The sequence below is a fragment of the Anas acuta genome, chromosome 1 (assembly GCF_963932015.1).
Source record: "Anas acuta chromosome 1, bAnaAcu1.1, whole genome shotgun sequence".
Lineage (NCBI taxonomy): Eukaryota > Metazoa > Chordata > Aves > Anseriformes > Anatidae > Anas > Anas acuta.
In genome coordinates this window covers 19,456,257-19,528,345 of record NC_088979.1, presented here as the reverse complement: position 1 = coordinate 19,528,345, position 72,089 = coordinate 19,456,257, and the positions used below count along the sequence as shown (strand labels likewise).

At 41.3% G+C, this 72,089-nt stretch overlaps 2 long non-coding RNA genes across 2 annotated transcripts; both read right to left on the bottom strand.

The window, feature by feature from the left end:
- Positions 1-27,254: 27,254 nt before the first annotated feature.
- On the bottom strand, positions 27,255-54,326 carry LOC137850955 (uncharacterized). The gene is made up of 3 exons (XR_011092921.1): positions 54,155-54,326; positions 30,266-32,620; positions 27,255-28,964 (listed from the first exon to the last, which is right to left on the bottom strand). It is a non-coding gene; the product is annotated as an uncharacterized lncRNA (long non-coding RNA).
- A 5,858-nt stretch (positions 54,327-60,184) lies between these two features.
- LOC137850952 (uncharacterized) lies at positions 60,185-62,724 on the bottom strand. Its single transcript, XR_011092919.1, has 2 exons — positions 62,093-62,724; positions 60,185-61,177 (listed from the first exon to the last, which is right to left on the bottom strand). It is a non-coding gene; the product is annotated as an uncharacterized lncRNA (long non-coding RNA).
- Positions 62,725-72,089: the final 9,365 nt, after the last annotated feature.

Sequence of the window (72,089 nt, the reverse complement as noted above, 5' to 3'; positions counted from 1 at the left end):
TCTTTCCTCCTATTGACCAGCTGAGTCCATGTCATACTGAGTTAATGCTCACCTTCCTTTTGTAAATTCCCCTTCTACTGTTACTCCAGGCAGGAGTTGTATAAAATTCTGAAAGAGTCACTGGATAGACTTCAGCATTTACTAACTTTATTTAAACTCCCAAGGAAACATTGCAAAGACCTGTACAGAACTGACACAGGTCTTGGGTATTTGATCCAGGGTTTAATGTTAACAGCTTCCACAAAACACATAGTTTTGTTGCAGTTTCTTTCACAATGCAAAGTCAGAAATATCTGAGTGTTCAAGTGCAAATTGAATAGATGACAACAGACATTGGCTGTTTTGGTTGAGTTTGAATTTGTTAAATTTATACTACAGAAATAAAGAGCCTAAGAATACCACTCCTAGCAGTCTGAGCAGTGTAAATCAAGCATAAACCATACAAAATTCATGGAGTTACTTTGATGCAAGTGAGAGTAGAGTCAGACTCGGAGTCTCTTACAGACAAAACAGCTGTGTTCTCCAAAGGAGATGGCTCTGTCCTTTCATATGGACATCCAGTGAGTCTCTGCTAGGTGCTTTTCAGAGCAACTGGTATTTCAGTCAGGATAGAGTGTTTTAGCGTATTTCTCTTAGCCGTGTTCGTGTGTCAGAGTGCAGATAGAGAACGTAAATAAGGCCATACCAAGCTGCATCACAGCGTCCTCCCCTGCATCCTTTTGCATCAGCCTTTTAAGAAGTGCAGTTATTGAGCCTTTTCTCTTCCTAACACAAGCAGACCTACTGCTGTGTCCAAATTCATTTTCACCTCTTCTCAGATATCATAACACAACAAGATTTCAACAGTCTCTGCCTCCCTCTCCCATTGACCTCTGAAAGCCCAAGACAAGGTTGCCCGCCTGGCCTCTGAGCAGAATGTAGAAGAAATCTGCTTTGGTCTCCCCAGCACAGCTGCTTTGCAGCATGGGGCCAGCAGGTTTCCTTTCCATCTGGTAACTCCAGAACCTACAGCATGTCAGTGCTTTGTTTCACTTAGTAGGAAGGCAGAAACTGTCATTTTTCTATGAAAAGTCAATATTTCAATGTGAAGAGAAAAAAAACAGAAAGGTAGATCAGTAGATCTTGCCTAGTGCACATTTATGAATGCAATCAGTTTGTGTAGGAGATGTTGGGAGGCTGGGAGCTGAAGTCCCAGGCTAAGCTGGGGGACCCCAGGACAGAGCCTCTCACTGCCTCTGCCGTGTCCAGCAAAATCAGCTCACGCACATAGAAGTAAGAACACAGAGGTGCATGGAAAGATGGAGGATGAGCTCCTACATACACACAGGCTGGAATTTGGAGCAGCTCAGTTGTTGGTTCATGCAAAAGTCAATGAATGTCACATGACATTTCTGTGTCTGGGAGTAAAAGAGTTGCCAGTGTGAAACAAAGAAAGATTTGGTAAAAAGCTAGGAGCTGCCCAGAGCATCCTGAAGTATCTGTTTTCAAAAAGCAATCACTTCTGAGACGCAGGGAAAAAATTAAAAATCTCCCTGGAGCTCCACTGCAGCTTTCAGTACTGTACCTCATGGTACCCAGTATGAATAAATGTCAACTAAATAAGCCCATGTAAAGCATTTCTGAATAGCTAGCTTTTTCCTTTCCTTTTAGGCTTCCCTTTCAAGTCTTTTTTCTTTGATTTCTGAATGAAATTTCTGCCTTGCCTTTGTGGTCAACCATGCCAGCCATCTAAAGGTCTCTTGAGAAAGAGACTCTTCAAGAGTTAGTAATCATGTGTGAAGAATTTCAGTCATAAATACTTCAGGGATGTTGTCAAGAATAAGATGCAACAGAAATAGGCAAGTTAAAAAAAAAGCAGGAGCACTCTAACAGAGCCAACTGCACTTCCTTCTGTCACACAGTCCTTCATGTACCCTTCAGCACAGGGCAATTCAGAGGATCACAGTAATTTCTTCTGCAAGAATAAGCTGTTGGGCGTATCCTCAAGAAACTCAAATCTCCCTATATTAATGGATGCAATGCTAAAATTTACATTTATCTGTATTTTAAGAAATGTGCAACCCATATTTCATGAAGTATCACCAGTATCAAGGGTAAGTATCAAAGAAATTTAAAAGACACCCTCTAGCTAGCAAACACCACTGGCTTAAGCCTACACCCATAGTTTCTGAAACTACTAAATGCTTTCTCTGTCTTCAGGGGAAAGGCAACTCCATCTGTACTGACAAGAAGACCACAACTTGCAGCAACAATATGCCCACGTGAGCAATAGGAAAACCATGTGTTCAGGCTGCCTTTGCTAGTAGCCTGGCATTCCGCACCTCATACACCAGTATGAATGCTGAATGTGTCCTTAAAACATCACTTCACCTCTACCGAACAGGCTGCAGGGCTCCGTGTCGCTGGCTATTATCCCACAGGGGCTGCAGCAGCAGGCCCAGCCTGGTAGAAACACGACGCGGTCAAGCAGGAGGACCTCCATGGGAGCTGTCAGCCTCACTGCCGTCCAGCAAAATTCCAGCCAGAAGCCAAGAGAGGAGAGATGTTACATCTTGTTTAACACTTGTCACCCATGAGAGAGCACTTTTTAACTGCAATGGATCCTCAGGAAAGAGAAGTCAGTCTCTAAGCTCCTCTAAGAAAGTCTTCAGTACTCCTTGCCATGGTGGAGGTATCCTTTTCTAAACAGATATTACTTCCTTTGTGAACTTCATTGGGTTTCTGTTTTGTGTTAGTTTACAGAAACTACTAAAGTATCCCTAAGAAATTTCTGAGTGGGGAGTTTATATGAAGTTCTCTTTGTAGCTGTGGTTTTGCTCTTCACTAACAATGGGAGATTTTCTCCCATTTTTTTCATTCTCCCTGAAGCCCTGGCTAAATAGAATACCTAAATAAAGCAGTCCAGTGCCTCCCTCCCCTGTAATCCCCTCCTTCCCCCCCCTCCCTCCGCCCCCCCCCCCCCACACACACACACAGAGACACACAGACACTGTTTTTTTTTTAATCTATTGTAGTGATAGAGCAGAAGTTCATTACCTGACAAAGCTTCAGTCGTTATATGATGACTGAAGTTAGGTGGGATAGAGACAGGACATTTACTGTTAAGGAACACCTGCACACAAAAGTGGGTTTTGTACCAGGGTTTGGCTGTGGAAAAGCACATAGTCACTACCATGGGAATCAATGTCTAGAGGGCAGAGAATTTTTCAACAACCAGGCAACAACCAGGGGGTATCAAGTAAACTGAGATGCCCTAAAGCCTCCAAAGAAATAGCCGTATTTAATGATCAGAATATCCTTGCAAGCCTGGGAGGCCAAATGAAAGTCAAAATCCAGGAGACACATTTACAACATCCAATACATTTCCAGTGAATCCGGTTCATACATCATGATCTGAAGGCAGAGCAAAGCACTCAGCAACTACTGCTCTGCTCAAAGTAACAAATGACTTTTCTCAAGGTTTGGACAAGTAAATAGATGTTCTTATTACATGTTTATATGAATCATTTGAAATGATTTATTGGTTTGTTTTGTCATTAAAACTACAGGCTGTGAGTATCATTCAACTTCTGTTGTATGTGTTAAATTTTATCAGTCACATGTAGTTTAATTTGGCTCTATTAATGGCTCCAGCTTCTTGAGTTTGAAGAGACCATGGGGAATAATGCAAGGACCTATTTTAAGTCTCCAGCTATTTTCTATTTTGGCAAGAAATAACTGACGGTAAATAAATATCATGCCATCATTTAGATACACATAGATGGTTCTGGATGACCTTATGCAGCCCAGCAAAACAGGAGGCAAAGAAATCAGCAGCCAACATAAAGAATGTGCAAAGATGAGCATAATACCATTAAACTGCTAGCAAATGGAAGCTTAACTGTACCAAAATAATTTGAACATTTCTTCCTGTGTCTCCTTTTCAAGCTTGAGTCTGAAATGAGTTATTACTGCTGGATCTGAGTTATTACTGCTGGAAATTAGTTATTAGTGCAGATCGAGGGTCTACTTCTTGAAAGAAAATATTTGTGATATTTTATTCACAATACAATATTTAGACCAATTCTATAGGTTTTGTGGTGTTTGTTGTTTGTTTTTGTTTTGGTTTGGTTTTTTATATGCTTCTGTTTCTAACATATGAAAGATATCAGGATGCATGTGAAAATCCGGGTCTTTGTGCACCACAGTACATAATGGCAGCATTGTCTTACCTTTCTAGTCTAGAGCTGCACAGTGGCCCCATCTCCACCCTGACAGGAAAAAGCATCCATCTGATAACTCTTTTGCCACTCATCTTCTGTGCTGCCTCATACAACCTTAAAAACAGCCACAATATTTAAGTCCTCCAGCAGTGGCCTTTTCAGCTTGAAGAAGAGAAGGCTCAGGGGTGATCTTATTGCAACTTTTCAATGCTTAAAGGTGGCTTATAAAAAAGATGGAGAGCAACATTTTGCTCAGTCAGACAATGACAGAACAAGTGGGAATGGTTTTAAAATAAAAGAGGGGAGATTTAGATTATATGTTAGGAGGAAATTCTTCACTGTGAGGGTGGTGAGGCACCGGAACAGGTTGCCCAGAGAAGCTGTGGATGCCCCATCCCTGCAGGTGTTCAAGACCAAGTTGGGCAAGGCCCAGGGCAACCTGGTCTGGTGGGAGGTGTCCCTGCCCATGGCATGGGGGTTGGAACTGGGTGGTTTTTAATGTCTGCTCCAACCCAAGCTGTTCTATGGTTCTATTGTTCAGTGCCCAGGAGTAATTACCTAGGGAAAACAATAAAAAAAAAAGGGTAAACTGCTAGCCCCCACAAATGTTTCTCCTGGATTTTGGGCCCACCACAACTTTAGAGACATTGATCTGCTATCTCATCCCATCAGGAGGTGGCGTTTGGTTCTTCTGTTATAAGAAATGCAAACAACCATGCCACATTCACCTTCTCCTGTCATTCAAGATTTTGTAGACAATCCCTACTTTCCTCCCAACCAACAGGTCTTGTAATAGCAGTCTTTAAAATGCAGAGAGCAGCTTCCACTCCTCAAGCAAACACAGCATATGCTACCCCTTCCTTCTTCCTCTCCAGCCCATTGGTCCCACGATACAACACTGGAACACAAATTTTTTGTGCCAACCCAGATGTGATAGGGGTTCCTTTTGGAGACCACCCTGTAAGCCAAGCCACATCAGCAGAGCAATCTGTGAAAAAACGCCCTATCCTGTACAGATAGACTCCAACGCCTATATGGTTAGACTGCAACCAAGCAACTGAGATGTTAAGTCCTGCTCTACATAAACCATAGTAGACAGCAGTGTGCGTGTACCATTCTGGCTGAAGATTTCAAAGGGCTCTCCATTTTTTTCTGAGTAAACCAGCCTATGGCCATCACATGATGGGTTAATGTGCTGCTTTCATCTTTGAAAACTTATTTGTGAAGTGGGACATTATTTCTCTTCAGTCTGTTCAGCTACTCCTCTACACTTAGTTAACCTTGTACCCCTGCTTCACCAGTAGCCCTCAAAACATGGGAGATCACAAAGCTCTGGATGAAGATCTTGTTCTACACATCATGGACAGACAGCTAAACCAAAGTTGATGCATCATCTCTTAAAAGTTTTCTTCATCTCCTGGGAAAGTAAATATAATTGCAAACCAAAATCTTACCTTTTTGCAGGCCACTTTAATGACCCATTAGTAGAGCAGTAACTACTTTTATGACACAGTCCTGTAAGAGTGGATGTAACAAAGGAGCTCATTAGACGGGGTGAATTTATTCTGTGGTGCAGATTCTCCTTCTCCCATTTTCCAGCTTGCCCTTATCACCACTGAGATTACGTAAGTCTTTCCCCCACTAGGAACTGGGCTAGCTTTAGCTGATAGTGCTCCAGTTAATGTTATCTTTATCTCTAGAATTGCTAAAATTCCTTAGAAATCCTACGTGGGATGATATGAATTTTTTTGGCCAAAACTTTTAGACTATTTGTTTGTTTTCTCTCAGACAAAAATATTCAGGCCATTATGCTATCTAGTACATCAGAGCTGAGCTCACTGCCTCTGCTCCAGAAGGCATCAGGACAGGCAAGGGCTACCCACAGGGCAAACCATCTCCTCCCTGCCTGCGCTGGTGACCTGCCCAGCACAGCCATCACTGCTGCCATCGATGGTGCCACTCCATTCCCTTCCTGTGACACAACAAACTCTGGAGATACCTGACCAAAGTAAGATCAGCTCAACAGTTATGTGAGAATGTCCAATGATAAATGCAGAGACATCTTACTCATTTATTCTTGTGGTCAGTTATCTCCCACATCTTCTTTGAGCTATTTCTCTACCTAGAGGTATTTTACTGCATCCATTGCAATGCCATACCACAGAGAAATCAGAGTGCTTAGCAGCAGTCTTGACTCTCAAAGCACTTGAATCAAGAGTTAAACCTGCTGTAGGTACAAATTGATATATTTCCATTAATTCCTTTGGACCTATGCCACTACTCTGGATTTCATCAGGATATCTAGTGGGAAAATTTTTCAGATGGGTTGTTTTTTTAATATTAAGACATGGCAAAATAGTCCAGCCGTAGGTCTCCTGTGTGGAACAATCTCCATTGTGAAACACAGATCATCAGCTTACTTTTGCAAAAATAATAAAAGAGACTTCAAGTTCACTTACAGGTTACTTTATTTTGCTACTGAGGTTTTGGGTCATTGGGTTGTTTTTTGTTTGTGGGTGTTTTTTTTAGAAAGCTCATCCTTCATACATATCCACACCTTTCAAAAATCACTCTGTTGTTCTTAAGGAACTTGCTTTCAAAATAAAGAACTCATCCACATGTCCTGGTGCTGGAGCTGCTGGAGTGGAAATCAGAGCTGCAGCCAGTACACTGTAAAGCTCTTTTCACTTAACAGACCACTTAGTTTACACAAATTGCATACTTGCTGGTTTCACCTGTCCAAATTGCAAAAACAAGCATGTACAAAAGAGTCAAAGTAAAATCTGAGCACGCATTCAGAAGATGAACGACACTGAAATCGAGCTTTTTGTGGCCGGAGAGCATTTACACTTGCATTCAGTGCAGAGTTATCACCGTGACAGCTTCCTTTTGTTACTGCTATGCTTTGGCTTCTATTACAAACCACCGCAGAGCTGAGGACAAAGCAAAACTTCCACACTTCCCAAATTATTTCTGGAACATATGAAGGTCAGAAGGTGAAATTCTGCTCCACACCACACCCACCAGCCTGACATCAAGGGAACAGCTCTGCTGAGGGAGAGCAGCAGCAGGGCTTACTGAGAGATTTTAAGGGAAACTTTTCAATAGCCAGGTTACACCAATTCACCTAAGATGCTACAGGGAAGAAAACAAATAAATAAATAGATAGAAATTTAAATTAAAAAAATCTGCTTCTACGCTGGGTAATATCTCCCAGGTCAGTAGTTATGGGTGTGACTGCTAGAGAACTTTTTAATAATAATGTGTGTGTGTTTTTTTACCTACTGTCTCTATTTCCTATGTCTCTTTGTTCCCATGAATCTACATCTTCCCAGTCTCAAAGGACCACATGTTCTTCCTCTTTAGACTCCACCACCTTGTTTCTGATATTACTCTCCTGCTGTAACCATGGCTATCAAAGCAATGCCACAGCAGGCATGCAATCAGCACCCAGAGGAAGGTTGCTGCTCTGGATCCCCTGCTAATAATACACATGCACTTTCCTCAATCCCACTGAATTTATTTTTTTTTGCATCTTTCTCCTCTCCACTCTTCACCAGATTCTGTCCATTCATATCTGTTGCAAAACAAAAAAAAACTTTCTACAGTGCGGCAGGAAGAAAACTGAATCCATCACTAAATGCAAGCACTGGCTTTATTCCTTCTGCCACTGGACCCCATATGCGCTTTGCATTTCACACTCCCATGTAATGGAGGGTTCAGGTGTTTCTGATGTTGCTGCCAGGCACTAAAAGCAGAGTGATACAAATGTGAGCTAAAAAGGATCCTTCAATCCCTAACTGCAATCGTGGATAAAGCTGGGAATTCTCCAGCACACGCCGAGCAGCTGCTGCTGTGAACAGGCTCCAGGGATGTACTTTGGTGCATTCCTGGCCTGACTTCGTGCCTCGTGCTAACTCAGTTTTCAACCACAGTCGTTCTTGCCCTGACTCATTATTACAGCACTGTAAAAATAAGATGTTTGGACAGAACTGAAACTTCCTCCTAGCTGCTGCTCTCATTTGCATAGCAGGCTACTATTCTCTATAATGGAATGGCAGTTGTTTCCATCAGAGTGCCTCTGCAATTTTCCTGTCAGGTTACGTCTCCAGTTAATGCCCTTTGTAAACCTCTAGCACAATTAACAGGGTGCTTGCTTCATCTCTGAACAGCCAAAGTGATACTCAGCTCAGCAGGATAAGTATGAGATATTCCAGACTTGATCTTGTTAGCTGACTTGTTAACTGAAGTAAGATTGAATATCACTATTAATGGTGTTCTGAAACATTTTTCTTGCATTTTATGCTTATAGAAAAAAAAAAAATCATATTGGAATAATTGAGGAAATATATGTTTTCACATGATTAACAACTTTTTATGTATTTATGCAGCTAAAGAGAATGAATTTGAGCTCTGTTTTAATTTGGGTAATGACAGTGTTTTCAGGATTTAATTGAGTTTTATCTGCTCTTGACACAGTTATTTTTATGGAGTGTCACAATTTTTTTGTTTTGTTACTGTTTCTGAATAAAATTAATGGGAAAATAAACAAGTACATGTAAGACATTGCAGTTGTCACAACTATAAATCTCTCTGGCTTGTGGAAATGCTCAGCAAATGTGGGCTGCTCATTCTGGAACTCATTCAGCAAAACACTTCCAAAATATGCTAATTCTTGACTAAAGTCACAGCTTCTAGCCACTCCAGTGAGGGTCTTCAGACTATAATGTTAAGGAAAATTTGTTCCTTAATCTTTATCTTTCTTTCTCTCTTTTCTGCTCTTGTGAGACCCCACTTGGAGCACTGTGTTCAGCTCTGGGGCACCCAGCACATGAAGGATAGGGATCTGTTAGAGACAGTCCAGAGGAGGGCCATGAGGATGATGAAGGGTCAGGAGCACCTCTCCTATGAAGACAGGCTGAGGGAGTTGGGGTTGTTCAGCCTGGAGAAGAGAAGGCTCTGGGGAGATCTTACAGCAGCTTTTCAGTACCTAAAGGGGGCCTACAGGAAAGCTGGGGAGGGACTCTTTGTCAGGGAGTGGAGTTATAGGAGAAGGGGGAATGGCTTTAAACTAAAAGAGAGGAGCTTTAGCCTAGAAATAAGGAAGAAACCCATCACTATGAGGGTGGTGAGGCACTGAAACCTTTTGCCCAGGGAAGCTGTGAATACCCCATCCCTGGAGGTGTTCAGGGCCAGGCTGGATGGGGCTTTGGGCAACCTGGCCAGGTGGGAGGTGTCCCTGCCCATGGCAGGGGTTTAGAATTAGATGATTTTTAAGGTCCCTTCCAAATCAAACCATTCTATGGTTCTATGATTCTATAATTTATCTGATGTTTACATTACAGTTTTGAACCTCAGTGGCATGTTTGAGGCAACTGATATTTTCCAATATCACCTGTAGCCAAAGACCAGCAAAAAAGCTTCTGCAAAGAGACACTAATATACAGAACTGGATGAGACCTTGTGTGGGAACCATCACTGCCTTCTGTAGTGCATAGTCTTTTAGGAACAGTCCTCAATGTTTTCCAAGCTGCATATAAGACTGAGAAACTCTATCCTAGGGGGAAAAAAATAAATAATAATAATAATAATAATAATAAATATTAATTATTGTAAGCTATGTCTGAACTCTGAACTGGGGGATGCAGAAACACTTCCAAGATGAGTTTGAGTTTGACCATGCGGGTGGAATTTGATTATACATCAAGGAAGTTCTAAGGTAAGCACAAGACATGCTGCCTAGGTGTTCATTTGCCAAGCAAAGCACAACTGTCCCACCATCCTACTGTGACCAGACCTGGACAACTGAGAGACCCAGGCCTTGGGACAGACTATTCATTACTGATCAAGATTTTAGGAAATGTCTTCACTAGCATCATAGCATTAATCATAGAAAGATGCTGTGATTCAATAACATTTAGATTTTATAATTCTTACTGCTCCAGAACAAACAACATTTTAAATATTATCTGTACTGTCTTGGACAGTCTATATCTATAAATAAAGAAAGGCAGTGTAGATACTAACTAAAGCAATGCTTATAATATTAGGAGCAAGCTGGTTTTCTTAGCACCCAGAACCAAACCATAATGGAATTAACTGTATTTAATAAGAGAAACACTGATGAAAGTTCATATGGTATGGTCTGAACTTTTTTGTCTGGACTGCTTTTGTTTTCAAAGAATTGTATTTGCCTCCCAGAGCAGGTGAGGAAGCAGAATGTGGAGAAGAGTGATCAAATTTCATTAGAAAAAATACTGAGGAATAAAAGCAACCATTACATTAATCCTCATCTTCAGACAAGCTCAGCAGTTGGTAAAAGGAGTGACAAACAGGGTAATCTTCTCTTTCCATGTTCTTAAGCTTCTTAGAAAATCCACTGTCCTTGCCTCCAGAAGAGATGGGCTCTTAACCCTTCAGGTGATGGACAGGAGTTGCATCTTTTTCAAACACAGAGAAAGCCAGGTTTCCCCCACCTGGAAGTTGCCTTGGCACCCTGTTAGCACCCTGACAAGCATCTGTGTTACTCACTTGACTTGTAGGTAAGACCTGTGAGTCTCTAACCCAGAATCAATTCTCACTTATCTTGAAGGGAAGATCCCCATCAACCATCTAGAAGTTAGGCACCTCATCCAGACAGGTGGCCTAGCCATTAATGACAAAGTTCATCACACCCCAGCCTGGATATCTGAGCTAGTTTAACTCTGGAGAGGCCTCCCTCTTTGCTCTGACTATAGAGCAGCCTAGACCACTAGCCTAAAACTTTGGTTTTCTTTGATAACTCTTGTTAGATTAAATGAACCTGTCTCCCTGATTGGTATGGTCTTCACAGAGCTTCCAGCTGCTCTAGCTCCACATTTTCTTCAGTGTCCTGACCACTCTATGCTGAGAGCAGGTGGTACCCACAGTTTTTAAGAGGATGCCATGGCACTGAAGGTGTAACAGCAGTACCACCTACCTGTTGAACCATATTTGAATTAGTCCTGAGTCAACTTACAAATCCACTTCCTCCTTTTAGGACAGTTTTACACAAATTTTACATTGGAGCAACTCTTACAACTACATTTATATTATCTGAGGTGTTGAGGTTACTCTGACCCCATTCAGTGAAAGAAGGATAAAGCCAAAAAAAGTTTTAAAGAAAAGCTAAGTAAAGCCTGTTTGCAGGCAAGTCATATCTGTAAAATATCCACTGAAAACAGCACTCACTGACTTGAAAGCCATCTGATTCTTAAACTGCATCCCAATTCAAACAAACTGACCTTTAAATTGGACTCTGTAATTCCTTTAGCAAAATCAGTCCTACCATTGAGATACCTCTGTTGAGCATGGAGGTAGATTATTTTATTTATTTATTTTATTTTTTTGTGCATGAGTATTTCAGTAAGTTTGCAGATGAACTCTGTAAGTTTTGGTGCAATATGAAGCTGTCCACTGAATGTACTTTTCGGCTCCTGCCAAACTCCAGCTCACAACAGGATTAACACATATGTAGTGTTAAAGCTGTAGGATGTGTCTAAAGGGATAATTCAGCATGGTCCTTAGGCTACAGTGGTGCTGTAACATACCTTCTAGTAACATCTAAGCCACATCAAGTTTGCCCACAATTAAGCACAACTGAACTAAGACTGGAGAGGGAGTGGGCTGGTGACCTACTTGTCTAGACACTCCCTAGAGACAATAGAGGAAGACAAGCACTGCCCCAGGGTAAGGCTTGTTGGAAGGGGATGGGATGGGATGGGACAAAATGGGGTTGGGTGGGAGGAATCTCCTTCTGGAAGTGCCTGTTTCCTGTTCCTATGCAGGGAGTGAAGACGACTGTGGCATGAAGACAACAGATAAACTTCTGACTTTCAGGTGGATGAAGTTTGTTGAAATGAATCCATCCCTGGACAGAAGCTCACACTCCCTTTCCTTGTTGTGTTTTTTTTTCAACCAGATTGTTTGTCCTTGCCCTGAAATGAACTCCCATTAACCTCAGAGTAAGTCCTGGCTAAGAAGAAGTTTGTGAAGCTGCTTTTTATCTTCAGCACCTTTCAGCTCTCATTTACCAGCTCCCAGCTCAGCCCAGGTCCCTGGCCATGCCATGTGCATAGGCATGCTACCAGGCATGCCAGGACTGTTCTCAAGATAGGAGGCTCAGCTACCAAGTGGCATAGACACAGCCTTTGGCATCTCACTAAAGTAAGGGCAGTAGAAACATTATATTCCTGGAACTGCCTTTTTTTTTTTTTTTTTATTCTTCCTGGGAGACTCCTCTGTTTTTATTCAGCCGTGAGAAAGGGACAAGTGATATGACTTGAAGAAATGTATGTAATTTCGGGAAGACTGTCTGAGTCTTAACTCGAGTACTACTGGAGCCATGACATTTACTAAGCCTCACATCAGGGTAATATCCCAAGCCCTGTTTTCTCTGCATTATGTTCATCCTAGCTATTAATAGCCTATAAGACACCCATATGACCAAATAAATCTGGCCACAGTGGAGGACCCGGCAGAAGTGGCTTGGTTACGCTGTGTGTGGGCTGAGTTTACGAGGAGGTTTTGAGGAAGCTGTTCAGGGGTTTCACTGCCCTCCAGGGAAGCATCTTGCACAGCAGCTTCTAGGGTAGGAGTGAGAAAGAAGGAGAGAAGAGGAAAGAAGAGAGGACAGGACAGGACAGGACAGATATAAGACCACTCGTGTGGGTGCAATATCTCTCGCCACTGCCTATCCAGGGCCAGAATGGGGCTGGAGCTTGGCCTCCCAGTCCAGGTGCCCCAAATTCCTGGTCCTTGCCCCTGAGTGAGAATTTCTTTCCTTCTTTGTAATTTGACTTCATCCCATTTTAAAGCAATGAAATAGCAAGACAAGATGGTATATAAAATCTGGAGTTGCTTATTCAGGTTTTCCTTCTTTTCAGAGTGTCTCTTAAAGATTAAGGGCAAATTAATCTGCTAAGACTAATGGCTTGGATCATTATGCTTTTACAATATTTTTTTTCCTCATCAGCAGTGCAGATGCCAAAGTGCTAATATATTCCTTGCTAAGATTGGAAGAAAAAATCTGCAATTAAGCAAGGCTGTTTTTTTCTTTTTTCTTTTTTTTTTTTTTGTTATTTATTTTACTTATCGATAATGAAATTAAAAGAAAAATGGTTTGTGATTTGCCTTCACTTCGGAGGCCTTGGCTAAGTACTGTTTTAGATATGGCAATACACCCAAGTAACTTGCTAAAGGGACTATCCCACAGCTGAATTTACTGCAGAACAAACAAACGTGACATAAGCAAACAGGTGAACTCCTGAAAAGGGGCTGGGCAGGGCAAAGACTCAAGTTATTTTTCATTGGTTTCTCTGTTTCAAAGGCTTAATTTCTCAGAAAAAAAAAAATAGCAGTACATGGCTAGGCAGTAGTAACAAGGTATGTTAACTAAATAAGCAATTTTAAACCATTCAATCAAGCTAACCAAGGGGAGTGGATGAAAAAGGTATTTTTAAAAGCTGTTCCTTGCAGCTGAAGTGTCTTTATTCATTCCTCTGGTCTCCAGATTCCAGGACATGTCTTTGCATGTCACCAAAATCCAGATGAAATCTCAAAGACTGAAATTCTCTACTGGGGGCTTAGGTGGAACTTAAGTGGTCATAAACCTTGAATGGGCTGCTACACCAGAGGAATTTCATTCAGTGAGTTCCTTTGCTATTCCACTAAGTATATTTTATTTACATTTTGTAACTATATCTTCTGCCTGCACTACCAAAACCTCTTAGCAACTTTTCAGCAATGAATCTTCTGTAGAATGATCTCCTTAAAGCTTCCTGAAATGAACCCTTCACACTGTATATATTAGAGAAGTAATATTGTACTGAAACTCTTTTGACTGCTCTTCCTTCTTTCCTTCTTTCCTTCTTTCCTTCTTTCCTTCTTTCCTTCTTTCCTTCTTTCCTTCTTTTTTTTTAAGGGGCAGAGGAATTCATTCTTCCCATGCCTCTTGATGGTATGTATCTCAGAATCATCCATCATTTGCAGATCAGCAAGGTCATCATCAGAACGAAGAAATAAGAGTTTTAAATTGCAGCCCTACTACCTGAGAAATGCCCTAGCTTTAAGACTTAGCAGGGTGTTTGCATTCCTGCCATGTAACCTTGCACTTCCATTTAAGGTTAAGGCTCTGTCTGAAATATGGCATTCTATGGGATTAGCTCTATGGATGATGTATGAATGAAGTGGGGCTTTCTTTGAACCTTTTATGTTAGAGAATCACTCTGATGCTGGAATTTAACTATCTGAAGTGTATTTTATTGGCAGTTTAAATGAGAAGTGCTCCTGTCCTCTAAGAAGCAAGTTAAATTGTCAGTAAGTAAAGGCAGAAGTGTATGCCTTGTTGCTGTTCCGTGCAGATAGGGTTGGCTGCTCTAGCTGCTTTTCCCCACCATGATCAGACTGTGCACACTAACTATATAAATGTAAAGAAGAAGTCCGACTAATTTTCCAATGTGATCGAAAGGATATTTATCTGGTATGATACAAGTTCTGTGAATTATATCTTGTGTATGACTTAAAAATTGCTAGTTTCAGAGGTATTTTATATGGGAAATATATTAGACTATAATTTACCTCCACTCTTTGAATAGAACAAAATTAAAGCAGGGGCTTACAGAAATCCCAAAGAAATGGGGTTCTCTATCTGTATTCATTTTTCTGTGTATTCTGCTTACAGTTTCAAAAGGCTGCTGCAACCAGCAGGCTCAGCAGTGATCATAATTAAGGATATTCATGTAAAGGGTGATGCCATGGACAAATATGTTTGGATGCCTTTGGCCCAGTTCTATTTCAACATTTGGTGTCCTGAGAGACACTAATCATGCTGGTCTTCTTCAATCCTCCTTTTAATGCCCTTGTTACTGTTCACCTTTTCTAGATGCAAATCAAAGCATCTCTTGAATTTGACAGAAGAGAACAGAAACATGTAGTTGCTTTAACTGCAGAGTGTTCTCTTTACCTCTTGCAAGGAGCAAGCAATATAAAACTAAATCAGAAAATCTGCTCTGATTCAGTCTATCTTTTCTTTCTCTTGGTAATATTTAGATGTACTTAAACACGCTGACTAATCTATCACGGTTAATCAAAAGATTTCTCTATGTGGCTCATACAGTAAAATCTCTTCCTCCAAAACAGGATGTATACTGACATATATGCTATGTATCTTCTTAAGCATTATGTACTTATTCCTGACAAAATTCAATATGAAAGTAGATGCCAGCAAAACTGGATACTTGCTAAATGTTGCTTCATAACATTAGCTGACAGACACTTTTTACCAGCACTACCTGTTAAATAATGTAATAACTGGTGGTAGATTTTTACATCATAAAAACAATCCTTAATACAGGACATTTCTGTAATATTTCCTCCTCACCCTTTTCCTTTGCTTTATTGCTGCTGTCCCACAGTCCCAAACACCTCCGATCCTCTTGTATTTCAGGATCCTGTTGTAACCTGCTTCTTTTGCACTTTTTGAAGGGGGTTGAATTTCATCCACTTCATCCCACATGCTTTGACACTAGGGCACTACAATAGAAGATGGAAAGGAGGCAATGCATATTTACAGCTAATGAAACAAAGAAAGCAGTAAAAGACATTAGAATTGTAAAATGTGGTAAGAAAAACACATTATTCCCCAAGGGAAAGGAACTATTATTTTTATCTTTGTGTGGAAAAAGGTGATACTGCAGTCACCTAACACATTGGTGAGATTAAAGGCTGCTGATATTACTCTGGCAGCATTCTGAAGGTGAAAAAGGCACACAATAGTCATATGAGGAATACGGAAAGGTGGCAATAAAACATATGCACAGTTGCCACTCTAGCTTTGAAGCCTATTGGCAAAACACAGTTTTTACACTTGGAAACTCTTAAATCTTAAGAGAATACGGCTTAATCTTAAACCATATTCTGATCAGCTATATGTTCATAAATTCAGTCACTGAGACAGCTGCTACTCGTTTGCACTCCTGTAAGCCAAACTGGAACCCAAATATGTGTTTTCAAATCTTTACCTGAATAAGAACGAGTAAACTCACCCCAAAAGTACAATGAAGTCAACATTCATGGTTAGACTTTTCAGGGATAACCAGCCACTAGAAATAGCCTTATGATTTTGTTCTGATTTTTACAGTCAGCCACACATACATAAATAAATTACAAATATGTATCAGGTAAAAGTGTTCATATTGCAAAAGGAGAATAAATGAAATGTATTTTACATGTTTGTAAAATACTGTTTTTATTGTACTATGTTTTTAATATCTAAAAATAAAGCCTTGTTTATTCAGTTCTGGTGATAACATTGACTCACCTACCATGCAGCAAACCAAAGATTTCCCTATTGTGTTTGTTTTGCAGACACAACTTGCATAACAAGAAGTCCTTTTAGCGACAATAACATTTTATAATCACAGAAGGGCTGTGATTATAAAATGTTATAAAAGGTCATTTGGGGGGATTGGGAACATAAAATAGCACTTTATGTTTACTGTGTTCATACTTATAAATGTAAGCAAATGTAAGACGATCCTTGTGGGTCCCTTCCAACTCAGGATATTCTATGATTCTAAATACCCCAGAGTGGAAGCCTTGAAAGGCCTTGCTTACAAGCTGCCTTGTATAGAGTTGCCCATGTTCTCACATTTGATAGAAATAACTTCTTTTTTCCCCTGTGTTGTTTCTTCTTCTATTTGGCTTCACCCTTTCTGAGGTCACAAATGTATTGTGCTGATCCCTGCATGATAAGAGAGGTCAGTCATGGCTATTCAGAGTAGATCTGAGCATGAATCATGCTGTGAAGAAGACGGTCTGTCCTTCAGCTTTAACTCAATATTCCTACCGACTTCAGTGAGGTTTCCTGTTACCAGAAGAAATCAGAAAATTGCAAATGGTCTGGACCTGTTTCCTCAACTGAGACTACAACTCCTTAAAACAGTGAGATATGGTCCTGTAGTGCCTGGAGATATGCTTTAGCTATATAGCCCACTACTTCTAAACATTTTTGAGTAACAGTATTTTTTTAATATCTCCTGATTTTGTGGGAGAAGCAAATGAATTCAGCTAACATAATAAATAAATAAATAAATAAAAAGACAATCAGACTTCTTTAACCCCTCATGGCCCCAGCTTCTCAAACCAAGGAAGAAAACGTCCAACCAGCAATAAATAAATTGGAGTTGCATGACTGTAACTGTATAACATTTGTCCCATGATGTGGAATAACACACAGGAAAGTTCAAGCACACGAATCATAGAATAATATAATCACAGAATGATTTGGGTTGGAAGGGACCTCACAGGTCATCTAGTTCCAACCCCCCTGCCATAGACAGGGATGCCACCCACTAGATCAGGTTGTTCAGGGCCTCAGCTAACCTGGTCTTGAACACCTCCAGGCATGGGGCATCCACAACCTCTTTGGGAGAAGCAGAGGCAAGGTTTGGAAATACAGTTAACCTGAGACCAGGAGATCTGTGTTCAGTTCCTAGCTTGGCCACAGGATTTTCTGAGATGATAAATCACCATGATAAATAACCCAATTTCCCTGTGCTCCAGTTCCCAAATATAACATAAGGATAATGCATGATGAGGATCACGAGGAGAAGGAAAGATGTGGGTTTCAGTCTCCCACTAGCATCCTCTCAGTGTGCTTCTAACACTGGACAAATCATACTGCACTTGAACCAAGCCCTGCTTTTATTTTTTCTTACCATTCCAGCTGCAGTCTAAAGAGGAATTGGACAAAATACGTGAAGTAGTGCTTTCTTCCTTAGGAAAACTGCAGCCATGAGTGCTCAAAAGAGAAGAATGTGTGCACACCTTCAGCACAGGGTATGGGGCTTGCCTGGCAGCCTGCACAGCACCTGTGAATACCTGGAAGTGAAGCTCTATTGTTTAAAGCTTGATTGTTAAACACCACAGTCATTCTCACTTTTCAGTTGGAAAATCAACCTTCAGACTAATCTTCCTTAGAGACTGGTTATAAGGAAAGCTTCAGCTTATAATGTTGTCCTTTTGGTTATGGGAGTGAAGAGAGAAAATGGAAGAGGTTGATTTAAAAAGCATTCAGAACCCACAGCTCCAATTGACTTAAGTAGGATTTCTGACAGTTTGACACTTCTGAAAATGGGACTAATCATTTAATGGCAGAAAAAAGGATATTTTTTTTTCTTCCTTGGAACCCAAAACTTGTGGATAAATTATACAGCAGCCTGGGGGGGCAAGTAATTTTCAGCCAAAAAGTGCTGTTATCAGCACGTGGATACACAGGTATTCAATATCATGTTCTACTGCCGTATACAAATAGAAATTATACAAGTATGATTAGTACTGTAAGAAGTTATTGGAGCTGTAATAAATGATTACAACTGTTAGCAGAATCATTCTATCTTTACCTCCTCACTAGTCTCCCCAGGATTTTTTGTTTTGCTATGTTTTCAAGTCAAACTGTTGTTTTTTGCCTTTTAGAGGCTCCAATGTTCAACTCCATTTTTATATATCTCAAAAACAGCAGCTTCTGATTTAAATGGCTCTGAGAAAGCATTTATAATTGAATTCCACTACAATTTTTGAATAAAACCACAGATAGGCTGTTTGTTTTTTCAAGCTAAAATTAGTTATAGCCATCAATACAAATGGCCTGCATACCTGCAGGTTTGTGTGGTGGGCTGCCCACAGCACCCGAGTGGTGCCAGATACAAACTTAAACTAGCAATTTGGAAGGATTTCAACATCAGCTTTCCTGATTTCCCTGTCTAGGGGCTTTCTGCATAATTAAAGATTGCCGGGCTCTTGCTGGAGGCTACCAACGCATTAGCTAGTATCAACATTGGGCTCCGGAGAAGTGTGGCCACCTGGACTTAGTGCCTGTATTCCATGAGAAGGTGACAGGATTCCTGCTAGGGAAGAAGCAGTATTTGCTGCACGCCTTGCCATTAGCAAGGCATTGCAACTGCTTCAGGGGATGATCTGGAGCAAACTGAGAAAACACTAAAGGAATCTATTGTAAGATGTGTACAAGGCTTACTGAAATGGGATCTTCAGAAAGCAGTTTTTAGTACTGTTCTAGCAAAATGGAAGGACATAGAAAAAAATATATTTTTTTTCAGGTCAAACTCTGCTCCATATTTTTCATAAGAGATTTGTGCAGCTCTGTATAATATATGTTTATTGCTTGCAGATGATATGAGAGAGGCTGAAGGCCTATCAAAGGAAAGAATAAGCATTAAAAAGTATCTGGAAAAATAGGAAAAAATATAGTCTAAAAATATTAGGATAAATTTGAAGAAGATACAAAATTATAGAGTTAGGGAGCAATAACAAACCCCTCAAATATGAGAGTCTGATGGACAATGGCAGATTAGTGATAAGTTATTCAGAAGAGGAAGAGCCTACAGTAATTCACAGGTGAACCCTATCGACCAGTATCTTCCTGACATAAAAAGCTAAATATGCTGAAACACATTGTCAAATTGTGTGCAAAACCTTAATTATTTTTTCTGCAGTCCTCAGGAAAAAAAAAAAAATAAATAAAATAAAATAAAAAAACTTTAGCAGGAACATTCTGTACAGTTCTCAGACTTCAGTTTCAAGAAAAACAAGGAGCAATGGAAAGACCTCAAAGGAAAGCAGCAAGAATCCCCAGAGGCCTGTGGTCTCTGAGGGACAGTTGAAGGAAATAGGGCCATATAGTGAGGAGAAGTCTGGAGGGAGATCTAATAATCATCTTCAAAAACAAAAAAGGAAATTACAAAGAAGAGCCATATAGGTGGGTCTCCTTGTCAAGTGTGCAAAAATAGGAAAGAAAAGCTAAGAAAAGTCAAAAAAAAAAAAGACTGGGAAGATCTTTCTAGTGAAAAAGTTGCTTAAGTGGAGGAACAGACTGTCCTGGATGAGTGTGAGGTCTCCACTACTGGAATGACTGGGAACAAATTAGACATTTTCTAGGAATAAGGTGGATCCTACCCTTGGCCAAGGGACAGAGCTCTCCACTGTGTTCTGCATGGTTTCCATGGATGTCCAAGGCGTTCCCAGGCAGCTGACAATGCATAGGGAAGGGTCACAAACTCAGCTTCCAATGACTTTTAATTTTATATTACCCTCTAAAATGTGACAGAAACCACTAAAATTTCATCCTACTGCAAGTCTATTTACTGTTCAGTGTTCCACTAGCTTCTAGTGTGGACTTATTCTTTCACTATGATTTTGCAATGCAGTTGTCCAAAAGTCCCTGAAAAATATATTTGTGCTTGACTCTATATATCCTTGTTAAAATAAGCCTGTATGATGGATGGATGGATGGATGGATGGATGGATGGATGGATGGATGGATGGATGGATGCAGATAGATGGAGCAAGCCTTAGAAAAATACCTTCCTTCACCATTGGACAACTTTATCCAATTACTTTACTTAAAATCATTTTTAACATGATCATTGAAAGCACAGGTCCTAGGATGTATGTCTGTATTGTTGTCCTAACAGAGTCTTCATAATTTCTTATCAAGAATTCAAGGGGAAAAAGGTTCTTCCAGGAACTCAAATGTCTTCAGACTGAGATAAAATGGTAATAGCATCACAGGAAAGAGAGCAAAAGCTGGAAAATGAACCTTATGGAAGGAGAAGACTTAGACCTACTGTACCACTTCTGCTGTGAAAGAAACCAAACATAGCCTGGCATGCAAATACTCCTGCTTCTTTTCTTGAACCAGGGCCAGAGTTTCAGCTCTGCAACCATGAGGAGAAAGGAGAGCATAGAGAGACAATGTTGTCAGCAGGAAGATGAGACCACATGAAATCTGAAATTAGACCATTAATAATTATTACAGACATTTTCCTAAAAAAAACAAAATAAAATAAAATAAAATAAAATAAAATAAAATAAAATAAAATAAAATAAAATAAAATAAAATAAAATAAAATAAAATAAAATAAAAATAAAAATAAAAATAAAATAAAAATAAAAATCTTAAGAACACTTCTTATTTAGAAATTGTCTAAGAGCAAACAGTAGTGCTTGCAGCCCTGGGGCTGACATGATGATGAGATGAGAACATGGCATGATGAGATGAACATGGCAGGGGAGGTGGGACGCATTCCTCAATGGGGACATGGGTGAGGAGACCCCACAGCTGTGCTCAGATTGGAGGGCCACACTTGTCCCTGAGGGGTGATGGCAGTGGCATTGACAGGCTCTGTCATTGTCCCTAGGCAGTCTGAAGCTGATCTGATCAAGGCTGGCCAAGCTAGAGCATAAGATACAATTAATTCATAAACCCCATTTGCTCTTAGCAGTTAATACACTGTTCACTAGGGGAGTGTGGTGAGTAGCTACTTACATAAGCGTTTATAAAGATCTAAATATCTATATTATTCCAATTAGGTTTGGAATAAAAAAGTGGAATAAAAAGTGTTTCCAGGGAGGAAAGGACAGATAACTCTTAAACTTAGAAATTACGAGCAAGTTTTCATGAAAATACCCTGGGCAGTGCTCGGAAGATACGCACCATATCAGTTAGCAAATGGTCCTGCTGGCCAAGGCCTTGATTCTCTGATCAGTCAATGAAAATGGCAATTTCTTATCTCAAACTGACATAAAGAAGGGGCTTTGCGAGCACAGACATTAAAAAAAAAAAAAAAAAAAAAAAAAACTTCTGTGCTGCCTTATATGTTATTTTCTTTGAATTTCTTGTGATAATATAGGTACATTCCCACAGAGGTATAAGCTTTTACCCTCTGGCCACAAACTCTTATCCAAGTCTTTGTTTCTACATCTCTGCCATTCACTTTCCTTGTGACAACATGGAGAACAGGTTGCACGTGCTCCAGGTGGGACCCCTTTATTTGGAACACCTTGGTCTTCCCCCAGGGGGTGCTTGAGGGCCACCTCAGTGAAGTGGGCACCAAGGATGTGAGCCCTCAGTCTCCAGCTATGGCATGTCAGGTCCAGGGCAACAGCTCATCAGCTCATGCTTTTAGCTCTGGAGGGCCCAAGAAGACCTGTAGGTCAGAAGAGATGAATCTCTGCCATGCATACTATTCTGCTCTGGCTAAAGAAAATACACCCCAGGCAGACATACTGTGTGCTCAAAAGCTTCTAGAAGCTGTAGAAGTCTACAAAATTATGTATAAATTACTTTTAAAAGTACTTCTATCAGCATAAGTAAATGTTCTTGATAGTTACATTAATGAGACTGATACCTTATTATTTTGTTGTCTCAGAAAGATCTGCTCAGATAATGCAAAAATGGGTAAGTCAAAATTATTATGAAGATTGCAACATGCTAACTTACTGATTTCTATACTTCTATAATATTAACTATCCACAACCACTCAAGTTCTTCCTAGTTGTTTTCATGAAACTTTAATCAACACTATGCTGTATAAGATGCTATGTGTGATTTCCTCAGCTGGAGAATTATTTTGAGAGCATGCTACTTGTTTATGCTATGGTTCAAAATGTTCCTGTGATCCTGACTGCTTGCAGAAGAGACTCAGCTGCTGGCTTTATCAATATTCAACTGCCCAATGTTGGGCACATTAATGCTGGGTAACAAATTATGAGTCTATTAACACAAGTCACTAACAACTGGTTAGAAATCAGAATCAGTTTCAGTGATCAATGAAGTTTCATCAATCAATGATTCATACATTTGAAACTGCTAACATTTATGAGTACTGTGAGTTCTGTTCTCAGCCAGCTTCCACAGACAAGGTATCCCACCAATTCATAGCTCAGCATCTTCTGTTTTCCATTTTTTGGTAAGAACTGGAAAAAAAAGGATCTTTGTGTGAGATAAGGCACTGAGTGACTAACATCCAGAAGGTTCTCTATCTAGTAGTGAATGTTAAGTGGTGGCTAATTTTCAAAGGCTATAAATAAAATATTCAGGATTTCATGTACTCCCCTACAAAAACTCAATGTGCACAAAAAGCAAATGATTCTGCTTTTAGATAAGTTGGTTACACAGCCCTCAAGTTGCCCTCCCCTCTCTTTCCAGATTCAAAGCATGCAATTCCTGAAAGCCAGCTAAGACACTATGAGATATTATTACCTTTTGGTAATATCCCAAGTGCCATATGGGAAAAGTATTACAATTGAATAAAGGAACCTGGCAAACCTGGAAGAAAATTGTGACTTCTGACTCAGGGAAGCCTCATATTGTATTCATTTAGTGTAGTGGGACAGCACAGAAATGTAATGAACTTCTGTTGGAAACACAGAAATCCCCACTTAATGTTTTATTTAGGAGGTGGCCATGTGTCCAGCCAAGCAGCAAATACTTCAGAGGCACATACAGTTAATCTTATTATGAGTAGTTATGAAGCAAAACACCAAAGAGAACAATTCTGCCTAACCCTAATCATATTTGTATCACTTCACAGACAAGCCACCTACAATCTAGGGACCACAGTAACAAGGAAATACTTTCCTTGTTCAATACTAGTTTTTAAGCATTTTATGTTATGCAAAAGTGTTAGCATTCTAGCATGCTTTTTAAGCATTCATAGAGGTGACTGCTACTTACTAGAGTCTTTTTCTTTCTTACTAGAGATTTTTGTCTCTTACTAGAGATTTTTCCACAAGGGAATCTTTGAGCAAATTCATTCCAATGTTCAGAGTTTGTAACAGATGGCTTAACAAGCCAGAGTAATGTCACTGAGTTTGGTGTTGGCCTTTGGAACATCCCCAATAAACCCATCTTCAACGTGCCGAAAACCTCTTAAAGAAAGCAGATTTACTTGATGATTTTGCAAAAAATTTGCATAAAGACTAATATTACTACTGAAATTATTGTTTTATAAATTCATTCCAACTTGTAGTATCCTTGAGGTATTAAAATGTAAATATTTACCTAGCCAGAAGTGCTTTTCCTTAGTCTCTCTTCAGACTAAACTCCCTATGCAGCTATTTTTTGTTACATAAAAGTAAGCAGCATATTGGAACATTCAGCAAACTGCTCTCAGCTACCCAATGCAATGCAGCATAAAAACTTTAGACAGAAACTGGCAGGAGATATTTCATTACATCTGTGTGATGTTCTTTAACTAGTTTTCGTACATTCCCACTTCACGTAAATATAGCCATGTACAGCTAATACTGTGGTACAGGTAAATGTTTAAGACTCTGCAAAGATTAAAAGGATACTGTTAACCTCACTCTTGCCTTTAGCTGGAATATTTCCTGATTAAAATATATATATGTGTGTGTGTGTGTATTTTTTCAATAATTTTAGACCAAGAATCATTGAAATGGCTTTTTTTTTTTTTTTCTGGCAGTTCCTTGTAATTTGAGCACTGGAAGCCACAAACATGTTACAGGAACCAAGTAGCCTTGACGTTGTGATACTAAAAGTCTTAAAATAAAGGAGAAGGAATAAAATAACCCCTTGAACCTAATTTCAATTCAAAAGAGAAAAAAAAAAAAATCCCAGGCTTGTTAACATAAATAGTATGTGCAAATATGCATAAGACAACAGCCCCTTGGTAACATTTTTCCCACAGGAGGGAATTCCAGCAAAATTGTAGGCTATGTACATATACTTTATTTTCTAAACAAAAATTGCATTATGCCAAAAGACATATACATTTCAGCTACTATTAGAGCGTAATTAAATTATGTTAGTTATCTTTGTTTGTAATACAAGGAACAAGATTTCTGTTGAAAGCACAAGGCGCTCCTAAGTTAATATCCTTTCATCTCCCTAAGTGTCACACTGTAGGTGGTCTGCAGTGCTTTCTTTATACAGAACTTTTCACAGGATTTGCTTGATTCAATGCTACTTTTTAGCTTTTGGGTCAAGTGAAAAAAAATAGCAGGAAAGCCACAAGAGGACAAATTCGCCTTTCACTTACACCATGTAAATCCCGTTGAATGGGGAAAGCAGGACAAAGACTGAATACTGTGCCTTTGACATAAGGAGAAATACAAATATTTCAAGAACAGGGCAACAAACGTCTTTGAAATTTGCAACGAAGTACCAATTTCAGTAAAACTGCAGGCCCTATTATTTCCTATTCATCGAAAACATATGTTGATGCTGTTGCAGATCAGAAACAATCAGAAGTCATTTTATATCTTATTTCAAAGACTAAAACAGTAGCTTACTTTTAATACATAACCAATTGTTACAAAACATCTGGTGAGCTGTACCTTTCATAGTTTATAGACAAATTCTTTCTTTAAAAGCAAATTGGAAAATTTTATGCCTTCTTTTCCCTATAAATGTAGTATTTCCTCAGTCCCTGTAGAACTCCTTTGCCCTGCTTACTCACTATTTCCATGCTGCTGGTGGACATGGATATTGCATATATATCTTTAAAAAGAAAAAATAGATTTTCTAGGGCAAACTCTTGCTCTCCCCCTCTTCATGTCCCACCTCCTCTTTTCCTTGAACCTATCCATGTCACATTTTGCTCCCTCAGCATTGCTGCACGGCAGCCTCGCATGGTATGGCTGTTAGCACAAAGTCTTCCATGCATTAAGGAAAAAACAATGTCATGCCAAACATTCCCAGTGTAAAATACGAAACCACTTTCCTTTAAGAAAGGGGCTGCTAAATTTTATGTACTCTGAGGTTATAAATGCTAAGACATGTTACCCAAGTCTCTCTTACTGTATTAAATCTTAAAAAGCTTTCTGCAATATTGCGTTTGCCTCATAAATCTCATCGGTGTTTGAGTAATGCACTGGGATCAGATGTGCTAAAGTAGCAGCCTCCGAGCACACAGACCAACCTTTCAACTGCTAACCATGACACTGCAGTAGATTATCAAGTGATAATCCAAGAGGCACAGCCACATCTTTAAGCCTTCCAAGGCCAGGAGGGCCAAGGGGTGCAGGAGTGTATGAAACATCAAGTCTCTCCTGATTAGAGGGGTTGACATTGCAGAGTGCTGCAGCAGTGAGAGACATCCCATGAGAAAGGAACATGTAGGGAGAGACGGAGAGAGCATCAGACTGACAAATAACCCAGAAAAGAGGGTCAGAAAGCAGATCTGCAAAGTGAAAAGGATGAGCTCAGTAATCCTCCGGCAGGAAAAAGGAAAAAAAATCCCCAAAAGTTGTTAAAAATGATTCCTAAACAGGAAAATGGAAACGGCACCAGATCCATGTTTAGTTGTAACATGAGCAACAACCAGAGGATGTGGTTTTAGTAAAGACAGACGTTACGCAGAAGGATGAGGCAATGGTTATCTAAATACAGCAAAAGGACTTATGTTTCCCAAAGGCCCAATATACACCAGGTTGCCCCATAACACAAAACTTTGGCAATCAACTCTGATAGGAAAGAGTTCTACTATTTCCAATTTGCTCTGGGTAGAGTCTGAAGCAGGTACACATCAAGTAATATTAGTTACAGGTGAGGAGAAATAGTAATCTCGTCTAGAATCCAAGCACATATCACAGTTCATAACAATATAAGTTCATAACAATATAGGCAAATTTGTGGTTTGCAGAAAGATGCATTGATAGAGTTGAATGTGAAAGAAAGAAAAAGAAAAAAAAAAAAAAAAGGAACAAAAATAACAAGAAATTATGTTATAAGTACCTAAATATTAGACAAAGAAAGAGATTGTTCAGCAGAGAAGGAAAACAATCAACAGGGGATACCAAGAAAGACCAAGTATTTAGTAGCTTTTTGTTTTCTGTTGTAATTAAAATGGCAGCTGACAACTATGGTAAAAGAAAAGGGTTAAAAAAAAAAATGTTAAAAAAATGGCAACATGGGGAATAAAAAATACATAGGTAACATGTAAATCAGTGGGCCCTGTGAAAGTCATCAAGTGATGTCTGGAGAACTAGTTCCCGCAGTTTCTGAGACATTATCAGTTATCTTTGGAAAACTGTAAAGGAGCAGCGACATTCCAGATGAGTGGAAAAGGGCAAACACAGTGCTTATTCTTGCTTATTCTTCAAACAGATGCAAAAACGCAGCTAGGAAATAGTAGACCACTTCATCTTGTAAGTCTCCTACAGTAATGGAATAAATACTTTAAAAAAAAAAAAAAAAGGAGACAGAAAAAAAAAAAGAGAGAGAGAGAGAGACAGAAATTGGTAGGTAGCACCAGACACATACACGTAAACTTCAAACCCCACAAAACCAATCTCCTTTCCTGCAATGACAAGCAAACATGTTTTGCAGATGAGGGAAGGAACATAGGGAGATCACACAAATGCTGTCAGATAGCTTAACATTACTTAACATATAGCTTAATGTTAGTAAATCTTTTGACACTGTCTAATTTGACGTTCTTGTACGCTAGTTCAGAAATGGTAAATTGTAAATGCTGCAGGGTGAGTGCAAAACTAAATGAAGGACCAAACACAGAGAGGAATTTTAAGTGGTTCATTGTAAAAATAAATAAATAAATAAGGTATTGAATACAGTCTAGTACTACTCAGTATCTTCCTGAATCACTTGATGATGGAGTAAATATCCATACATACACATAGAGAACTGCAGATACATTGACATATGGATATAAATTGTGTATCTGAATTAACTGCAGTTAACAACAGTTGCAAAGAGCTGGAAGTTCAGTCAAAGACAGGATTAAAGTCCAGAATTATTTTTCAGAAACTGGTTACTGATTGCAAAAGATCAGAATGTGATTAAATAAGGACAATTACAAAGTGTTACAGGTAAGTAGGAATAACCAATTACATAAAATACAAATAGAGAATGAAAGGAAAGCATGGTTACAGGAAAGCAAAAGCAAACCATGAGTCACCATGCTGTATTTCTGCCAAAACCCAAGCCTCACTGGAGATACTGGCTGAAGGGATTGCTCGAAGGCATATGAGGTAGTTCTCCCACCCTGCTTGGCACTGGAAAAGGATCAGGCAGGTTATATGAGTTTGTGTCCAGTTCTGGACACCACAAGCCCAGAGGGTTTGGGCTCAAGGAAAACATGAGATTTTGGATAGTCTGTGGTTGGAGATCTGTCCGCAATAGTTGAAGAATAGATGCTACTTATCTGAAGGCGGACATGAGACATCATGAATTTCTGCATAGGAAATTCTGAAAAAAAAATGTAACATGGTGGATCACTAATAACTACTATAGACTTTAAGAAGTTGCATTAATCCTATCACTGTAGTTACTCAATTTGTTGGACAAATATCTCCAAATATAAACAAATTGGTGATGCCTTTGAGCAAAGGAATGAAATAACCAATTTCTTGAAATCCATCCCAAATCTACTGCCTGTGATTTTGTACCAAGTTGTGGCAGTAACTACTTACCTGGAACTGATATCTTCTGCCTTTCCTACAACTAAATGTCTGACCTCACCTGACTAGTAATTAGCCCATTTCTTGTTTTATTCTTGTTTTATTAAAATGTTGGCAATTTTTTTCTCTGCTGTGTCAATACATCATGTGCACAACCTTACAGTCTCCCTTGCTCATGGAAGGTTAACATCCTTACTGCCTTTTTCAAGCCTTTTTACCAGAAGTCTGAAAAACAAACCATATAATCCAAACCATCCTCCTCAGTGCCCATGAGTATCTGCATCATTCTCAGCCACCACAAAGGCAGGCAGCCAGGTGTCTGATGTGCCATGAGAGTGCCTGATGGCCTCGTGGTCAGGGCTCAATTCTATCTCTTTTTCCTTTTCACCTTCATGCCTGTGTGGTCCACCAGCTCCATAGGCCATCAGACATTCAACGACTTCTCTGGGGTGAAGCTGCCTTTTCTGCTCTTCATTCACATGGTTTTTAGCAGGATGACTCCTGAGAAAAAGCCCCAGGCACTGCAATTAATTCATTATTATTGACCATAGCAGTATTAGTATTTTCTGTTTACAGGTACTTACATACATTTTGGTATCAGTTTGTAGAAAATGCATATTGAGAGAGAGAGGTGATATTTAACCTTTTCTAAATAATCTGTCTGCAAGATTATTTCAGATTTTCAGATATGAAATTTTGTGTTCCTTCTATATGAGGTACAACATAATGATTTGGGAAAGGCAGAGATAAGGGAGGGGATGAGGCTTAGGTCCTTTGTTGTCCTTCTTAAGTCTTCAGTGAACTCTTCTAGGGAAATATTGCTCTGCTTGTTATTCTTATAACAGGCAGATATTCATTCTTATCTTGCATCCACCTGCTTATCTACCACATTACAGAGGGGTCCTGCCCACATTTAATCTACTGGTTAAATGCCAGTTTAATTCTTCTATGCTGTAGGCCACAAGAAATGTGTTCAAAGGACAGCCCCTCATATACACACCACAGTATAAACATTTTAATGAAAGAGAATTTTTTGTAGGAGGAAAAAAAGTTCCTTTGCTTTGAAAATAATGAATAAGCTCTTATTGAAATGAACCCTTTATGTATATCTTTATGTTTCTGATCTGGCAGCTTTGAAGAGCTGATATCATCAGTTTTAGAACCTGGAGTCTGGCCACTATTCTCTAAAACATGCTTTACAATGGAAAAGACCATTTGAAAGCAAGTAAAACAATACAGAGAAAAAAATGCAGGTACTTTTCAAAGCTTGCAAACTTTTTATTACTCCGCAACATTTTTTCCTAACTTACGAATCATTCTGTGTCTCTCACTTATCCATACCACTGCCCCGCTGCTCTGCTGCTACATTTGGGATGCTACAGCTAGTGATGGCAAAGTTTAACTGCAGTTTTACTTTTCCATTGGAAAATTGTTGTGTAATTCCCACCGTGTGATGCTCTGCCATTATTCTTGCCAGAGTGTGCAATGGATTGGCCCAAGAGAGTAAATATCTTTTCAACTCCTCTCATTTGTAGGCACAAAAGCATACTTGTGTAAGCCTGACTGCACTGAAATCAGAAGCAAACTCACATGTGGGCTTCAGCAGAGGTGGGAAAAGTGCTCTAACAGCACTCATCATTTACACAGCACTTCCCACAGAAGCCTCCAGAGTAGGCAGAGAATCTGAAGCAGGGATCAGGCCATAAGGATCAGTAAGGCTCTAAGTCTGACAACTGAATTCAACAGGAGCAAAGACAGAGTTTTTCAACCCCTTCCTTCCCCAGCCCATGCAGTTTACTCACCCAGAGCTGCAGCAAGAAGCAGTCGGAGCCTTTCCGCACACAGACTGTAAGCCATGACTTATGACATATACCTGAAGGGCAGTGTGGTCCCGGCTGGTCCCTGTGCACCAGCAGTCCTCCTCCATGGGAGCTTGCCATCTTGCCACCACAGGGCCCCCAGGCACTCGTGGTTCCAAAACCATCCCAAATGAAACTGGGGCTTGAACTGTAAAAGCATGTCTAAACAATCCAAAAATGCATCACAAGCTGAGCTGCCACAGCAGTTTAAACCATACAAATATTAACAAGCATCATACAAATATTAACAGACTTTTTGCTTATAATGAAAAATTCAGAATCGATTTCCTTCTCCTTTTTTAATCATTTCACTGCCTTCCAAAAGAATGGAATCTGTATCAAAATGCGCTCAGGAACAGGAACTTGTTTTGAGGTCTCACGTCCTGGAAGGCACAGATCCTTTTCTGTGCATGCTGCTCAGAAACATGTCAGAAGGCAGATAGAAGATTTCAAGAGAAGTCTTCAAATGCTCTATGGAGCCAACAGGAGGTAGCAGTTGGGTGGCATATCTGAAGACAAAATGACAAGAGGATGAAGAAAGACTTCTGCAGTAATCCAAGGAGACGCCACCAACTCCAGCAAACCATGTTCTCCAGTGAACCTCAGTGTTCCCTTGTGTATGTACTGTCCTCTGCTTGTGAACCACATAGTCACAGCAGAAGTCAAGAGTACTGAAGTCCTCTATTTTCCACAATTAGCCTTATCCTACTGGAGCTTGTGCAAGTGAAGTGTCAGGCAGCGTGGAGCACAGCTCTTATGAGCTCACACACTGATTATCCTGCTCTCAGCATACCCCTTCCTCCCACTTGTGCCAAGAGGGAGGGAGCAGGAGGCAGAGAAGGTGGCTCCATAAATTCAGTAGGTCAGAGTATCTATCCTCATGAATTCTCTGGATTTGCAGTTACAAACAGCATCTAGCCTCGGGACCACAGGAATTAGTCTTTGGGGTCTGCAGTCTCCAGTTTTCAAAAGTTTCTTATGTTCACGTAAATGCTCATCATAATGGAAATTAGACTGTTTCACTCACAGGCAAATTAAATAACAACCCTCTAATGCTGAGAGCAGATGAAGATAGCACTCACAGAAGATTTCAATATATAGCACTGTTCTCTTGCACATTAAGATGTTTTGGGTAACCAAGCTCAGCTCAGCTCTGAGGCATCAGGACTCTGTTTTTGCCTAATTGTTCAATTTCAACCCAGGAACAACCCAAAGATCCCCATATGCCTTCTGCCCTGTATCTCACAGCTGTCCTGAAAGATGCAAAACCACCATGTTTTTTTTCTACCAGAAAGGTAATAGGGTGGATGTGGCTGGGCTCTTTTCCTGTAACCATGCAGATCTCTTCATCACAGACAGTCCCATAGGTTGCAGTCATGGGAGAAGTAAAGGCACTGCCAGAAAGCTATTTTTACAATCGGGGAGACCTCTGAAACTGGTCACGTATGTTTTTTTTGCCTAGAAAGAGAATCAGGCTCAGATATGGACATCTGTATTTGTCCACTTGAACTTCCCCTTCCCCTCCTCCCTCATTGTCCTGACTCCCCTATTTCCTTCCTCCCTTCTTCTCCCCCTTCCTCAACAGCTCCACAGCCTTCAGAAGCATCAAGACTACAAATAAACATTGCAGAATGAAACACTCAAATGAACATGCAGCCCCCATGGCTTGCAACCACTTGGTGACATTTTCTTCTACCTCCCACATATATAATTCACGGCAGGATGACTTTATCCTTTGTTCTGCTCCCACAACATGGTCCATGTTGCTCTTTGCAGAAGGATTATGGCCACTGCAGGTAGCTTGTTTGCTATGTGCATCTCTCCATAGGGTGGCTGACAAGCTCCAAGCCAGGAATAAGATGGCCTGTAATACATCAAGGTCTGCTGGGCAGCCTCTAGTGTTTTTCTTCAGCCAAAGTTCAGTCTTAATAGTTCATTTATCTGAAGATCCCTTCTCCATGAACATGTGAGACTAGACAGCTCTCTTATTTTCAGTAATTTTCTCTTATTTTCAGTATGACAGCAATGGGTGTGCAGTGAAAAATGATGATCAGGTCTGTGGTTCCTGCTGGAGAAGTCATCTTGCTGGCCATGCTCAGATTCGCTGCATCCTTGATCCCTGCAAACAGGGAAGCCCAGGAGGCAGCACTGGAAAGCAGGTGCACGCTGGTTGCAGTCCTTACCTGAGACATGGACCAAGCACACATGGACAGCCATTCAAGCAGACAGAACATCACTGAGAAACTGGAAGGGTCTGCACAAAAATGCATGATAAGATGAGCTGCCACAAAATATCCTCTGTGATTTTCCAGAAGGGGAAAAAAAAAAAAAAAAACACTATTATGTTTCTGATCATTTTTTTATTATTATTATTATTTCAATTGTTCCACTGGCCTCAGTCAAACTCTTTCTTCTCCCAGATCTCAACTAAAACAGCTCAACTATTCAACTATGTTTTTCCTTTAATAATACTTACTTCTTCTCCTTTTTTTTTTTTTTTCAGAGCAAAAATCTGTTCTTTTTATACTTGCTTTACAAGGCAAATTTGGCATACAGTTCACTTGCGTATCCTGATGTGGGCTTATTGAAGGCAGGTGCACACTTTAATATATATGGGCACAGAGACCCCCTTCCAGACTATAAAAGAATACTGGGCATGTCCTCATGTGGAATATCTCTAGTTTTTTATTCATAAACCTAAAAATATGAGCTGTTCTTTCACCTATATGCATTACGAGTGAGTGTGAACAGGCAGGCACCATATTTCTACATTACACAGAGATTGTGTTAAAATGGCTACATTAGTGTTTTTTTTAGCATATTGTCTTTATGTGATAGTAATGGGAAAAGGAAATGTTACTGTAATGTTGCATTTTCATTGCTAACAAGAGAGAAAAATGCAGGAAAACATAACATGGCAAAATAGCTTCAGCTGGTCCAACTGCCATCATTTTATTTAGTGGAAAGAGGTGATACAGCATGCTGTCAAACAACAATCTTTTATTATTAACCAGCATTCCTATTGCATTAATAATACACAATGGTAGGAGAAAAATTATTCTGTTTGTAATGAAGAAACATGGCCCACAGGATGCCATCATTCCACACTGAGATCTTTACAACGCAGTATCTTTTTTATTTTGATAGATCTCTATGTAAAATGAGAATGTTAAAAGAACCTCTTCTGCCTTCTAAAAACTCAATGAAAATAAGAGAGATTAAATGGCTTCTATAATTTTATTCCCATTTTCTTGTCTGTGTTCACTCAAACCTATGTAAAGCCAAATCTATGCAGTCTGCAAGCCCACTCAGCTGTCATTATGGCCTGAGACATGTCCTGGTCACCTAGACCAGTGTGTGACCTGATGGAGCAAAAGATTCTTCATTTCTGAAGAAAATGAAGGAAATCAGAAAGAGACAGTGGGGCTGTGGCTGCACAGGGTTTCCCTTAGTACAGAATCAGGTTGTAGCTGGAGGACAGAAGTATCCTGAGCCCAGATATGGCCAAAGATATTCAGCAAGAGATTTCTGAGGCATCTAAATACTTTTGTGAGCCTGTAAGTGCATCTACACCAGTAACTGAAACAAGTCAAAGGCATGCCCCAGGGCACCACAATTCAGTTGTCCAACCTGCTAAGTTGTTAGGTCTCTGACATGGCTTCAATACATGCCACCTAGTTCTTCCCCAGAATTCTGAACTTTGGAGATGAAAGTGAGGCAGGAGCCATTCCCTGGAGGGAGCAAAGAAGCAACTCACCAGGTATGGAGGAGAAAAGAACATAACCACATCTGCAGTTGCTCTTCAGGGCCAGACACTCTCAGAGCTGGAGGGATTTAGGAATACCCTTCAAAAATGGCTTTGTTACTCAACATTTATATCTGTTTGTGTTTGTTTGTTTTCCTATGGATTTGTCTGAGAGCTAGGAAAACCATACCTTTTCCCTCCATGTAGCAAAAATTACAGCACTACAGAGGACCCCCTCTGAATTTGGGCTCAGTTGTGTCAGCCGCCAAGGTGTTTTTACTCCTTAAATTATACTAAATAGGGAACTGGGCTTCTAAGTCACCTGTGTATAAATACAAATTATATCTGTAGTCTTTGATTTGGTCATCTCTTAATTTCAGTCAGTTTGCTTACAGTGACATCAACACCTTGTTGTGTTCTGGCTCAGATGGCAATTACTTTTAACCACTTTAGGAGGTTATTTTCATTCTGTCCCATATCCAATCCTACAGGTCAGTGCATTTCTCTTAAATAACATGGTTTTGAGGGCAGCCCATCTTAAAGCCATGTAGTTTGGAAAGTGCAGGGCTATGCACAGCAGACCTGCCTTGAATCTGTGCCAAAGAGCAGCAGGCCCCGGCTCTGGCCTCAAATTTGCACTCGAGCACAGACATACACCCACACAGCCAGGACAGGAGATGAACTTGGGCTCCAGCCAGAGCTCAGACCCAGGCCGACCCCTTAGTTAGAGAAACATTCTGTTTCTCTCCCTACTAGTGGCTGAAGATGTTTAGAGATTTCCTGCATTGCCACTTCACCCTGTGCTTTGAGGAGAGGAAATTTCCTCTGACTTGCGACCAAAGTATACCATGTTTATTTGTGCTGATGTATACATGCATGCACCATCATGTGGCAATGGCAATGCTCATGTGAGCAAATGTTCACTCATCACCTAGCAAAGGCACACATTCGCAAATGCACACACAAGCCTCTCTGTGACTTGATGAGTGTAAGTGGAGCAAAACTCCACTTGCTGCTCAGATTATTTTCTGGCCATTTTCCCCATTATATAAGATCAAAAACAATAAACTTCAGCTTGAAAATTTCATTCCATTCTTAAAAGATCTAGAGACCATCTCAGGACTGGAAACAGGGAGAAAAAGTCTTCATATGCAACCTATTCATCTCAAAACCAAAGTGCTGCTGTACCATTTTGAAACGTTGAGTTTGCAACCATGATATTCTAGCTCTTATCCCTGCCACATCACTTCTGTGCTTAAACCTCACTGTACAACTTATGTGAACAGTGTTGGACTCCCTCTTCTGATAAAGCTTTGACAATATCAGCTGTCAAAGACTGGGCTTTCTCAATGACCTTTGTAGTTCAATATTTGTTCTTCCACCGAAAGCTGCATTCCTGCATATGCAGCTAATACATAGTAAACTCCATAAAATTTTATCCGCTGCTTCACAACTATTGCATTACAGCAATTTGGTGTGAACATCTTGCTCAAATAATACCTTTATAGTCATATTTATATTTCATTTTCTTTTCATGCATCCATTTTTTTCTGTGGTAGCTGAATTAGCACATATAAATAATTTGTTAGCTGTTCCAGTGCTGTTCCAAGGTGGTATCACTCTTCCAGATCTAACAGTGTAACAAAAGGAATAACCTAGACACACAAATTAAATCACTTCTTTTTTTAACTCTCCATATGAGAGTGACAGAATCAAGATTGAAAACCCTGTTATTGCTCACATGCATAAATCATGAGCCAGAGAAAATTTGCATCCTTGATCTCTCACCATTGATACAAACCAAGAAAATATTTTGTAGGCAAGGCTTCCTTGTTGGTGTCTGTACTACTTAGCTGTGTTAGAAACTTATCCTTTGAAATCCTCAGTGAATTCTCTATTTTAAACCTTGTACTGTGGGGAAAAATGCATTAAAGCACAATTCTACTCCAAGGAATGATGGTAAAATCAGCACCTTTTCACTCTGTTTATCTTCTCCATGCATGTATTCAGAGACATCTCTTCTTCCATTAGTGATAATGGGAGGCTTTTCCTACATTTTATTCCTTTTATCACTGCAGAGGTCGTACTGGTAAGATAGCTCTATATCATTAACAGCATTACAAAGCCAAGCACCAGCTCCCACACAGAAGAGAGATAGGAGCACACACTGGAGACAATGGGGTGACATAACCCAAGTATCTGAAAGGAGGGTTTTGCCAGAGCAATATTTGACCTATGGCTGAGGAGGTTCAAGACAACAGTACTCTAGTTTTCTCTTCCCACACTGAGTTTACAGATCTGATTGTCAAAGCAGAAGTAGCATCTTGTCTCTTTACAAACTGAGAAGATTTTGAATTAGAAGTATCTGATAACATAAAATGCCATCAAATCTCTTCAATCATTTTTCTGACCAAAGCTGAACACTCAAAAGTTAGACCCTAGACTCTTGTTTTCACTGAAACACTTTCTATCTGTCCTGCAGACAGGAATGCATCCAGAGATTTCCCCATTTCTGAGCACAGCAGACATGTCAGATGACAATTTCATTGGCAGCTGACAATATCTCATTTCCACTAAAAAAAAAGGACTTTCTTCTCTCCATCTCTGTTCATTGCTCTTCTTCCTTCCCTCACTTTGCCTGACTGACTTTCCACCAGGCTGGTTGGTTGAATCAGTTCACAGAAGGACCTGATGAGCCAGCACAAAAGAAACGGCAAGAAGATGACCAGGAGCAATAGCAGAGGGTGGAGGAATGAGGGATCTTAGCCTTTCAGCAACAGTAAGCTATTAAAACATTTGCTACACCTCGGGGAACCAGAGCCTAAACTAGGTGTGAAGAACAAGGCAGTGCAAGGCAGTGCAGATCCTAGAACAGTGGCTTAGCTCAGACAACCCTAGAACAGTGGCTTAGCTTCTAAACAGCTTAAATTAGATGAAATCAGTCCCCAACAGGAGTACTTGAATTGCCAATGCAAAGTGGACTTGCTTCATTTTTATCACATTTCAGTCCAGGGCAAATCTTTGGGTCCTTTTCAGATTCTACTCAGGAGCACTGTAGTGATGAAGAAAGGAGTAAAATGTGATTAAATTACAGAGAACCTTGGGATTTCAGCTTACTTCTGGACACTTATGATTGCAACATATACGTCCTTAGTAGGACACTCAGAGGCTTGACTGTGAACTTGCCATTATTTTCTATTTTTTTCAGGAAAATTAAGTTCATATACTCAAGAAAGTTGAACAAGATAAGAGAAACAAGTCCACTATTTTAAAGGAGCAGAAGGTTAGTGCCAGGAATGAAGGTGTGCTGACTGGTGTAGTGTGTGGTAGGGCCAGATGTTCAACAATATTTATGCACCAAAAGCAGCTGAGATAATAAGCAAGAGATGAAAAAATGTCCTTTGGACCACTTCCTTCAAAACCGCTGGTCTCTGTTTACTGATCTGATTCAAGTGAGATTTCTAGGAAAGTATGAGAGGAGAATAAAGGAATGGAAAACAGCTTTTTTGTGAGTACACATTTGCATTAAAGATTTGGATTCCCTAGAGATGGAAGAAACAACTGCATGTCAAACCTGCACTCTTGAAGCTGTCTCAGCATAACCACCTCTAACTTGCTGAGCATATTGGGAACCTGAACTTTAAAGACACTTAAAAACAACATTAAGTGACTTTAAACATCTAGGGCACTTTTATGCCAATGTAACGGCATATCCACAAAAAAAGAAAAAAAATAAAAAAAAAAAAAAAAAGACCAAGGTGTCATACATGAAAAAGAAAATACCAGGAGTTAAAATATGAATATACATATTCAATATATGTAGAGTTCAAGTGGGTGGAACCAGAAAAAAATAAAATAAAATTAGGTCCAGAAAATGCAATAAGAACGTGTTGGAGAAATCAGCCTTTTGTTCTCAACTGTCCAAGTGGCATTAGAGTGCCATTTTGGGGAGGTAGCCAGATATCATATGCTGAAGTGAATTGTACTGGAAAGCCTTGTGTGATATTTTCTGTGACTCTCGTACAAGTATTTTTAGGACACTGACTTAAAATTTCCTGTGCTGTGGAATATAGTCCCAAAGCCCAACAGTTCAGGCTCTATACACAAAAATGTTTGTGATTACCTGAATCAGAGGGGGGCGTTCTCTGCTGTAATTATTTTGTTTACTACTAATAAACCACTTCTATTTTAATTGCCAAACATTGCTTGTATTTTCCCTTTTAAGCACAATCTTTGTAGGAAACTGTTCACAACATACCTTGGTAAGAAACATTTTCCTTGTGTCTTTTTTTTTTTCCAACCATTCTTGTTAATGTGCTAAGTTCTTCCATCCATTACCTTAGAAATAGGCAGCAAGCTTTAATCTAGAAGGTGGTTTCCTGTCCCTTGATGATCTGGTTCTTTAGCAAATCCTTCTGTGTTAAGCTGTGTTTTTATTACTAACTGACTACATTAGGACTTAGAAATTTTGTACAGCTAAAGTAGGTGTGGTACTATTTATAAATCAAGGGCAAGTTATGCAGTTTTCATAAGGTGGTTTATATTGCATATTTGAAATCTGGAGGTGTTTCAGGAATGTATCATAAAACCACCTTCCATAAACTGTCTCTCAGGAAACAGTAATGATAACAGAGGCAGACAGATCTCACTTTAAACAAGTTACCTTCTACCCTTGATTTACTAAATTTCTGGAATTTTTTAACCAGATTGAAAATCTTTCCAACTTTTTGAAGTCTTATCAACTGAGTTTTCAGAAGATTCACTTTATTGCTAAGATTTCCAAACACTCAATAATGTGAGGCTATGCATCGATATAGTCATCAGTCTAGCCCCATATATTTTACAGAATTATGAAAATCTTCATTTTATAGCATTTATTGGATAAAAGTTTAAAAAATCAGATACAAAAGGATAAAAGTACACATATTGATTAAGCAGCCAGACCCCAAAATGTTGAACTTGAAACTACCAGAAAAATCTGACATCCGTGCAATTTAGTGAACGCGCATTGTAACAAGTATTTTGCCTCTTTTCATATTTTAAAAGAAAATGTGTGCAGATCTTCATGGCTGACAATGTGGGTGTCAGAAGCCTGAAAAGGGTGAAACAAATTGGAAAAGTAGAATGAAAATATATAAAAACCTGTAAAATTACTATGTTCCCTGACTGTAGGCAAGAACTATATTTAGATCTGGTAACCATAATTGGACATTGGTCAGAAGATGAAGCACAAATTTCAATACATGTTCATTACTTCAAAGAAATTACACCTTGGAGTAAGCCTTTTATATTGAAAAAGTACAGTAATAGAAAAACAAAAGCTTTTAGGCAGAAAGTAGTTTACCTAGCCTATATTTTTCTGTTTTCATTTTGCTGTTATTGAATATAACTGTGTAAATTAGAAATGTCTTTCACAGCTCAGATTCTACACTTGCTCAACTCTTCAGTGAAGTCTGCTCACAGCATCATGACAGGTTCTTGTGTGAAGATGCCTGGGAGAGTTTTGTTTTACTTATCCTGAAATATTTTTCTTGCTCATTCAATACCCAAGTTCTAATAAAACCTATCTAGCATTTGATATTTATCTCACTTGGTTGTTTTTTGTTGTTGTTTGTTTGTTTTTGTGGAAGGCCTTGAAGGCCCAGAGGAATGGTTAGGATACCATAGATAAAACACAGACATTGATTTTTCACAAAGGACCATTTCTTCCAATTGCTTCCTAAGTATTTGAGTTTGTGTATGTTAACTGAAATGCAGCACACAAATAAAGTATTAAATGATTTTATTCCTCTAAGCAGCTCTCAGTAATTCCTTTTTTTACAGTGGTATTAAAATCACACTGACTTTACCAATACCTACTGAAAATGGTCTGGATTTGTAACATTAAATACAAACAAGTGCTCATAAACCAGAAAGCCACCGGTAATAAAAATAAACTTTTTGAAATTCTTTTGCAACAGACAGGAATTACCAGTAGAAATACTTTTTTTGACAAATAGGTTTTTTTCTAATTGTTTAGAGAAATGAAACAAGCATTGACTTCAGATTACTATATACACACACCCAATTCTCTATAGAATATAGAAAATTTGGAATTAATGTTTTACGAAAAAGACCTTGTCATAGGTGCTTAAAAACTACAAAAATCAGATAGAAACATTAAAAATAAATAAATAAAGGCTTCACGGGGACTCAATCTTATTCAAGAGGTTCCATTTCCATCCATCATGATGCACTTGACAAAAAGGTCTCACCTAGAGAATGGTGGTCAATGGTTCTACATCTAAATGGAGGCTGGTGATGAACGGTGACCCTCAGAGGTCTGTCCTGGGACTGGCACAGCTTAATATCTTTTTAATATCAATTACAAGGCACTGGGATTGAGTGCACCCTCAGCAAGTTTGCAGATGACACCAAGTTGAGTGGTGCGGTTGATACAATAGAAGTAAGAGATGCCACCCTAAGGGACCTCAAAAAGTCTGAGAACTAGGCCCACATGAACCTAATGAGGTTCATCAAGTCCAAGCTCAAGGTGTTGCATCTGGGCAGGGGCAATTCCAGACATGAGCACAGACTGGGTGAAGAACCCATTGCGAGCAGCCCTGTAGAGAAGGACTTGGGGGTTCTGGTGGACGAAAGGCCCAACACGAGCCAGCAGTGTGTGCCTGCAGCCCAGAAGGCCAACTGCATCCTGGGCTGCACCAACAGAGGAGTGGGCAGCAGGTGGAGGGAGGGGATTGTGCCCCTCTGCTCTGCCCTGGTGAGGCCCCACCTGGAGTGCTGCGTCCAAGGCTGGAGCCCCCAGCACCAGAAGGATGTAGAGCTCTTAGAGTGAGTCCAGAGGAGGGCCACAGAGACAACCAAGGGGCTGGAGCACCTTTCCTACAAAGAAAGGCTGAGAGCTGGGATTGCTCAGCCTAAAGAGAACACTCCAGGGTGACCTCATTGTGGCTTTTCAGTACTTAAAGGGGGCTTATATAATATTAAAAATGGGGAGCAATTCTTTGCTCAAGCAGATAATTACAGGACAAGGGGGAATGGTATTAAATTAAAAGAGGGGAGATTTAGATTAGAGGTCAGGAGGGAATTATTCACTCAGAGGGTGGTGAGGCACTGCAACAAGCTGCCCAGAAAAGGTGTGGATGCCCCATCCCTGGAGGTGTTCAAAACCAGGTTACCTGAGGCCCTGGCCAACCAGATTTAGTGGGTGGCATCCCTTCCTATGGTGAGGGGGTGGAACTAGATGATCTTTAAGGTCCCATTCCAACTTGAGCCATTCTATGATTCTATGATTCTATGACATGGAAACAGAATGATTACTGAAATGTCCAAAAGGAGGTGGTTTATCCCACCCAGCTGCTCTCCCATGGGCCAGCCATAAGAGTTGCTTCAGTGAACTGAGCCAGCATTTGGACAAGGCTGATAGGCAGTATAGCCATTTCAAGGCAAAAGTGAGGATGGTATTGGGAAGAGCCAGGGGGCAGTGAGGTGCAAAGTTTTGCCTTTTGGCTAGGATGGCCATTCTGCCCTGTGAAGCTGTACCCTCAGCTCTCTGTCACTGTAATACTGCTTATGCACCAGATCTGATGCTTCAGAGCTTAGCTCCAAAATGAAATCACAAATACTTCCAGATGCATAATTTAATGACATTAAAATTCACTTCAGTCTCGCTGTGCCTTAGAAAGAATTTGATAACCTTACAACTCCTTACAGATGGGAGAAACAAGACAAAGAGGTCATTAGCGTAGAGCTGGGCCCAGCTCTACCCTAATGTCACATGAAAGCTAGCTTTGTCTTCTGACTGCCAGACTACATTACTGTATTTCAACTGAGGTTATGATCATGATGAGGTCTAGCACAGCTAGCCAGGCTAAACTTGCAGTACCTTCAGAGCCCAAAAAGGCTAGGGAGAGGACTGGTGCTGGTAGGTCCTGGTCCTGGTGTTATAACCTGAAGCTGGGTACAGCTTGCTGCCTACAAGTGAGCTTACATGTGACTTCCAAGTGCCAGCCTGAATATGTTCAGCACCTGCCTCTTACCTTTGTACTTTAAACATAAAAATAAATTACACAACACAAACTTCAGGGAAAAAAAAAAAAAAGTAATAATTTATTTGGGTTTTACATGCCAGTTTGCACTCCCTCTAATCACATCTGTGTGTCTTATCAAATCAACAATGCCACACTATCATGCAGTTGAGAGGCCTGTTCCTGCAGTCTTCTTCCTCACCACGTGGACATGTGGACAGGAACACAGCAGGCACAATCTATCTTGGATTCTGCATCTTTGGCAGAGGCCATCAGACTCTTGGTGTACTGAAGGAGTCACCAGGGCCATCACTCTTTGCCCCAGAGAGCAATGGCCTCAGACTGGGCTGGGGCATGGACATGGTGTATGAGGCCATGGGGAGGGAATTCAGGGCTGTTAGGACCTGTTGGTGTCTCAGGGCCAAGACATGTATTTACCTGGATCATTCCCTCCCAGAGAGGACAGCTTAGCTCAGAGAGTTTATTCTATGGTCAATGGATTATTAATAATCTCCTCAAAACTACACCACAAAGTTTAGAAATCTGCATATTCTCACTTCTGGCCACTGGATCACACTGTTTTCTGGTTCACACTATTTTGCTGTTAATGGCAGCTCGGTGTAGTTTTTACCTATGGACAGAGTGTTCCCAGTCACAGAAGTCATTTTGGAGGGGCAGCAGATGGAAGACAAAGCTGAGCACTGGGTGTGTGCTGCAGAGGCTGGTCATGGCTGGTCCTAAACAAGCAGTCAGCACTGGGTTCAGCTGCTGGCAGCTGCAGAACCTGCAAGTCCTTCCCTTTGGCTGAAAACAGAGAAGAGAAGAAAGGAGGTTTCACAGGCAGATATTTTCTGAAAGTTTTCAGACCTGAGGCCCCCACAAGGACAGTTTTTTAGGTGAGAAAGATGGGCATGGAAGCACTTGATCTTGAAGGACAAGGATGTGACTGAAAAGAAAAAAAAAAAAAAAACATTCATAGACAGACAGACACATACACATATACACACACAAGCTTCAATTGCACAGGAAAAAATAGATGCATAACAGGAAGAAAGAGAATATGGGTGAATGAAAGGATGAAAGAAAGGATGAAAGGAAGGTTACCTTGTCCCAGCTGAAGCAAGACTAGAGACCACCAGGCACAGGAATCACAGCAGAAAGAGAAGAGAGGAGGGAAGACAAGAAGTAAAAAAAGGTGACACAAAATCTTACATAATAACACAGGGAAAAAAAAAAAAAAAAGCAGAAAAAAAAGCAGAAGTGTGTGACCAAGGACTGCTCACAAAAATAAATAGATAAATAAATAAGCCTCTTAAAAGAGTGGATATCCAAAGAGCAGTGGTGTGCCAACTGCCACGCAGGGGGGCCAGGGTATGACAAGAGCCAGCTCTATTAATATTGTAAAAAGAGATAATGCCAGAAGTGTGTTATGAAGCTGAAGTCAGGATTTAAGCCTTTAGGTGCAGACCAAAGAACAAATGTTCCCAAGACTAGAGGACTCAAGTCTTCTCTAATGAATGGTGGAGAGATGTCTTCACCAAAGAGTCACTCCACCAGCCACAGATGACCAACAGGCTACCTGTTAGGCCTACAGAAGAGCTTGTCATAGAAATTGGCCTGTAAAGTAGTGATCAGGAAACAATTCTTGTTTACATCCAACGGGACAACAATTGAAATGTGACAGTTTCAGAATGCAAAGTAAAGAACCCCACAACTACTTGGCCTGTAAAAGTTTATTACATGGGACAGCTACTTCTCCAGCTGTGTCTGAAAAATGCATATAGGAAGAGATGGTGTTTGGATAGAGAGCAACATAGCAGGTTCCAAGCTACAAAGTGAAAGAATTTAGGGAAGGATAAAAAGCCTGAGATGCAGAGAGACCTCTGCACAGAGGAGGTGCCTATGAGCAGGCAAAGCAGTGAGGATCCAGCCAAGAAAGGAGCAAAATATTTAAAGAGAAAACATGGCTGCTCACGTATGTTGTGGGTACAACAGCTACAAATGCTGACTTTGAACTTAAAGGTACTAGCAAGTCCCTGGATATAACGTCCACTAGACTTCACATTTTGGTAGGACGAGAAGGGACTCAAGTGACAGAGAAGACAAAAGGCAGGAGTGCTAAATGCTGGCCATGGGGTGCCTATCCCCATGAAGGGGTGCTTCAACTTCTGATGGAGATTGTGAGGCATCAGGAGTTTGAGGACTCAAGACTGGAATATTGACTACACCAAAGAGGAGAGGGGGGTGCGTGCTTGTCACAGAGAGTTGAATTATCTATAAATCAAGGACCAAAGGGGGGACTCTACAAAAATTACATCCAATAAAATAATAATAATAACAACAAATATAAGAAAGGAACCAGGGCAAGGAGAGTGAAAAGGAGAACTGCTTGGCAGAAAAGGTCAAAACTCTCAGTAACAGTGAGACTTTCAAAGTGCACAGTAAGCTTGACCTTCCAAATGGAATGAAAGCAAATGGACACAAAAAGGTGCTATAGTGAAGAAGAAAGTAGGGAAGTAAGTGTCTCTGCATTGAGAAAACAGTCAAGGTAGTCTGTATGTTGCCCAGAAGAAGAGTATCCTGCTGTCTTTTCAGTACAGCTGACAGTACAGGTCTGCTCCATGATTGAACACAGAGATGCTTGGGGTCATCAGAATAGTGCCCTCTGCAAAGGGCACAATTCCAAGCACTGAAAAACCCTCTTGTTATTCACTTTAGAGTGGGGAGATGGAGGACCTAACAATCTGTCTCCTGCTAACATTTTCACTGTATTGTGAAAACTGGAACACAAAAATGCACACGTAACATGGGCTTTGGGTAAATCTATCAAACCAAAAAGTCTGAGACACTAGAAAGTCTTTATCTTGGAGTGAAAAGGAATGATCTGGAGATCTAGAGCCTGATAGTTGAACTCAACACCATGCATGACTTGACAGCAAAATATTTGAAGGGAATAATTAAAGACAAGGAGATAAATAAAAGATGGGATAAAAGGTTTACTGAGAGCATCACACCAGATTCAAAAGAACTCTTGTTCTGAGAAATTAAATTAAAAAAAAAAAGTGTAAACGAGAGATAAAAATCTTTCTTTGGAAAATTATTCAACATATGTGGGGATTAATACAGGAATTGTAAGGTGCATAAGGAATCAACTGAAGGCAACCAGCAAGCGGGGAAGTACCTTGCCACAAAAATGTTGGCATGCTAATGAAATTTTCTGATAACACAAATTTGGAAAGCATTCTTATGAGGGAGGAGAATCTGAATAAACAGGAAGAACTAGATGACCTTAAAGAGTGAAGCAATGGAAATGGGATAACATTTAATAGTATCAAATGGCATGCTCTGTACTAAGGATTTGTAAAACAGATTTATGTGATAAACTGGGAGCACATCAGTTTGAAAGTTGAGAACACCCTAGATGTGCTCACTGCCCACAGAATCCTTTGCCAATGTAACACAACTAAGACAAAGGTAGTGCAAACCTAAAATGTTTCAAGGGGAATTTCTAATAGAGTTAAGAAAGTATCATCGCTACTGTGAAAAGCCTGGTAGACCATGTCTAGGCTGCTGTATGCTGTCACAAGGAAAGATTATATATGGTGAGAACAGATCCAGAAGGACATTGATCCCAGCATATAACAGTGTCTAATACAAGTCTAATGCAATGACTTCTGGAAGTTTCTCTTTTCTCTTTCTCATCTTTGACTGTAAGGGTGGTCAAGGCCAAACACCTCAGATGTGTGAAAGTAGTGAGGTGGGTCCAGGTTAAGACCAGAGGGTAAAGAGCACTATCTGACTCATAAAATTAATTTCACTAGGAACAAAAAGATATAAATTGACAAGGAATTAATTGATTCTGAAAGCAGAGGTGTCTAACTATCAAAACAATGAGGTGGTATAGTCATGATGCAAAAAGATATAACGGCTTTTAAGAGGAAGACCCATGTTGCAGGAGGCTAGCAGAGAAAGAAACTAGAATGAATGACTCCATTCAGTCCCATGGTCCTACCTTGCTGGTTATCCACTCATTGTTTAATCAGCTTCTTGCTTTGCCAGCTATTTAGAGATAGTCATTCAATAGTATGGACAACTTTATGACTTCGAAGTACTTGCAGTATATTTATAGCATACTCCTTCCTAAACTAAACACTATGTAAACAAAGTTGTCCTAGACTAGCCTGTTCATATTTGTCAGTGGCTGGCAAACCGCAGTGTTTGTCAGTTTGCTAAAGTCATCTTTGTTTTACCACTACCTTTCTTTGTCTCTACCCTATTCATAAATCGGCTGAGATTCTGGCTGAAGAGAAATATCAATACTAAAATGTCATGAGAAATTCTGCTTAATACACTCTAGAAATGCACATCATCCACACTAATAAATATAATTTTTTTCCAAATAAGCAATATAAATCTTTGAAAACAGCCTGCATAGTAAATGATGGAACTTCAAATAAAACTGCCCTGTCTTCTTGGTATCAGGCTTTTCCATTATTATGAATTGTGTATCAGCACATATGTTTCTCAAATACTCTATGTTTCTGCACATATGTTTCTCAAATATTGTGTGTTTCTGCATTATTTTGCAATCCTGCAACCTAGTCTAGCATTAAATCATGAAAAGTTCTGCAGCTGAGTTTTATCCTTGCCTGTAGAGCACACGTGCCATTACTGCCTTTTACAAGTAGAAATAAAGCATTTAAACCTGCACAATATATCCAGACAGATATTTACATTTTGCCTCTTTCTCAGATACAACATCTAACATGTGACATGAAGAATCACAAGGTTAACATAACTTTTCAACATCTCATGATTTTCACCAGGAATAAAAGGAGAGACATTGGAAGATTCATTTATGATATAAACTTCTGAAGCTCTAACTGCAGAACTGTCCTTTGGCTGAACAGCCACGATTGGATCTCTTCTCTCCTGTACTTAGTTCCTGATAATGCAAGCTGAGATAAAACCAAGGATAGACTCTTCTTTCTAGGAAGGCAGCAAACTGCTTGTATGGTGGAAAATTCCGAGTAAACAGGAAATGTATTTGCTGTGGTACCTTCGATGTCCAGCCTGAGTGTGCCCATGCTCCATCATGTCTCTCTGCAATGGCTGTCCCATAGAAAGTCTGTCAGTAGGCTACAGTTGCTGGATAGTGGAGCTATTACTTGACCTATGCAGGGTATTTATTCTGGGTTCTTTTTATTTGGACATTTAGTTGTTGTGCATTTTTTGTTGTTGTTGTTTTGTGTTTGTTTTGGTTTGGTTTGTGTTGTTGTTTGTTGGGTTTTTTTAATCAAATTCATGTGATTGCTCCCCTGATAACTCCGAAAGCCACAGGTCAACTTCAGCTGAATCTGGAAGAGGTTCAAAAACAAATGAAGTTCCTGCAAGGCTGTGGGGAGGAGGCAGTGACGTAGAGAAGGGAAAATCCTGAAGCTGCTCCTCCAGGAGGGGAAGGGCAGGAGGGCAGTGCAGGGCAGCCACAGTGTTTTGTGCCGTTTGCCTGGAAGCAGCAGCCTCAGGATGGGTATCCTGGGGAAGCTGGACAGCTGCTGCATTTTTCTGACAAGCAAAATCCAGCATAATCTTTTCCTCTTAGAGTCAAATTCAGATTTGACCACAAAGACCCACCAGCCAGTGGAAAGATCTGCTTGTCTAAAATCCATACACAAAACTCTAGCCCAGGCAGAGCAGCACCTGCTCCTCTGGTGTGGGCTGTTTCTCCTTCCCAGCAGCAGTGGAGATAGAGAAGACAGTGACCTGCCTGTTTTAGCATTGATCTTTTCTATGGCCATGCAACTGAATGACAGCAAGATAAATAACCCAATAATATAACAACAGCTTTCCCTTTTTGTTTGCGTTACAAGAAACAAAATCCATGCCCTGCTGGTGTATCCCCTCAAGAAAAAAACTCTCATTGCACTATGAAGATTGTAACTTCTTCCAAAATTGACTCCAAATGCTAAAGCCTACACTAGCAATGCTGTTTGGATAATGGCAATCACAGCAGAGTTCTGGGGAGTTCTCTAATTAAAATAAATGAAACTGTCATAAGTCAACAAGGTCTAAATTTCAGTATAAATTTGGACCATAATTGCAGACAGTAAGCTTTTCTGTACTTTGTTTCTTAATGAATAGTTGCTGTTATTTTTTCCTCTTTTGTGAGCAATTGAGGTGACTGAATTGGAAAAACTTATTGTCAGTTTTCAGAGAAGAGGGTACCTGAATTTTGCATGTTCAGACCATACTAAAGCAACCCTGTTTTGGGGGGAATTAACAGATACCAACGAATATTTGAAAGAAGGATCTTTAATTCATTTGCCAGTTTAACATGACCTTGGACACTTGCAGGCATGTTTAAATTAAGCAGAGCTCTCCTCCAGACCTGCAGAAAAGAGAATGTTGTTGTGTCAGTTGGATTCCCATATGATCAAATTCTCCAGGGAAGGAGGGAAAACTTTTTATTATTTCATGCAAATATTTCTTTCTGTGAAAACTAAATTTATATGGTTTAGCAGCCGGCAATTGCTGTGAACGCTTCCAGTTCCATTCCCCAGGACAGGATCAGAGGAGAGTTCTGAAATTTATTACAAATACCAAACGCAGAAGGGGGATGAGCTGCACCTTGGTGGTGGAAGGAAAGAATCTCCCAAGAACAAGCCACAATCAACATGTCATCCAGACAAATTAATATCCCTACTCCCAGACAGAGAATTTTTTTTTGAGAGGGAGGGAGAAGGGGTGCTATTTTGATTTATAGGGATACTTCAGAATTGAAGGCTTACTTGTACTTTAGCCATGTAAGCTTGCTTAACATATTGCTTCTTTCAAGCATTTCAGACCTTCCCTCCTCTTCAAAATACTCTCTAGCTCTCATCTTCCAAACAATATCTAGCAATGCTTCGTCAAGCATGTAAGAACACACTGAGATAGAAGTTCAGACTGCAAAGATTGAGGTCATTAACACAAAGGAAAACACAAAGCTCATTCCATTCCCAAACAAACTATTTATCGTTTTTACTTCCTGATTCACCTATCAAAGATAACCGGAGAGGAAAAAAAAATACTGTTTATACATCAGGTATGTTTATATATCCCGGTTGGACACTGCCCTCAGACTGCTTTCTCTGACCTGTGTCAGATGCTCTCAAGCCCACAAGGGACCAGCAAGGAGAGGCAGCATGGGGTGGTCGGGGGGCCTTGCACCCTGGCATGTCTCCTCCCTCCTGTCTTTGGCATACCCCAGGGGCAGTGTGCAGAGGCATTTCTCGGTGCAGGCCATCTAGTCAGCAAGGAGACAGATGTATCTATAGATATAAGGGTATGTATGTAAGAAGTGTATTTGTCAGAAGGACCTTCAAGTCCAGCAGCGTTGAAAGTTCACTGTGTTACCAGGGAGCTCCCTGCATGTCACGGCTTCACACTCTGATAAATTAGTGCCTAATCCTAAAGGTGGCTCATTGGTTTTCAGTATTTAGGCCCTTAATCTCCTTCCCTAGCTCAGGAATCTTCTAGCCCTGCACCCGGGGAGATCATCAGTCATTCCTTGCCCAGGGTTACCAAACAACATCCAGATTTTCAGTGAAGATGTCAAAGTGTCTGTCTAAACATCTTCGGGTTTTGGCCTGAAACTGATAGGGGTTGAAAGTCTCCAGCTCTTCCCTAAATCCTGACAGTTGGCTAACAACAAATAAAAAACAGCCCGGTGATTTACTGTTTCGGTCCCACATTGTTGTGCTCTGTGTTTCTTTAAGAAAGGTGTGAGTATATGTGTAAGAGTCTTGAAATACAGCGGTTACCATGGCAATTATCTGTGTTTAGAGAGCGGAGGAGAGTAAAGTTCCATGTAAGTGGCCAGAGGAGAGTGCAAGTTAAACATGCCTCTTTGCAGGTCTAAATTATGTACTTTTCTCCCCCCACTAAAAATATTTGTGAAAATATGCACAGATTGCCTGATGAGCTCCAAAGTATTCTTGCAACAATGCCAATATTTTCTCAATATTCCCCCTTGCATGTAAGTCGTGGGAGAAGAAAGCGTAAGCCAGTGGGACAGGGAAAGAGAAGTTTTTCTCTACACAGGTTTTCCCAAATGGCCTGACTGTGCTCCCATCCAGGAGTTTGCTTATCTGGTTCACTTCTCCTTAATGGTACTGAGTGCATTACTCTTACAGAACTAACAGATCAAAAATACAGGTACAGCTAAATGGCTGTAAATTTAATTGGAAGGGAATGTTATATGTGTATAAATCATCCAGACAAATATCCCTTAGCATTTATATTGTGCTTTGCATTTTCTACTCAGTGGATTTGTTGGTTTTTGGTTTGCCTTCTTATTTTTTTTAAACAAATGTGCATTGTACCTGGAACTGGAGAGGCCATACTCCATAAGTCTTGCCCTCTCGTTCTCTCTTATTTTCATTTATCAACCTAGATTTTCCCGCTTTCCTCACCTTCATGATAAGGATATGATTCGCAGCCTCCACTTGCATGCACGCAGATTGGGTCTCATTTATTTGCCAGCTGTTCAATTCTTAAAGCTGGCTCTAAGGCTCAGTGCAGGGCTCTTTTGCTTTTGTATAGGAAAATTCTAATGCCAAAGCACAGCGATCACCAACAGAAACTGTACAGTCTGATGGTTGCTTTCTCTGGTTTCACAGGGATGGTGTTCATCTTGGATTCCACAAAACAGATGGTGATTTTCAAAATATTCACAGTCATTCTACCATCTCCTGCACACCACCTCTCACAAAAAAATGGTCTGCAATGAACACTGACAGAACAGCAGAAGTGGATCACACACTTTGCAGTAGACCTTTATAAGGAACTATAGTGATACTACATAAGTCATCCCTTGATAACTATTTAGAATTTGCATACAATATTTGGTATCACACATAAGCAAATAAGTCACCAAAGAAATCGATACGAAGGCAGTTTGTCATAGCCACTCTTGAAAAATGTGTTGCTAGGGGCTTCTTTAAATGTTAATGAGTAAATTGCAAGACAGTAATACATGATTAGGTCATTTCAAAAGAGTGGATCCTGAGGCTCTGCTGATTCCAGAACAGCTGTTAGCAAATGAGCAGAGGTTTCCAGTAGGACTTAACTAAGGAAAGGAAGCTATATTTGCAACCAGCAATGCCATGTTGGGTAACATTAAAGTCCTTTCATCCCCATTTTCCTTCCTTTACCAGTGTTTTAGAAGTTATAATGATCCTCCCTTACAAAAGAACAGCAATTATTATTTTTTTAGTGAGCTCAGGAAGTTTTACCAAAGAATCAGAAGTGATTTGATCTTTGCCTCACTGTGTTTACTGATCACTTTCACACATGAGGCAATTGGTGGCATTGATAAACAGTTGATGAGGCAAGGAAAGCCAATGACTACCAAAATACAACCAGAATTAATCAAGGTGTGTGACCAGAGTCATGGCTCTGTAGCAGGTTGGTTTGTTTGGTAAATATATTTGCCTTCTGTAGGCAATGTGGAAAGGGTGGCATTTTAAGAGGAATCTAGACAAAATGATGGTGGTGAACATGAGGAGAACAGATGTGGGAAAAGCCTTTCAGGATTAAAGCTGTAATACCATCATCAGAGGAGGTGTGCCATACAGGTAAACCATGTCCTTTCCCACTATGGTAGGGACTGTACATGTATTTCCAGGCCCTGAAGAGTGGCAGACCATGAACATCCCGCCACCTACTCAATTGCAAAGGAAGCACTGTAGCAGTGTGAACTTCCCACTGAGCTGAACTGAAAGGATCTCCCAAAACCACCAGCACAGAAAAATCACATTTTACAGCTAGACAATGTACTCACTTCCCTGACACAATTTACCACTCCATAATTGCTCTTCAGATTATTCTTGATTGATCTAGCTGATCCAACGATCATGAGAGCACAATGCGGACTCCCCAGACAGTCCCAATGAAGCTGGGTATGGTTGGTTAGTGTATCTCAAAGTATGCTTGCTGCTTCCCAGGGTCACTAAAGACCCTGCCCCATAGATCCTGCTACCTAATTGTTCTATAATTATGGCAACCTCTATGAATGCTTAGCAATAAATAGCATTTTCCATGAGGCTAGTTCTGTTTCAAAAAGTAATCACTTGCATATGCATGGTATGACTGCTTTCTCCACCAGCCGATGTCACATCATCTCCTTCACTTTGTTCCCGTGGCAGCACACAGCAAGCAGTCATACACTAGTCTGTGGTTTAACCCGCTTTCTGAGGACATGGTCTAAATCTGTATTATTCTGCTCATGTATATGCACAAGGTCTGAAAATATTCAAAGAGAAAAGTCCAGGAGCATAAGATTCATCAAAAAAGACAGTGTGACAGAGAATAAATTGGCAAAAACTTCCTGGTAACCATGCAGTCCCTCCAGTTGCCTTGGGGGGTTACCTCTTAACTTCCCAGGTCAGTTTTAAGCAGACAGGTTAGAAATGTGTCTGGAGAGGGAAAACAGCTATCTTGTCACTATAGTGTTCCGCACATTGATGCAATTCAGTGTAAATGGGTATAAATAACTGTCCTCTTCCACCTTGCCAAGACTATGGGTCAGTTTTAGCTTGTTTATGCTCACACCTTCACAGCACGCCCAAGCCATGGATTAGCCCTTCTGTGGGTGCCATGGTGGCAGGACAACCCTGTCAGATGGATCCAGCTTTACCCTTGCTCCTCGGGGAGCCTGTGGCATATGGGGATAAGGGCGTTAGTCAGGGACAGCTCAACCTTTCCTGCCCCTCCAGACATGGAATGATGCACAGCCTAAGGTATGGCCCACATGCTACTGTTGTCTCAACATTATTTTAACTTTATGGAAAGTATTAGCCATTACAAAATAATTTGTATATGAGGCTATGACATCAAAAACCCAGTATTATATTACTAACTGTCAGTTTCTTAAAGTCCTGAGCATTTTGACAAAGTCTTGCAGAACACCTACAGTGTGTTCCACAAAACACTCTTGCAGTCTTGTGGGATAACTTCTTTTTTCTTTTCAAGACTTTCCACACTTACAACATGCTTTGCTGGATTAGGCCTCAAACACTCAGGTACTCTTTAGCTCATTCGTTTATTATAATGAGGTAGTTCGTAATACATTTTCAATTTACTTGTAGGGCTTGGTCCATTTCAGTAATCTTTCTTCATGACACAGGTAATACAAAGTTAGAAGCATTACAGTAGCATGAGCATGGAACACTGAATGCCTGTATTTCAGGTTACTTCAGAAAAGAAATAGCGTCTATTATTTGTAAATATTAAAGCAAATTAAGTACTATGGGGGAGGTATTAATGAGAAATGCCTTAAAAATAAATGGGGAAACTCAGTCTTTCTCATTCTGTTAAGAGAGTGTGACAGCATATGGTACATAGTGGGTGGTTGTTCTAAACATAACATGTATGTGTTCGACCTAAAATGTTTTATTGGTTCCTCCTTATGAGAGCAGCATCTAAAAATGACTGATGACTGTTCTTTCTATATCAGCAGCGTGTAAAGACCCAAGGAAAAAAAAAGCCAGTCTTTATATTCATAAATATTTTTAAGCAGCCATAAGACTGTTTAACATAATGGTATTTCACCAAAATACCCCAAGTTTAGTGTTTCCTCTTTGTGAGACCATAGCATTACAACATTATTAACTAGTACTATTATTTCTAGGCAATCTAAAATACATCCAAAATAAAGGGAATAATTTTCTCTTCCCCCAGAGTTACTGCAGCTTTCATGGGGACAATATCCTTTGAGAGTATAGGTTTCTAACACTACACTACATACCCAGGTTAGCTTAATACAAGAAAAAACATAAGCCACAACCACAAATCCCCTAAATCTACAGGAGAAAACCATTATATCTCTGTCACCACTGTGACCAAGTGAAAGTGCTCAAGTGACCACTGTGCCTTATAAATGTTAAAGTTGCACAGAAAGAGAAACCTCATCATTGTCCCCTTCTTCCTGCTCTCTGAGAGATATTACAATGGAAGGAATTGAGTCTGAAGCTGCAAAATCTTGTACTGTGCTCCAAATAAGGCCAGTTTGTTACTAACCTGTCCTCCTGTGGCAGCAATTCCTGCGTTGGAGGCCAGCTGCCAAGCATGCTCCCTCTTCCTCCCACACGAGTTTCATCCTTGTGGTCAGCTGTTTCTTGGAAGCTAAGGAGCATAATTGATATTGCAACTATCAAGCTGTGCACAGAATGAGCTTACACAACTTTGTGAACATGCTTTTCTTGCCCTCTCCACCCACCTTTCTCCAAAGCTGTGTGTTTGTGGGGAATAACAGGATTCAGGTGTCAGTTCTGTGGGTGGAGCTCAGGTGCTTTGGCAGACCGGTGTCCTCATCCCATGCCAGCAGAACAGACTGCACCCAGTGCCTGCTGAGTGAGCATAACCCAAGAGCACGAGGGGCTCGTTCCTCACCCCCTGCACTACCAGCAATGCCGTTGTTACTGCCTGGTGAAGGACCTCTGAGCACAGAGGTAGGCTCAGAGGCTTGCTGGGAAAGCAGAGATGTTGCTCAGATGCCTTCTGAACCTGTTTCACCTCTAAAAGTCATTGCCTACGTAGCTGTCCCATTATCTGCTGGGTCCCTTCGCTTGCCAGGGGTTCAGAAAACCAAGTCTGGACTGGTGGGTGTGGGATAATTCCCTAAACCGCTGGCTGCAGAAAGGATGAAGCACATTTTGTGACTTAGTCCCAAAGCAGCACAACAAATTTAGGAGGGATATAGGCTTTGGAACAAATTCAAAACTGCCTGTGGACTCAGTGTTTGTTTTTGTGGGATGGTTTCTTGGTTGGGTGGGTGGGTTGTTTTTTTGTTTTTATTTTTTCACCCATACGACACAACTGCACGCCTTTACAAGGAAAGGACTACAAAGCCATTCAGCAGCTGGTGCCTAGACCTCAGGAGGATTGATGCCTAAGGGCTGTACAGAAGGGTTCTGGGGAAAAAAATCTGCTTTGTGTTTGTACAGTCTTACCCCTGAGAAAGGAGAAAACTCACCCAACCTGCTGTAATAGGTTTTTATCAGAAATAGAGCACAAGAAAATCATCCTCATCTATTCTACTGTGATTTACCCAAGTCTGGAAATAGACACACCGCTGAGATATTATGTCCTTTAATTGTTATTGTTATAATAATATTATATATTCTTATTCATAAATATGTATATATACAGCCCCACATGTGGAATTTATATTGAAACCAATATTGGTTTTATTAAATGCTGATTGGACACAACAGAGAGCCTGAGTATTATGAAATCTGTGCATCCTAATTTCACTATTTACTATGTATGTAGCCTCAGAGATTCTTGCCCCGAAAGATGCTAATCTATCAAATGTACAAATCTCTGAGTGATGATATACAGATTATTGGGGGGGGGAGGAGGGGGGAGATAGGAAATCACAACAAAGACAAGTGTGGAAATTTGGTTACAATAACATTACATGATCTCTGGTAACACAGGCATATTATGTACATTCTCCAGATGAATTAGATTAACTTAGATTTATATAGCTCCTCTCATTTATTTTACTGATGCCAAATGTGTTTACACAGGGGATGTCTACAGAGGTAATTGGGAAACTTTACATGGCATTGCAGTACACAGGGCAGATAAATCTTCAGTATGGAGGACCAGCATTGTCCCTGCCTATTACTGCACTGGGAAATGAAGTCATGTATGATGTAGAAAGAAGTGTCAGATCAAAGAACACCTCAAAAGATTGAGGAGACAAGAAAAGTTGTCAAAGAGCATTCATCACTTCCTTAGACACTTCCCTACCAGCTGTATAATACATGTATTCAGTGATCGCAGAGCAAATCTCTTTTTTGTAAAATACAGGAGAAGAAATTTATGATATTTAGGTCCTTACCAGTACACTTATGAAAAACAACAGAAATTAAATTCATTTTGTTAAAACTCAGAGTGGTTAATAACAAAATTTCCAACAGTGTTTCAGAGATGTTGTTTGAAAGTATCTGTATTTCTGGCAAAGATTTTGCTATGGTGCTTTTCTTTAGTGGGATTAAAGGAGTTCTCCCATATTAAAAGTTCTATATTTTGATGGACATTAAAATTAAAGTCATACTTTATTAAATCACTGTAATATAGTAAATGTAATGAAACATGTTTTGAATTAAGTGGCTTGGAAAGAAAATCTGTATAACCATTGTCAAGCAAGGTTCTCTTCAGAAGTAAAATTGCAGTTTTAATATACAATTCTGAGTCTTATTTGAATTGCCCAGTTTTTCTGTAATAAAAGGCTGAAGAAAGCATAAAAAGTGTCCATGTGGAAAGCATTCACTTTCTTAATTTTAAAGCATTTTTGTCTAACTAATTCAAATACTAATTTAAACTGCATAAAACTGAGAGAAAAGTCACTTAACATCTGCAAACCAGGAAGGACTTGATAGGTGGCATTTATTTGCATGTCTTCAGTAAAACACAGTCATCTTTTTCAATGGAAAAGGTTACAAGCAGCTCAAGTTGCACAAGTGAGTGAGAGCAGTCAGCTTGTCTTGACAAGGATACGTCCGGTGGATGAAGCCTGATGTAAATACTGATTTTCTTTTAATAGGTTTAAAGAGCAAATAACAAAATTTTATTTCAAGTGGTAGTACTGACAACAGTTATAATGAGAGAAGAAGCCATTTTAAAGTTTTATTGAATGGATCCTATCAATAACATTAAAAGAAAAAAATATCTTAATGTAACTAACATCTAAAAGCCAGTGAAAGCAAACCATGCACCGAGTGCATTGTGCATACAAAGAAAATGCATTGCCTGTCTTCTGCCTGGTTTCCAGAGATGTACCTGGTGTGGTGCCACATCAGACATGCTTGGTCCAGCTGCCTGGGTGGGGATGAGCACAAAACCCTTGAGGTGGGTGGAGAAGAGGCTCATGGAGTTGACAGGTCAGGGAAGCCACAGACCTAAGGGAGTTTTGTAGAAGTGGCTTTTGGGGCATACCTCTGTGCAGCAGTTCCAAGGAGGGCTTCAGCACAGAAAGGAACAGCATGGTAATGAATTCAAAACTGACGTGATGTTAGGAGGCATCTCATGTGCATAGAAAGGCCTTTCCCCTAAAAGGGATTGGGATAGCTCCGAAAGTCTTCTCCATCTGTGAAAAAAATGAGCACCAACATCTATAGCAGGCATAGGAGGGCCAGGCTGGGTCAGTGGCTCAGAGCTGTCAGAACACAGCTAACACAGCTGCCCCAGGGATGCTACCTCTTGCTTGTGCACCTTCTTTCAAGACTGTCTGTCACACCAGGTGTTTCTATCATCTTTGCAGCCCATTCACCCAAAGAGCTCTCAGACATAACTGACTGGTACTTAGAGGAGTGTTTGTGTCAGTACTTCCCAAGCCCTCTCCTTTATCAGGTACTCAGAGTTAAGCACATGCTTAAATATTTTACTGGATCCAGGCCCATTCTCACACACAGAAACCAGAGAGAGACAACTAGAAATGGTCAAGAACCAGGAGAACACAAGAAATGTCATCAAATGGGATAAATTGCGAGAATTCTAAAAACCACCAATGCCATAATCCAGCTGCTGAGTGGCCAGGTTTCCAACGTGCACACACTTCCAAGAAAAATTAAAATGTGGACATAAGGCAAGCAGTTGCCTAGCTGACCGCTGAGCACATGGGATTTATGTTGGAGTAGTTAGGATTATATTACATTCACAAAGTAGTATCCAAATATCAGCAGCTGTGTCTTGTATCCATTATTTCCCTTCTCCCCCAAATATAAACCTTCCTCACCTTTTTAATTAGAAAAGCTGTTTATTGACTATGACATGGAAACATTTTACATGTTGTTGTCCAAAAATGACATTATTAAATAAGCAGGAAAATATGTTTAGGGGAAAATAGAGATGACCTTTAAAACAATGTCAAGCCCACACACTCCATGATTTGTGCGTAGGTATGTGATACTTTAAGAAGAGAAGTCACTGCATATTACCAGTTACATGACATGGAAAGCTGCTATGGAAAGTGTCCTTGGTTGAAGAAGTGTAGGGCAAATAAATAATTAAAAGTGTATAACAAAGCACAACCAACTTACCTAGTAAACTACCAGATTCAAGCTTGATCATGGGAGGCATGGCTTTATATTCACAGTAACTTGGAAAAAAATATATTTTTTTTATGTTGAAAATTTAACTGAGGTCAGGACATCTACTTTTTTGGCTGACTCATTCACCGTTTGTACAGGCAGCCTTCTCGTGTGTAACAGAAAAGCACTGGAGTCACACAAGGAGAGAAGTGACACTGAGAAACCCATGATGAGAGGCTGAATCCACCTGTGTAAAAAGTATGTCATTTTTCAGAAACCATCTAAAATGAATTAGGCAAGAATGAGTCCTCTTCTTCCCCCATGCCCTGCCAGTGAAATGGAGGGGTTGTGTGTGGGGTTTACTGGTGGTGGCACTTAGACCTGGCAATTCCAGAAAATCAGTAGATGTTTGCATTTCATTACTGTGTGTGCTGCCATTTGTTTCAGTTTTACTTTATATAGAGAGGGGAGAGAAGGAAGAACAAGAAAAACTGTCTTTATATAAGACAAGAGGGCAAAATACTGACTTTGGTAAATTATTTTAAAAGCGTTGGGAACTTATATCAAGAAGCTTCAGAATAAGGATGCAAATGTAACAGGGTAAGAGATCCTGTGTTTCATGCCTCTCATAGGTTGCAATCCTAGGTCTGTAGGAGTTTTCCAGGAGTCACCACAGGAATATCAGACTGCAAGGTCTGTGATGCTAGGCATCTCTGCCAACGTGTATGTCTATCGTTATCAAGGAAACAATGATATAACTGCCCTATAGGCATCTTATTTTGTTAGCTGCAAAGGATGGTACCTGTTAATTCTCTTATAGACCTGTGGCTGGATGGGAGAAGCAAGGTGGGTCATTGCCTTGGCTGCTACATGGGGCTCACATGAAGGAGAGGACCCTGTGCTTGGGAGAGCACAGAGTGAGGCAGCCAGGTGGGCCATGGACTGGTGCTCCCCTCATGGTGGTGCTTTGCAAAGCAGAGTTTGGGAGGGTACTGTGAGTAGCACGGAGTACACGTATACCAGAGATGGATGGATGGATGGATGGATGGATGGATGGATGGATGGATGGATGGATGGATGGATGGTGCTTGCTGTCATGATGTGGACTGGCTGTGTGGTATCACTGCACCTCCAAAAATCATCAAACTGGCAGCATGCAGCCATTCCTGGAGGAGAATGCCCACCCACAGAAACTCAGGATGCTGAGGAAGACAGGTCCATAAATCTCTTCTTATTTTCACTTTGTTTTATCCAACAGATTTTGAGCTTCATCTAATATATATATATATGTACACACCGTTTATAGTATCTGTTCAAACTACCCTGGATTTTAGCATCCCTTTGTACATCTCTGGTATTCTCTGCCTCAGAGGAGGCTTCCAGGCAGCCCTACCCAAAAGGCGTAGCTCTGCCTGAGGCAGGGTCCCACCACCCTTCCTCTCCATGGCAGAGCCCTGTCCCCCAAACTGGTTGGGGTGCCCAGGACTGGGCACCACTGCTCAGAAAGCACCACAGGGATGAAGCTGTGGGAAAACGGGTTGGACTGAGCTCCAGCATGCCCAGGAGTTAACCAGACCCTTGTGAAAGGAAGGGAGTGCCAGGGTGTGCAGGTCCTCACAGACAGACTTCGAGCTCAGTGCAATCCTGACACAAGAGCTGAATGTTTTACAGGATCCTCGTTCCCAGGCGTACCATGGGAACTGCACATGGAGGGCAAGGGTTGACAGAAGGAGGGAGCAAGATGTAAATAAATAAATGCTCTTCTTTCGTAAACATGAGAGGTCTGTGGAGAGAGGGTGGCAGGCCTGTCTCACAAGGGATAGACCAGAGGATAGTGCAGGTATGTAAGGGCAGTCGCCCTAAGGTACTTTCTCCCCAAAACCTTTGGGTGTTTTTCGACTGAGCAATTCTGCTTGCAAAATAGTTATTCAGCAAAAATCACCAGTTTTCATGGAAACTTACCTGTTCTGATTAAAGTTTACTCAGAAAGGGGCTCTGAAGCAGTAAACAAAATATGGAGGCAAAGACAGGGAAAGAGCCTTTGCAACGTGTTGGTATTCGAAACATCCAGTCAGCAGACAAAAAACGTTTGACTCACTCTAGAGCAGAAGTTTGAGCATGAGTTTTCCACCTCATGAGTGAATCCAGTGACAACCATAAGATTCAGGAGAGCTCGTTTTCTGTGTTTTTCCCAAAGAAAACAACAATATATCTTGAGGATATGTCAAACTGGAACGTCTTTTAAATCACAAAGCTTCACAGGATAAGAAGATTATTTCCCAGCAAAGATATCTGATCTCTGGCAGTTTTCATGCTGTAGGGTGAGTGCCTCTTTGAGCAGATACCCAACAGCCACAAACAGCCCATTCCCATGCACAAGCAATGCCAGCTGGGGCGGGCCACGTGGACCTGAGGTGTGTGTCCTGGTACCCTGCAGATGTGCAGATAGTGACAGCAAATTTCCTAACCCTATTTCGCAGCTCCACTTGGACAGTCCTGAGTGGTTGCAGGTCACAAGGGGCCAAAGAGAAAGAGTTTTAAGGTATAGGCTACAGCTTGCCACAGGGGGCAGGGGAGCTGATTGTGCTGACCCTGAAACAAAGAAAAATTTCTCTGGCTTCCCTGAGCTAAGAAGGTTGCTAAGAAGGTTGGGGGGTGTTGTTTCTTGTTTTCACAAGTGGCCTGTGTTGTGAACTGCCTAGCTCTCTCAGTAAGCATCATGCACTGTGCTCTGGTGTGAGTGAGATGAGCAGAAATGATGTGTCAGCATGTGCTGTGCCTCCCTCTCCTGCCGTTCTAGCAGGAGGTACCAGCCTGGAAAGGCAGGAGCAAAGGCTGGGATCAAAGGCCATACCCTTCAACACAATTCATGGAAAATCCAGTAGCAATCCAGGAGGAAAGTTTGAACCTTGGACTCCTTCAGCAGTGCAAGATGTGAATAATGACCCAAGGGTGACAGCTCATCCTCCTGTGTCTGTGCAGCTGTTACTCCTTCACTCATCTGAAAGAATTTTAAGCAGCACCGTGGTCAGACCATTGTGTTCAATGGATAAACAGAAATGAGAGAGGTCCCGCAAAAGAACTAGAGAACTAAAACCTTGAAAACCTCCTGGACTTAAATTATTTGTTTTCCACCCCCCGGGGCATTTTGTTCTTTGTCATGCATGTTTTCTCCATCACCCCAAAGGCAGCCTGACCAGGAAGTCATACCACTTCCATTGCCTTTTCTCAAGACCCTGCTGCTTCTACCACACTCCCTGTCACCCTCACCCACCTCCAAGCACCCCCGTCTTGGCCATCCTCTCCAAGCTCCACTTCCCAGCACAACAGCCCTTCCATGCCACTGCGTGTCATTGCTTTTCTTCTGGAAAGCAACCTCCTCTGAAAGTCCTTCCCATCTTAGTTTCTTCTCCACTGCTGAATTTTTCACCCATTCTGCATCTGCCTGTGCTAAATTATACACTCTTCTGCAAACAAGGCCTCATTTTATTTGCTTTGTAAAGCATCCATATAGATGGATGGAGCTGTATAAATAATTAATACATGCCTTAATTTAAAGATTATGAATAAGAAGGTGGTGATTGCTGCAGAAAGATTAATGTGCATGAAATAACTCAACCAGACTATAATTTTCTCTGGCTACCCATGAAAGACTTAACCCAAAGGAGGCCCCCTTAAGTACTTTTGCAGATATCTCAATGAATTCCAGGTATGGCTTCACTTTGCATTCTTCATTTTCCTCTTTCTTCCAGCATATATCTGCCTACCTTATAAGCAAGTATACACTTATCCTTGCCTGTCCCCTGTGGATAGTTTCCTCATGTCATTTCATGCTGTGGCTTCTGCTAAATAGTGGACTTGTTTTAATGGTGCAGGCAGGGCAGTTGAAGAGCAGGAGGGGCAGTTACCCACTTACCTTCTTGCAGAGACCTCAGGTGTAAGGGACTTGCACAGCTCTCAGAACAAGGCCCCTGAGCCCCATAGAAGCTGGCTGCAGATTTGCTTACTGGTCCTGGACCTCTCGTTTTCTAAACATGTCCTCAACCCTTAAGCTCAGTGCCCAATGAGAGGTAGAACAGGCAGAGCAGCACAGGTGGAGGTCCATCAGAAAGCTGCACAGACTTCTCCAGGGTAATTTTGTCAGCCCAGCGCTTTGGCCAAGTTAATGAATCTTGCAGAGGGACTCATTAACGAGGAGTAGCCTGGTGCCAGACAAGCTATACTGCTTCCCAGATCCCAAACTTAGTACTTCTCTACATACTGTCTTATCTGGGTTCAGCTTGGATCTGCCTAACCCTTAGGGGACTTGAGACACCTCAGCTGGGTGGTAGCAGTGTTTGTATTGCAGTGCAGAGGTGTTTTGCCAGCCAGGAAAAAAAAAAAAAAATCATGCTACTCCCAGCATGACAGCTCAGTGACCATCAGTGGCAGCACAAGTCCAAGCCTGGCTTTTTCCCTGGGATCAAGTGTGTTTTTCTGTAAACCCTTTGTTTTCCCTGTCCTTTCCCCCAAGAAGCTGTAAGAACAGATGAGAGTGGATGGGCTGCATTGACTGTAAAGAGGGAGAGGGACAAAGAAAGGAAGCACCTGTGTTTGGGGCAGCTGAGACTGAATCCATCCAGAAAACCCAATGCAGCTGTGAGAGGGGAAAGGTCTCTTTTCACCCTTCTGTCTTTCTAGCAGTGCCTTATAGGGAGAAATTAATTTTATAATGGCTGGAGCTTTCTGATGCCAAAGAGGAATGAAGGAAAGTTACTTAAAGCCAAGAGCAGGCTTGTACCAGACATCATGGTAGCAGCAACCGAGTGCAGGACTGAAAGTTTCCACCCATGGAAAAGCCTTTGCAAGGAATAGGACAAAAGTGCTTAGGGCCCTCAGGGCTGGCAAAGGAAGCTGAGCACATATAAGCCTGAGGTTTTATGACTAGGATGGGAACTGGGTCCTTTTAAGGACTGCAGCCTGGGAGCTTCAGGAGAGCATCTGCCGCTGGGTTTGGTGTCTCTGTGAGACACAGCTGCATGTCATCTGAACACAATGAAGAAATGCAGAGCAGAGAGAAACCTGGCACAGAGCAAGACTATCCAAAAGGCTTTCAGACATCCCTGGAGGCCCCTGCACCTCTGGGTCCTACATGAGCACATCGCTGCTAGTTCCTACATTTCCCTTCAGCAGCACCAGCTCAAGCCTGGTGGAATAGTGAAATGTGAAATAAGATGCAGTCAGGGACCACAGAGAATAATGCAAAGCATGTGGGGCTGCTTCCAGCTTTGTTAAAATCCTATTTATTTATTTTTTTCCAGGTGAGTCCTTTTGCAAACCACGCGCTGTGAGCAGGTCCATGTCATCCACACACCTTCCTGTCTGGCTAGGTCAGGGACAGAAGCACCTGCCTGCCTGCTGGGGACATTGTCAACACAAATCTGTCACTTTCCTGACCCTCAGCAGGTAGCGAAAGAGGCCCAGGACCCAGCAGAGTGGCTCCAGCAAGCCCCCATTTAACCACATCACTGGTGGCTCACCCTCTCTCCTAGGTCCTCCAAGTCTCCCGCTGTTCAAACACCACAGGTTGCTGCTCACAGGATTCTTCTCACAGGACTTTGACCTTCATTCTCACAGGTTCTTCTCACGGGATTTTGATCTTCATTCCAGATCTTTCTGGAACTTTCCTCTGGTCTCACAATAACACCTCCTGTTTTTAATGCAATAAACCATGGAGGAAAGCTGATTGAGCTTTTTGCAGATGTTGAGCTTCCACTGATTTTACTGGGAGCTGGGGTTATTCAGTGCTTTGCTAGATCAGGCTTTAAAAGCAAGCTTAATGTAGTCACTGAAGTTCAGCTTTCTCCTTGGGTTTACATTAAGTGATGATTACCATTTGTTTTCCTTCTCTATAAATTTGCAAATCTTTACCAAAGACACTAATTTCCATGCCAAGGTAACCCACTGCATTCCATTTATCAACCTATTAAAAAAGATGGGTGCAGTAATTTCTTATATGGATTAGGTGTCTCAGATAATTTCCAGATACTGCTTTTTGTATTTTGCAGATTTCTGTGCTCACCTGCAAGTTCTGCCTTGATCCTTTTCTGTGCTTGGCTCCTGCACATGAAAAGAGAGGCTCGATTGCCCAAACACACATTCCTCACCAACAGTTTACATTAATGTCTCTCTGCTTATCCTGTAATTGCAGTGCATGTACTCCAGCTCTTTGCATTCATGTTTGTAGAAGTGGATGTATCTCGTGTGTACCTGTTTTATCTATCATAGCGCCGAGAAAACAGAGACTCTTTGAAGTACACATTTGGAAAGTGCATGGCCAAACTGTCCATAAACATGCTGGCTAATCACTTCACCCAGCAGTGAAAAGGGCTGCCTTAGTCTTAAGATATGTTGGATGTATGGTATATGCTGTGGATGCAACTGCCTTAAATTTCAAGATCCAGAAGATGGATCAAGCTAGGAAGGTTGTTCTTAGACGTAACTTCTAGTCTTTTGGTTTACAGTCAGTGCTAGTGTTTGGGGTACAAAAGAATCAGCAGCAGTAGCTGTTTTTGATCACACAATCAGGCTGTCCCAAAGGTGGTCTTTGTCTTCAGTCCAAAAATATTGTCTGAATAGTAGTGCATTGAGTTACTACATTGAATTCATAGATTACATCATTGAGTAGCTGCTGGGGTGAATAAAATGGCTTTCACATGAAATGAGGGAGTTGGTGCTCCCTATGTGCCCGCATTGCAGCACGTGTGTGCATCAGTTTAGGAAGGAAAGGTTCAGTCCTGAAGTGTGCTACATGCTCTGGCTGTTCTCCCTAAGCCTTAATTTCAACCAAATGAGTAGGCACGCTGAAAATACAGATAGGTATGCTGTCATCAGGCTGAAGTTCTCCCAGGAGGGCAGGACCCTGGGCCATGCCACGCTCAGCACTGCAGGCTGGCATCCCACAGAGCTGGGAGGTGTGGAGGAGGGGGGAGCCTGGTCCCCGAAACAGCCTGATGGAGCCAGTGGCTGGGGATCAGATCAAAAGGGATTTAAGCTATAGCTGAAAAACAGATGGGGAGCTGGTGGGGAGCTGGTGAGGTGGAAAGAGAGAGAGCAATTACTGCAGACAGCTGGCAGGGCAGCGAGGCAGCTCTGACCACCAGCGGTGGAAGGGAGCGAGCAGAGAGCCAAGGGATGGCCAGCACTTGTGGGGGATAGGCACAAGAGGATTGGTTTTTAGAATAGAAAATGAGGCTGGTAAAGCTGGTTCTGATAACCTGTAGCCTGTCGTGTTGGCAATGGGAACCTTGAAAGTCAGCGATACCCCTAGCTAACGTGGGGCCCCTGCTTGGACGAGTGGGGAGGGACCCAGCAGCACCTGCAGCAGCCTGGCTTCTGCAGGGCCCTGGAAAAGTGCCCAGTGAGGGACAGGAGCTACACGAGCATGAAGTGTCCAGCCTGCAAATGAGCGATCAGCAGAGCATGCCTCAAGGGAATCAGATGTGCAGAAAGGCAACTTGCTTTGTAGAAAATAGGATGCCAGTCAGAGCATCATTCTGTCACCTGCATGCTGGAGCTTGCATGAGTGCCACCATCACAGCTGACGTATGAAGCATCATGAGCAAAATCATCTGCAGGAACCTCTCTGCCCACAGGGAGCTGCCTGGGGCACCCAGGAGCCTGTGGGCTTTCCTGGCCTGCTTGGGATGAGCTTTATGTCCTGACACATGGAGTTGTTCTTATGCAGTGGAGTTTCAGCCTTCACTTTCATGAAGAACCCAGTCTGGGATGCTGTTGTTACAGAGCAAAGCTTGAAAATGCTAAGTGTAAAGCAAGTTCTGCCTTTGGTCCTCATGGGCAACGCAGCAACCTCTGATTCATCACTTTTGTGTCAGCAGAATGATGATTTCCACTATTTTGTAAATATTAACAGCAGCTAGCATGGACTTTACATGTACCTCTTTTGTTTTTCTTCTTCTCTTTTTAATTGGGACTGTGCATGCTCTGCAGTTAGGTACACTCGCTATCAAAGGCCCTGCGGAGTGGGGAATGATTTCTGAAGACCTACAATACCTTCTGAAGGAGACCCTGTGATGTGGTTGTGCACGGTAGCAGAGCAGACTCGGTGACCTTTGATGTCCCTCTGGTCCTCCCTATACCTTCCTCCCACAGTACAGCTTCATTCTGGGGTGTTTTATTTTTAAATACGAATTCTGAAGGTTTTTTTGTGCAACATTTAAAAGCTGCTGAAAACCCTATGAAACTCTAGGTGGTGATCTGATTTGCAAGGTGGACTTCAAAAAAAAAATACATGCATCCACAAAACCGACTCAGCTAATTCCAGCCCTTCAGCAGGAGCAGCAGAGCACCGTGACACTGCAAGAGCATTAAAAGGTGTCTTCTTGCCTGATAAAAGGACGTGCCAAAGCTAGGGAAAACAGGGAGGTACCTATTGCTGCCATGCTATAATGAACATTAACTCAAAAACTTCAGCAAAACCAAACCAAACCACCTCTTCAAGCTTCTGGTTTCACATGGCTGCTTTCGACAAAGCTCTGTAGGACTGCAGGGCCCAAGCACAGCTATTTCCATTCGAAGGTTTTTACTGGCTGAAGCTCACCATATAAATCTAGATGTTTGGTTACATGTTATTTTAGCATTCTGCAGTAAAAATAATTTTTTGGAAATAAATTAAACAAAACCAACCCCACGAGTCTAAATTACTAATGGTTTCTGCCAGCACAATTGCTGAAAGCAGGACAATTAATCCAATTTTCAACAGTTGTATGGCATGAAGTAAAGCGTATATTCTAAGTTGTAAAATCCTTTTCAGTGGTATAAAAAATTAAATTCAAGCAAATTTTCTTTTGTGCCACCTAGAAGTAGAAATGTTTATTTTAAATTAAATCTGCTAAACTCAACACTGGAGGTTTTTTTGATACGTAGCTTAATTTTTTTAAATTCGAATGGCTCTTGCTTCTCATATGCAGCATGTGGAACTTGTTAATTAAAAGCTACTTCCTTGTGTTAGGTCTTGATCATGTTCCAGAGTCTCATACTTAATGTGCTATTAAAATCACTCTTTGACAGCCTGAACCTGGGAGGTGCTGAATACCATCAGCTCCCAGTGAACTTTCCAGGTCGCTTTGCACTTTGGAGGCTTTCCGTGGGTGAAGAGTCAGGCCAGACTGTTGTGATTGTCCTGGCTGGCTGAACATCTATCCCCCAGCTCTGCATACTCCCCAGAGCCTCACGTCTGGGGCTGTTCCCTTGCCAAAATTAAATGTTGAGTAGCCAGGAGCAGGCCGGGAGTACATTCACACTAGCCACACTTATCTGGCTTCTTGTTTTTGCTCATGGACTCCTAAAGGAAGAAGTGCGGATGTTGGGCTCAGATCTCAGGGCTTTCTCAAATAAAATTATTATTTTATCAGCTATGGAGAAAAGCTCTAGGGGAAACAGGCTATGGAGAAATGCAGTTTCCCTACCTTCCTCCACTGGTAGCTGGAGGAGATTTATTCCCTTTATTTTCATAATCTTGGTACCTTTGCCCATGCACAGGTCATCAAGCAACAGCTCTGCAGAGACAGAGACTCTCTGGTCAGACTGTCCTCTCCTTGGCAATCCAGATTTAAGTCCTAATTGTTCAAATTGACGGACAAAACTCAGCATTACCAGGTTCTGAGATCCACCTGAGTTCCTGAGTGCCACCACTGCCTTTCCAGCACTTTCCTTGCATCCTTTCCTGCCTATTGGCACAGTAGGCATTAGACAGCCAGGTCAGGGCATGGCATTCCCAGACCTTGCTGAGCAGCAATAGCACACTGAACATCTTCCTGAGTGGCTGCATAAAGCTCACTGCACAATTTGCCCCAATGATTCCTCTGTCAAGAGCAATATCTGCCTAGGGAGACCACAGACAGTGTTTTAAGGTTTATGGACTTGAATTAAAGCCTTCAAGTGATGTAGTCTACCACATCCCCTTCACAAGCCTTTCCAATGTTTAATTGCCCATGCCATTAAAATGCCTACCACCTGTAGCTGCTGTCCTAGCAGCATTCATCCTCCTATTTCTTTACTTCTGGAGGCTCAATTCTGCATTTTTTTGTGGTTTTAGTGTATTTTTCTACATGGTTTCCTTGCCATTTAAAAAAAGGAAAATGAAATTGATCGTGATCTCATGCTGCTTCCACTTCCATTTACCCTCACAGATTGCCGCTTTTGGTCCCATTGACCAAATTGTCCCTATTGTCCCTCAGTCATTCCCCATTCTCCCCATTCCCCCTCTGCCCAGCTCCCCCTTAACCATCCCAAACCAGATTTCACCTTTCCCGTTTTCACTGAGAGCTCTGTGGTTGGGGTGCTCTCACCCTCAGATCCCACCTTGAACTTACAGATATTATCACCAACATAGCAAGTTCTTAATGTGCAGGCATCTGAAATGGGTTCTCCAGACTTCACAAACAGCTACACCCCCTGTATGCTCTCCTAGAAATGAAGAAGAGGTGATACCACTCTGCCGTCTGGGTGTCGGGCCCTTGGGAGCAAGGAAAGCTGGATTCGGTTTCTGCTCCTCTGTTACTTCATGTAAAAAAATATGAAAAACGAATCATAAATTCAGGTCTTGAACTCAAATCTCCCCCTGCATGAGTAAATAGCTTCCTCCTCCCTAATAAATAAATATATAAATAAACAAATAAATAAAATGACAGAAATGCTGTCTGAAATCTGTGATTAACTCTAACTAGGAGACAACCTCCATGCACATGGAGGGCTGAATTAAGGAGTCTGCTCGTGCAATTTGAGGAGAGGGGTGCCAGCAGGTGTCTGAAATCCACCCCTGTGCCTTCCCACCTTGTCTTTTCCCCCCCTCACTTCTGAGCTGCTTGTCTGGGGTTATCTGGGGACTTGCAGAGCTGGAGAACCAGGACTGTTGGTGGAAAGGTGGCTCTGCACGTGGTGGTCCTCAGCAGCCGTCCTTGGGGACCTGGCAGGACAGTGCCCACCAGCCTCGGCACAGCACGATGTGGAGACTCAACAGAAATGAACTTTTTTTGAGGCAAACCTGTGGGTGAGTGCTAAAGGTCGGGATGCTGGCAGGGAAAATCTACAGCGAAGCATAAAGGAGCTTTTCTGCGGAAGTGCTCTTGGATAAATACACTTAGTTCTGAGGAAATGCCAGAGTAGGCAGCGAGAGGATTGAAAGCCTTCCAGCTCGCTGGGCAGTGCACAGCAGCACCCGCATGGGGGGCACCCTGGGGACCCCTGGATATAAGCCATGAGGAGGGCCGGGAACTGCTGGCTGAGACACAGAGACCAGCAGGGATGTGCTAAGGGCAAGCTCCAAGCACGGACTCGCTTCCCTCCAGCCCCTGAGCACGTGCCATCAGATAGCAATGTTATTTGCCTGCTACTGAACCACGCTGGCCTCAAACCTCAATGCCACCCAAAACCTTGTTTTTTTAAAAAAGAAAAAAAAAATAGTTACCGAGATGTATTACACCTGGCAGGTTAAGATTAACACTATCGTTTTCGCCAGACAAATAGCCATACATTGCTAAAGGTCAATAAACTGGCAAAGGAGAACCTCCAGCTAGTCATAAAGGAGCTTTTCTGTGAAAGTGTTCTTGGATAAATAAACACGAGTTCTTGTAAACACTGTGTACTCTCCAGATGTAAATATTCAGAAGGTGTGTTCAAAACGCCTGAGATGGTTCCAGCTCAGCATTTTATTAATAGGAGACGGTGAATTTTTGGTCAGCTATTAAGTACAGCTTAATATGAAAAAGTGTTTGTTTGCCTAACAAGACTTACTGCTTACACCAAGCTGCCTCCAAGGTTTTGATAAGAGTAAAAGATACTTTGGATGTTAGCAAACACCTTGTGCAATATGAGGAGATTAGATAGGGAGCAGGTCACCCAACACAGGCTGGAATGGAGACCGGGGGGGTTTACAGAGTTCAAATGGGGGTAGGATGGGTTTGTTTGGGGAATATTGTTTCCTATCACTAGAAAATTAAAGGTTAGCAGCTAATTTCTGCTTTTTCCTTTTAATTTCGAACTTTGCAGCCTGAACTGTTTGAACTCAGGGGCTTTTCTGTGCTAGAGTGAGAGATGGATAACTTGTCTGCAGGAGGGTAACGCCGCTGGGCTGGGTGGGGGACACGAGGTGATGTCCCAGCTGAGGAGCACACCCAGGGCACAGGTTTAGAAGCTCTGGGCTGCTCCCAGGGCGCAGAGGAGCTCCGAGGCACCACCGGTGCAAGCAGCCCCTGCTTGCTGGCAAGGGCTGGCATCCTCACCACGGCCCCACAGGGAGTTTCAGGAGAGGACACTGCCCTGCATGTAGCCTGGCAGTCCCAGCTTATTAAACTCGGTGGTTGTTTTCCTAGCTTGTCCTCAGAGTCTTAATTGCTGTTGCTCTAAGCACACTGCCATCCTCCTTCTCTGCAAGCTGGACAGAAAGCACCTGCTGGGGTCAGGCGGTTCACCTCCCTCCTGCATTGGGAGTACTCCTACTGTATGCTTTTGGGCTTTTTTTTTTCCTTATATTTTTTTCCCCCTAGAATAACTCTAAACCTCCAAGCAGCAACGCTGCTGCCCAGTCCTTTGCTGGGCTGGAAAAGCTCGATGCAGAAGCTGGGATTGCCCATCCTGTGCACTCTCAGCACAAAAATGGGAGCTGGGGTGGAATCAGGACAGGGATTGTGCAAAAATAACTGGATGTGGCTGGACTCCAAGCCAACATAAGACATACATCATATATAGCACGTATGCAGTCCATAGTTTAAACACAGGGTAGGTGCAAGAAGTGCAGAAATGCATTGCCGAGCAAATGACAATGACACCCATGCAGGGTCTGGCACTATGTGTCCTTCTCTGGTGGGAGAACATTGGCCTGGTCCCCATCAGGGATGTGAAAGGAGACACAAAGCCCACCCCACACTGCATGTGTCTGGTCAGGGGGGCACTGTGCATACCTGAGGTCTTCTGTGGTCATCCCTGCTGGGTGCTACAGCAAAGTGGGGTGGCCCTGGGACATCCCAGGCTGCTGCAAAGGACACAAAGCACCAGGAAATGTCTAAGAGCATCTCCTGCTCCTACAGCACAGGGCAGCTCTGCTATGCAGTAGTGGTCCACCTTGGAGGATGGGAGTTGGAGAAAAACTTAGTAGATATGAGGTCAGTTTGCCTTTCTTCTTGACATGTACCAGAGTCACTTTCTGTGCTTTTAAATCCATTTGTTTACCAACCACAATGGATTTTTTTCCTTATTGCTTCTCTGCCATAACAAAAATTCATACCCTTTCCTTTTTTTCAGTCAGGGACCAGAAATATTCACCAAAATCTAAGAAGAAACTCAGGTCAGGAGATCCTGTTTGATGGAAATTTGTATTTCTACCTTATGAAGTGTCATGCTATGAGGGGTTCCTTGTCAAGGTAGGTTGAACATGTGTCGCTGTCCCATTTGTTCCCATCTTTGTTCCCAAGATGAGAGACCCTCAGCCTCAGGGCAGGCTGTATGTAAGAAGCTGCCAAAAAATGGAAAACTCTAACTAGATCTGGAGAATAAATGGCTTTGCACAAGTCTTCTTTTGTTCACACGCTCTCATTTGAATTGAAATGAATTTTTTCTCACTCTTCTCCAAGACTAAAGCTGAGTCCAGGGAAAGCCTTACGTGACAGTGTGAAATGGAAGAAGCAGGAATAACAGAAGCACAGTTCCCACAGAGAATGCAAAAATAAATAAATAAATAAATAAGTAAATAAATAAAAGACAGAAAAGTTAAATCTGAAACTAACCATTTCTGAAAGCCTGCTAGCCTTCCTTCTCTGGCTATGGATTTGGCCCCTCTGAGCGCTGTCTCCATCCCACTCTCAGTTCTCACTCCATCTAGGGGACTTTCCATTTCTTCCTCCCCAGCACAGCTGTGT